The sequence below is a fragment of the Amblyraja radiata genome, chromosome 11, assembly GCF_010909765.2.
Source record: "Amblyraja radiata isolate CabotCenter1 chromosome 11, sAmbRad1.1.pri, whole genome shotgun sequence".
Classification (NCBI taxonomy): Eukaryota; Metazoa; Chordata; class Chondrichthyes; order Rajiformes; family Rajidae; genus Amblyraja; species Amblyraja radiata.
The window spans coordinates 40855419-40916696 of NC_045966.1; the positions used below are offsets into that span (position 1 = coordinate 40855419).

Sequence of the window (61278 nt, forward strand, 5' to 3'; positions counted from 1 at the left end):
AATAGGAATCTGACGGGTAACTTATTCACACAAATGGTGGTGGGTGAATGAGATGCCAGAGGAGGTAGTTGAGATAGAGACTATTGTAACATTTAAGAAATAATTAAGACAAGTACATGGATATGACCCGAGCTATGCCTGCCTCTTTGTTGGGTACGTCGAACAATCACTGCTCCATGCTTACACTGGCCCTATCCCCGTACTCTACCTCCGCTACATTGACGACTGCATCGGTGCTGCCTCCTGTATCCATGCAGAACTCACTGACTTCGTCAACTTCACGTCTAATTTCCATCCTGCACTCAAATCAACTTGGACCATCTCCGACATCTCCCTATCGTTTCTGGATCTCACCGTCTCCATCACAGGAGACAGACAATTGACCAACATCTACTACAAACCTACTGGCTCCCATAGCTATCTTGACTAGACTTCTTCCCACCCTGCTTCCTGTAAAGACTCTATCTCCTACTCCCAATTCCTCCGTCTATGCGGCATCTGCGCCCAGGATGAGGTTTTCCATACTAGATCATCGGAGATGTCCTTATTCTTTAGGAAACGGGGGTTCCCCTCTTCCGTTATAGATGAGGCTCTCATTGGAGTCTGCTGGATATCACGCAGCTCAGCTCTTGCTCCCTCTCCCCCTATTCGCAACAAGGACAGAGTCCCCCTTGCAGCGCCAGCCTTAGGAGGTGCGGGGCCCAATTGGGAACAATTTTGGTGAGCCACAGGTTCCCAGCCAAGGTCTGTAGATTCATAGAAATATAATTAAAGTCTATTATAGACTATATCTCTATGGTAGAATGGAAAGTAATCAAAATGTGCGCTGGAAAAGTGCATGCGACTTAATGGACCAAACAGATCTAAGCTACATTTTAATATAAAATTGCATACATGTAAGCCTACAAGTAACAAACAAAATGTGTAGATCACCTCTGAAAAGTACATAGTTACAATACCTGTTCAAAAGGGAACTGCAGATGCTGGAATATCGAAGGTACACAAAATTGCTGGGGAAACTCAGCGGGTGCAGCAGCATCTATGGAGCGAAGGAAATAGGCGACGTTTCGGGCCGAAGGTGCGGGTCTGAAGAAGGGTTTCGGCCCGAAACATCGCCTATTTCCTTCGCTCCATAGATGCTGCTGCACCCGCTGAGTTTCCCCAGCAATTTTGTGTACCTTAGTTACAATACCTATTGTTTTAGTTACTGTGAAATGAATAAAAAAGTTATTTAATATAATAGATCCTGGAAAACCAATAACCATTGGTGAAAAACCAGTCCAGGCATTAAATTTTGTGCTTCAGCCCCATCCTACCCTTTGGGCGTCTATCCCATCCTAACTTAGTTGTGTGTGTTAGTTGTCTGTGCGTTATGTGTGTGTGGGAGGGAGGGAGAGAAGGGAGAGGAAGGAGAGAAGGGAGGGAGAGAAGGGAGGGAGGGAGGGAGAGGAGGGAGGGAGGGAGGGAGGGAGAGAGGGAGGGAGGGAGAGAAGGGAGGGAGGGAAGTTGAGAAAGGAGGGAGGGGAGAAAGAAGGGTTGGAGCGAATGAGAGAAGGGAAAAGAGAGAGGAAGGAGGGAGGGAAGGAGAGAAGGGAGGGAGGGAAGAAAGGAAGGAGAGGGAGCGGATGCCGGGGTCCGGGCGGACGCGTGTGAGCTGAGGCCGATGTTTGTAAACGTTGCTCCAACCCCCGGCCCGGCCCTCCGTGTATTGTTCACCGCGTCTCCCCAGGGAGAGAGAAGGGTGGAGTCGGGGCTGTGTGCGTGAAGCACAGTGACTGGAGGGGCGGGAGCGCTGCCCCGGGTCCGTGAGGGAGCGACCCACCTCCCCCTCTCCCCTTCTCCATTTCCCCTCACACCCCCCCCCCCTCCTCGTCTACCTCTTTCTTCCCCTCCACCCCTCTACTCTCTCTCCCCCCTCCACCTGGGGTAGATCTACCCGAGCCAAGAGTAGATTACTCTTGCGCGGGGCCCCCTTACTCGCGGGGCTCAATTGGGAGCACTCGGTCCAATCGGCTTTAGGCCTGTCCTGCCCCCTTGTCCTCACCTTCCACCCCTTCAGCCTCGCATATAGCATATCATCCTCAAACACCTTTGCCACCTCCAACGGGTTCCCACTACTGGCCACATCTTCCCATCTCCACCCCTTTCTGCTTTCCGTAGAGATTGTTCCCTCTGCAATCCTCTGGTCAACTTGTCCCTTCCCACCCAAACCACTTCCTTCACCTCCCCCCTCGACTCCATCCAAGGACCCCGACAGTCTTTTCAGGTGAGGCAGAGGTTCACTTGCACCACCTCCAACCTCATCTATTGTATCTGCTCTCCCATGTGATAAGTGTGAGGTGTTACATCTTGGCAGGACAAATCAAAATAGGACGTACAAGGTAAATGGTAGTTAAAATTGAGGAGTGCAGTAGAACAGAGGATCTAGGAATAACTGTGCATAGTTCCCTGAAGGTGAAATCTCATGTAGATAGGGTGGTAAAGAAAGCTTTTGGTGTGCTGGCCTTTATAAATCAGAGCATTGAGTATAGAAGTTGGGATGTAATGTTAAAATTGTACAGGGCATTGCTGAGGCCAATTCTGGAATATGGTGTACAATTTTGCTCGCCAAATTATAGGAAAGATGTCAACAAATTAGAGAGAGTACAGAGGAGATTTACTAGAATGTTGCCTGGGTTTCAGCACCTAAGTTATAGAGAAAGGTTGAACAAGATAGGTCTTTATTCTTTGGAGCACAGAAGGTTAAGGGGGGATAGAGGTCTTTAAAATTATGAGAGGGAGAGACAGAGTTGACGTGGATAAGCTTTTTCCATTCAGAGTAGGGAAGATTCAACCAAGAGGACACGATTTGAGAATTAAGGGACAGACGTTTAGGGACAACATGAGGGGGAACTTCTTTACTCAGAGAGTGGTAGCTGTGTGGAATGAGCTTCCAGTGGAAGAGGTAGAGGCCGGTTTGATTTTATAATTTAAAAATAAATTGGATAGGTATATGGACGGGAAAGGAATGGAGAGTTATGGTCTGAGTTCAGGTAGATGGGACTAGGTGAGAGTAAGTGCTCGGCACGGTCAAGAAGGGCCGAGATGGCCTGTTTCCGTGCTGTAATTGTTATATGGTTATATGGTTATATAGGCGTCAACTTCTGTACATCGGGGAGACCAAGCGCAGGTTCAGCGATCATATCGCTGAACACCTGTGCTCTGTCGCCTTAACCTACCATCTCGCGGTTGCTCAGCACTTTAACTCCCCCCCCACCCCATTCCCAATCTGACCTTTCTGTCCTGGGCCTCCTCCATTGTCAGAGTGAGGCCCAGCGCAAATTGGAGGAACAGCAGCTCATATTTCACTTGTGTAACTTAGTTACACCCCAGCGGTATGAACATTGATTTATCTAACTTCAAATAGCCCTTGCTTTCCTTCTCTCTCCATCCCCTCCCCCTTCCCAGTTCTCCCACCTGGGTCTCGGACCGAAACGTCACCCATTCCTTCTCTTCAGACATGCTGCCTGTCCCGCTTAGTTACTCCAGCATTTTGTGTTTACATGGATAGGACAGGTTTATAGGGACGGGCCAAACGCAGGCAGGTGGGACTTGTGTAGATGCGACATATTGGTCGTTGTGAGGAAGTTGGTCTGACGGGGCAGTTTCCACGCTGTATGACTCTGTGACACTATGGCCGCGGATGTTTTTTGGCTCAACCCACAATTTATTTTTGTTTGCATCATATATATCTGTTTGCGGCATATGAAGTTGTATCTGTAATCTCGCAGGTTTCCATATATTTTCTGTGAGTTTTACAATCCTAAAACGTGGACAATAACCATGTGCAGAGTGCAAAAAAAGATGAACAAGACAGTGAATAAAAATCGACGATCAGGATCTGCAGATGCTGGAATGTGAAATTAAAAAGGAAACAGATTGTGCTTGAAATGTCCACGGGCAATACTGTGAATGAAATAAATGCAATTAACACTTTAAGTCGACGAGTTCGAGATACTTTGCCCTTGGAAGAAACATCAACGAATCATCGTTTACGTAATGGTATTTGCCAGGCTGTCATACCTTATGGTCAATAACTCTTGTAACCAGTCCACACAATAAAGCTTATGTATTTCACAACATTTCTTGACGTAAATTCACAACGCCTAAATTGCCATCCCTATGTACGACAGTTAACCTTATAGAGGAATCTCTACATTTGGACTTTAGACTTTAGAAATACAGCGCGGAAACGTGGTCTTCAGCACACCGAGTCCGCGCCGACCAGCGATCACACCGTACACTAGCATTATCCTACACACAAGGAACAATTTGCAATTATTTATATATCTGTTGTGCTGCTGCAAATACGAATGTCATTGTTCTGTTTCGGGGCATATGACAATAAAACACTCTTAACTCTTCTTTGACATCAGGGCCATTTAATTCACTGATACCAATATCCTAAAAACGTATTGATTCCTAAATCGAATATCGTAATCTAGTTACCATCACTATCAGTGCACCCCAGACCCTACCGATGAATTGCGGAAAATAAAATTCTCCTTATGCAACTTTTGGTTTGGTAACATTCTGTGCTTTCTATGTTCTTGACCCGTCTGCGAATAGGAACAGTTTATACTTAAGTTTTCCAACTGTACACTTCGCGATCTGTCAGGTCCTCTCACAACAGCCCCCCATTCCAATCCGATTAACCCAAACATTGCCATGGATCCATGGACGACACAGTGGCGCATCTCGCAGAGTTGCCAGTTAACAGTGCTAGAGACTCGGGTTCGATCCTTACTTGGGGTGCTGACTATGCGAAGTTTGCGCTTTCTTCTTGCGAACACGTGGGTTTCCCCGCATGCTCCTGTCCCCCCCCCCCCCCCCCCCCCCCACCACCCCCCACCCCACCCCCACCCACAACATCCTAGAAACATGGCGGTCTGGATGTTAATTATACCTTTAAATGCGTAAAAGTGCCTTTAGTGCGTAAACGTGTGAATGCATAAATGGGATAACATAGGACTTGGGCGAAAGTGCGAGCAGTGGTCGACGTGGTCTCGATGGGCCGAAGGGCCTGTTGCCATGCTGCATCTCTAAACGTAACTAATCTAAATTAAACTCAACGAAGTTAAACTAAACTAAACTGAACTGAACTAAACTACCGAATTAATTACTTTTATTTTCGCCAGAGAAGTCCAGAACCCTCCTCCACTTCTTTCCCCATTATGAAGAACATCTCCCATGAAGCCTCGCATACGTGTGGCCTCTCTGCCAATTTAGTTGGAGTCCTCCTGTCCATTTTAACCAGGTGCTCATAATTTTCCACATCCGAATTCCGTGTTCATTGTCTGTTGTTTTATTCAAAGATCCGACCATTCTTCCTTCATATCAAAAGTTCCTCCTTCCAAACGAAATTCATATCAACCTCATTCTCTATTCTTCTCTTAAAGAAAATCATAAGTTAGTCAAAACTTTCCATCGTCGTGCATATAATGTGTGTTTCGTTTCCCCCATCCCTATTATTCGACTACTGAGTGTAATAATACTTTTTTAACTTTTTGAACAGGATGAATAGTTCTTCATAATCTGTTGCGCTACGATAGTCGCGAGAAAGAATTATAACGTGTTTGTCAGTCTCCATTATTGCACCCCTCACATCTTCTTTACAAAATCCATAGTCTACAATATATCTTAAACTGACCATTCATCCATCTTTAAATATGTCATTTTCACTTCTCATCGTACGTTTCCAAACTCACAGATTTTTGAACCAGAGGTCAGATTACAGAAGGTAACATCATACCTGTGGTTGTTGGGTGCGTGACTTTTCATTGTAATGATACACAAGACCAGGGAAAACATCAAGGCAGATTAATCTTGTATTCGGGCGACGGTACATTCATCCACACATTGTGGATATGTTCAGAATGGTCGCTGATCAGGTGCAGTAGACTTGCAGCAATATGTACTGCAAGCACAAACAAACTTGAAGCGGTAAAGGTGCTGGAATGGTGATTGAAAACATACCCCCAGAATGGCATTCCCGTGTTCCACGATTTTAGGTTCCAGTCCAACGTTAAATCTTCAAAAAATATGTCCAAAGGATTCTGGAAATGGAACAGATAGTCGTGATAAAAATTAGTTAATTCGGAGACGTACACAAGTTCTAGTCTCATTTCTCGCCAAATGCTAAACTCTAAGTCCGCTCTCCTATTTCCAGTACGTATTTCCTTGTCCCCAAACGTTATTCTTTGTTATTTCTGATTTCAAAGAGCCGACATTCTGCATTTTCTTCCAATGTTAAATTTTGGCCTTAATTATGACGTTTGTGTTTGGTCTTCTTTTATTCAACGATCTTCAATATTTTTTAACCGTAATATATTTATTTAATTGCGGATAAAAATTGGCAATGGTCACGTGAGTGGTAAATATCTTGGAATTACTGAAATGGATGAAGTTTCTCGGCTATTTGTATCGCAAATTTGGCCAAATAATTTTATTGTGGCAGGGTACTTCGGTGAAAATCATCGTCAAAGTTTACATGATTAATCACGACGTTTCTGACAGAATGAATTGTATCTGCCTCAATCGTTAAGCAAACACACAAAGAGCTGGAAGAACTCATCGGGTCAGGACAAAGACTGGCAGTGATAGGTGGATACAGGCGAGGGAGGGTGAATTGGCAGATGGGTACAATCAGCATGTAGCACCTTACTTGTGGTGCACGAATGCGCGGCATCTCATTGTAAAGAGACACATTGGTGGTGGAGAAGACCAACGTCAGTATGGATGGAGGAAAGGAGTTTAATACCATGGAATGTGAAGCTCGGGATTGCCATTATGGACAGAACACAGGTGCTCTGCAGAACAGTCGCCCAGTACTGAAGTACACTGTAGTGGAGGCCACACAGTGAGCACTGAATGTTGGACGTGATCGTTTGCCTCAACTTGAAGAGTCATCTGGATCAATGGATGGTGGTGAGTGAGGTGATGAAAGGCCAAGTGTTGCAATGCCTACTGTTGCAAGAAGATGCGCCATGGGTTGCTGGGAGGGGAGGAGTGGAGGGAGTGGTCCCTGTGGAAAGAATAAACAGGTGGGAGAGAATGGCTGCTTTGGTGACGCGACCCCATTGTTGCTGATGAACACGACGAAGCATGATATTCCGCGCTAGGAGGGTAGTGGGGTGAAAAGTGAGAACCAAGGGAACGCTGTCCGTGCTCTCTCTGTGACGGGAGAACACGAGAGCAGATGTGCAGGAAATAGAGGAAAGGCATGTGCGGAAATACATCAAGAATGGCAGAGGGAAAGCCCCACACTGAAGGAGGGTTCCGATCTGAAATGTCACCTATTCTTTTCCTCCAGACATGCTGCCTGAGCCACTGAGTTACACCAGCATTTTGCTTCTATCCACATTTCTGGTAGATGGAGAACATTTCAGAAATCCTCAAATGGAAAACATTATCTTGGAAACAGATGCAGCTGGGGAAACTGAGTAACTGAGAAAAAAAATGGGGTGCTGTCGTTTCAGGGAGCAAGTTGGAGGGTGGGGTGGGGTGTAGTCGTAGCTGTGGGAATTCATGGATTTATACCAGATATCGAGAGATAGAATGTCTTATGGAATGGGGATGTTCAGAAAAGGCAGGGACATGTCAGAGATAGTCCAGGTGAATTTGAGGGTAGGGTGACAATTGGTGACAATGTTATTAAAGTTGACGAGTTCCACACAGGTATAGGAATCAGTGGGAGGGAACTGGTAGGGATTAGGCCCATATTTTCATCTGGCTAACCTACATAAATAAAATTATGGATATTATATCTCCCCGTTTAAAAATTGTTGGTCTAATTAGTTAAGGAATTCCATAAAGTTCCGCTTTCGTTTCACTCCTGCCATCTGGAAGAGGGTATAGGAGCCTGAAAATCGCAATGCCCAGCTTCAGGAATAGCCTTTTCACAACAATCGTCAGGCTATTGAACACTACGAACTCCAATTTAACTCCGAACTACGAACTACCATGATTTCACAAATGAATTCGAGGTTTGTTTTTGTTTTGCACCATACATATATGTATATATTTGAAACATTGTACTTCTTTTTGTTGCTTATTTTGGTATCAACTAAATACTATGTTTGCATAACTGTCGTGCTGCTTCAAGTAAGAATTGTATTACTCCGTTTAGGGACACATTATAATAAATATTCTTGACTCCTAACTATGTGGACTCTTAGGAATATTAAACTTGCTATGATATTCTTCATCTACCCCAGTTCCTACACGATCTATCAGTTTTATAACTTACTAATCGCAACTATTAGTGCATATTAATTTAACTGCAGGAGAGAACTGCAGATGCTGGTTTAAATCGAAGATAGACACAAAATGCTGGAGTAACTTAACGGGACAGACAGCATTTCTGGAGAAGAATTCATTTTCTCCAGAGATGCTGCCTGTCCCGCTGTTACTCCAGAATTTTGTGTCTACCTTTAATTTAACGTCAACTGTGTTGTGAACTTGCTCGGCATTTTATGCTATGTTTCTTTAAAAAAATATATTTGCAATTATTTGCAATATAGTACCCACAAGGGATTTATGCGCATATTAACCAAGGCTAAATGGAATGGTCCAAATACTTTCATGTTTGTTGGACACTTTTGACTATTTGGACATGAATTAATTTTGATGTCTCCAAAGGCTCATCAGAGCTGTCATTGCCTTTTGGTGCTAAAATGGATTATTCTGAAATGCTTCAAATACAAAATCATTAATAAATACAGGTCACATGTTACCTTTGCACATCCAACTGGTTGGTGGAAATAGCAGTTGTTGGTAATTAGGGGGCAAAATACCCGCTACAATTTGCAACTGATAAATAATATCGAAAGAAGGATGAATCCGAATTCGGTAGAAAATGTTTCAAATGATTCAGTGCAGCCGACTATATCAAATTTTGGTTGAAAAGCGCAATTCGGGATAATACCAGCTTTAAGAAACGCAGTCTGCCGTTATTGACAGGGGCTCGTTGTGTCGCAGGCAACCAATAGCCAGCCGCGTTCAGCGGGAGATCCATTGCCCCTCCCCTTTGGTGAATAAACCGAAAAGGAATTCAATTCGGAATGCTATGTAAAGGTCGAAACAATATAAACGCAGGTTGAGGTTTGTTAGCAAGCAGGTACAATCGGTCAGTTTATCCCGTTGCTGGGACAGCGCTTGCAAGGATTTGCCAGATTTGAAACATAAAGTGCAGCAGAGACAATGGCGAATTCGCAGCAAAACAACGCCTTGGAATTTAGGGCAATGGTTTTAATTTTCATTCTACATGCATTGCACCTGGGGCTTGGACTGATACGTTATTCAATCCCTGAAGAAATGGAATATGGCTACTCTGTTGGGAATATCGCTGAAAATTTGCGAATAACCGTTCGACAATTATCAGCTCGAAAATGTCGCCTGGTCTCCGCCGAAGAAAGGCAGTATTTGGAGGTAAATGTGGACACTGGCGTCTTGTTTGTCAGTAGTCGGATAGACAGAGAGCAGCTTTGTGCACAGAGTCCGTATTGTACAATTGCTTTCCAGATAATATTAGAAACCCCCCTCGAAATGTACCGGGGTGAGGTGGAGATTGTCGATATAAATGATAATTCGCCCACTTTCCCAGAGAACGCCATTCTCTTGCAAATGGCCGAATCTATTGCACCGGGCTCTCGCTTCCCACTGGAGAGAGCGCTCGATCCAGACGTGGGGACAAATGCGGTCACTGAGTATACTATCAGTCGCAATGACCAATTCGGGTTGAACGTGAACGTCAGAGAGGATGGCACAAAAATTGCGGAGCTGGTGTTGGAGAAATCATTGGACCGCGAACAGGAGGCATCCTTTCAGTTTGCCCTGATGGCCATAGATGGAGGCACGCCTTCGAGATCCGGGACCATACAAATCAACATCAGCGTACTGGACAACAATGATAATGCGCCCGTATTCGAGAACGAAGTGTATACGGCAAACCTAGAAGAAAACGCACCTGTGGGTACTTTAGTGGTCAAGATTAAAGCTATCGATCTGGATCAAGGTACGAATGCTGAATTGAAATACTCCTTCGTTAATCTTGTTCCAGAGAGAGTACGTGAGCCGTTCAGCTTGGATCCTGAAAGTGGAGAGATCAAAGTTCAAGAACAGCTCGATTTTGAGGAGACGAACAGCTATGAACTTGATGTCCAAGCTGAGGATAATGGTACGCCTGCGATTACTGGACATTCCAAAATTTTGATCAGGTTGATTGATGTAAATGACAATGCCCCGGAGATAAAGGTCACCTCCCTGTCTGGGCAAGTCTCCGAGGATGCTGCGCCCGGGACGGTGGTGGCTTTGATGGACATTACTGATCGTGATTCTGGGGAAAATGGAGAGGTTCACTGTCACATTACATCGGGCGTTCCCTTTAAAATTCAATCCTCTCTGGACAACCATTATAAAGTCACCACCAGTCGTGCGTTAGATCGGGAAACAACTTCAATATATAACGTACATATCATAGCCTGGGACTCTGGGTCTCCCCCCTTGTCAACAAATAAAACTATCCAGATATCGGTTTCTGATGTGAATGACAACGCGCCACAATTTTTCCAATCCTCTTACACATTATATGTGATGGAGAACAACGCTCCGGGTGCTTCTATTTTCACACCGACTGCGTTTGATCCAGATTTGGACCAGAACTCCTACATTTCCTATTCCTTCAGAGGGAATATTCAGGATTCTCTGGTGCCCACTTACCTCCGTATCGACTCGATGAACGGCACCATTTACGCACTGCGCTCCTTTGACTACGAAAAGCTAAAAACCTTCCAGTTTCATGTTCAAGCCCGTGACGCCGGAGCGCCTCCACTAAGTAGCAGAGCCTCGGTGAATGTGATCATCCTGGATCAAAACGACAACACTCCAGTAATTGTTTCACCTTCAGAACAGAATGGATCACCAGCCGTGCAGATCGTGCCCCAGTCAGCGGGCCAGGGGTACTTGGTCACCAAGATAATGGCAACCGACGCAGATTCTGGTCAGAACGCACGACTCTCTTTCCGGGTACTTCAAGCAGCCGAACCCGCTCTATTCAGCGTGGGGCGGAATTCAGGCGAAATCAGAACAACGAGAAGCATTTTGGGCCATGATGATACCTCGCAAAGTCTGGTCATTTTGGTGAGTGATAATGGACAACCGAGCCTGTCAAGTACAGCTACAATCCGCATGTCGATTTTGGGCAACGTTAGTGAGAAAATATCTGAAGATATGGATTTGCACAATGACTCTGGTCATTCGTCCGATATAAATCTTTATTTAATTGTCACCTTCGGATCAACTTCGGTTTTGTTCCTGCTGACCATAGTCCTATTGGTTGTATTGAAGTGTAAACACGATGTGGAAGCTGACGGGCGCACAGTTTGTTGTTGCAAGCCAAGGAATTCGAAGGAGGCATTTCCTCGATGTTCTGCGCAGCGAGATCAGTTGAACTGTAGTGCAGCAGGTCAAACTCTGCCCTTCCCTGAGAGTTACCATTACTCGGCTTGCCAGTCACGGGAATCACCCCAGAGTGAATTCCTTTTCCTGAAACCTTACAATCCACCTGCCTCTCAATGGCGATGCTAAAGAACAAAGGTTTGCCAAACTGAAAGGCTTTTACAAGATGCTATGTTTTCTAAAACTATTGCCTGTCAAACCTCATTCATCATATCAGCACCTGTGCAAACACAAAGAGTTTGAGTTTCAGGCCACCGGCGTGATGCTTTAATGCGTTATTTCCACAAATGTTGCCTAATCTGCTGAACATTTCCAGTTTTTATTTTGTTTTCGTGGATAGGGGAAGCGAATGCAAATAAACTGAGAAACACCCGGGCTGCACACAGGAGCCGCGGTAGAGTTGCTGCCTTACAGCGCCAGAGACGCTGGTTCGATCCTGACTACGGGTACTGTCTGTATAGAATCGTACATTCTCCCTAGAACCGCGTGGGTTTTCTTCGGGTGCTCCGGTTTCCTACCACATGCCAAAGACGTACAAATGTATAGGTTAATTGGCTAGATTGTGGTAGTGTACGGGAATGATTCACACAGCGTGGATACAGGCCCTTCGGCCCAACTTGCCCACACAAGCCACCATCTATACTAGGAAGAACTTATAAACTTCGTACAGACAGCATCGTCCAATCCAGGTCTCTGGCGCTATAAGGCAGCAACTCCACGGCTGGACCACCGTGCTGCCCTGTTGTTTCTTAATTTCCCTGCAATCTCTTCTACTATCCTTAAACACAAAAGACAAACTAGAAAAGCAGAATTTATGCAAATAAAGCAAAAAAGCATCACGTCTAGATAATGAAACGAATGTGTAGGAAAGAATTGTAGATGCTGATTCAAACTGAAAATAGAAACAGAAAGATGGAATAAGTCAGCGGGTCAGACAGCAGGTCAGACAGCATCTCCGGAGAAAATGATTTTCTCATTTTTTCCAGAGATGCAGTCTCACCCGGTGAGTTGCTCCAGCTCTATGTGTCTATCTCAATGAAACTCTAAGTCCTTTTCTTTTCACATGTCCTGCTTGGTCTGCTGCGTTTTCCAGCATGTTATGTGACTTTCAGAATTCGGGCATAAAATTTGTCAAATAATTTAAGTGTTCTCCTTGAATTTCATTTTTAATCTTTAACATTATTCAGCCACGGTGAGTGATACCGGATTTATTCTCTCTTTTTTTAACAGAAATATTACAATGAACTATATTCTTGACTGGTGTAGATATTTTCAGAAGCTCAATCATCGTTTATTTGACACTTGATATTCGCTGTCTCTCCAGAAATATTCATTACCATAAATAGCATTTGGAATCCCCCCCATCCTATGACAAGAATGTTGGCGTACATGATATAGTTATAGGGTAACTGTATAACAAGTCATGGCTTAAGGCGAATAATTGTAATAGTGACCACGGTTGAACATGCAGTCATCTAAGTCTAAACAGATTTTCCACGTTGTATTCTTAAAAGAATATACCAAGCCGTAAAGCTTTAAATGCTGAAATCCTGCATAGACTGAAGCCAAAATGTTGCCTTTACAGATCAACCGATCATAGATCCTTCGAGCAAAGAGTAGTTGCGTAACTAATCAAGCTACCAAAGTACATGGTATATTTTGCGACAGCTTGTTTGGAAAACTATTGATCAATAACATAAAATGACCCATCTGGAAAAATGCAAACATATTGAAATATTTACCAAGGTTCGATGGAAAGTATAAATGCAGATGATTTTTAACAATATTTCTGTATTTTAGTTGAACACCGCATTTTCTCGGGCACATTCTGCCTTTAAGAACTGTATTCGGTACTGATTGACAGGGGCTCGTTGTGTTGCCGGCAACCAATAGGTACGCACCCTCCGCGGGAGATCCATTGCCCCTCCCCATTGGAGACCGAAAGACTTCCCATTGAGCTTGCAGAGGACAGCTCCGACTGAAACGGCCTTTGTAAATTTTGCACGAAGACGCATCGCTCAGAAGATTTTATTGCGAGACACCCACGAAACATTTTGGCCGAATAATAAAGAATAATCTGCCGCAACAACAATGGCGAATTCGCAGAGCAGCAACGCCTTGATGCGTCTGATGCTGAATTTTATTTTCATTGTTTGCCTATCGAACCAGGGGTTGGGTCTAATTCGGTATTCTGTTCCGGAGGAACTGGACTATGGTTCTTCTGTTGGGAATATTGCCGAAAATTTAGGACTCAGCGTTGAAGATTTATCAGCTCGAAAATGCCATCTGGCATCTGCTGACGGAAGACGGTATTTGGAGATAAATATACAGACGGGCGTTCTATTTGTCAGGGACCGAATAGACAGAGAGGAACGTTGTGAACAAAGCCCTTCCTGTACGCTTGCCTTCCAGTTAATATTAGAAAACCCTCTCGAAATGTACCGGGGTGAGGTGGAGATTGTCGATATAAATGATAATTCGCCTTCTTTCCCAGAGAACGCTATTCTCTTGCAAATGGCCGAATCTATTGCACCGGGCTCTCGTTTCCCACTAGAGAGCGCACTCGATCCAGACGTGGGGATAAATACGGTCAATGAGTATATTATCAGTCCCAATGAGCACTTTGGTTTGAAGGTGCATGCCAGAAAGGATACAGTCACAGCAGAGTTATTGTTGGAGAAATCTTTGGACCGCGAACATCAAGCATCTTTCCAGCTTCTATTGACGGCCGTCGATGGCGGCAGCCCTCCGAGATCCGGGACAACTCAAATCAACATCAGTGTATTAGACAGCAATGATAATGCACCGGTGTTTGAGAAGGAAATATACACGGCAAGATTGGAAGAAAATGTACCCGTGGGAACCTTGGTGAGCAAAATCAAAGCTGTCGATCTGGACCAAGGTACTAACGCCGAGTTAAAATATTCCTTCCTTAATATTGTCCCACGGAGGGTGCGTGAGTTATTCAGTTTAGGTCCAGAAACTGGAGAGATCAAAGTTCAAGGACAGCTGGATTTTGAAGAGACCAATAGCTATGAACTTGACGTCCAAGTGGTAGATAATGGCTCGCCGGCAATTACAGGACATTCCAAATTGCTGATTGAATTGATTGATGTAAATGACAATGCCCCGGAGATAAAGGTCACCTCCCTGTCTGGGCAGGTCTCCGAGGATACTGCGCCCGGGACGGTGGTGACTTTGATGGACATTACTGATCGAGATTCTGGAGAAAACGGACAAGTTAACTGTCATATTACATTGGGCGTTCCCTTTAAAATTCAATCCTCTCATACCAACCATTATAAAGTCACCACCAGTCGTGCTTTAGATCGGGAAATCACCTCACTATATAACGTGCATATCATAGCCTGGGACTCTGGGTCTCCCCCGTTGTCAACAAATAAAACTATCCAGATATCGGTTTCTGATGTGAATGACAACGCGCCACAATTTTCCCAATCCTCTTACACATTATATGTGATGGAGAACAACGCTCCGGGTGCTTCTATTTTCACACCCACTGCGTTTGATCCAGATTTGGACCAGAACTCCTACATTTCCTATTCCTTCAGAGGCAATCTTCAGGATTCTCTGGAGCCCACTCACCTCCGTATCGACTCGATGAATGGCACCATTTACGCACTGCGCTCCTTTGATTACGAGAAGCTCAAAACCTTCCAGATTCAAGTTCAGGCCCGTGACGCCGGAGCACCTCCACTGAGTAGCAGCGCCGCGGTGAATGTGATCATCCTGGATCAAAACGACAACACTCCGGTAATTGTTTCACCTTCAGAACAGAATGGATCACCAGCCGTACAGATCGTGCCCCAGTCAGCGGGCCAGGGGTACTTGGTCACCAAGATAATGGCAACCGACGCAGATTCTGGTCAGAACGCACGACTCTCTTTCCGGGTACTTCAAGCAGCCGATCCCACTCTATTCAGCGTGGGGCGGAATTCAGGCGAAATCAGAACAACGAGAAGCATTTTGGACCATGATGATACCTCTCAAAGTCTGGTCATTTTGGTGAGTGATAATGGACAACCGAGCCTGTCAAGTACAGCTACAATCCGCATGTCGATTTTGGGCAACGTTAGTGAGAAAATATCAGAAGACATGGAGTTGCACAGTGATTCTGGACATACCTCCGATATAAATCTTTATTTAATTCTCACCTTCGGATCAACTTCGGTTTTGTTCCTTTTGACCATCGTCTTCTTGGTTGTATTGAAGTGTAAACAAGATATGGGCATTGTTCAAACTGACGGGTGCACAGTTTGTTGTTGCAAGCCAAGGAATTCGAAGGAAGCCTTACCTCGGGGTTCTACGCAGCGAGATCATTTGAACTGTAGTGCAGCGGATCAAACTCTACCCTTCCCCGAGAGGTACCATTACTCGGTTTGTTTGTCACCGGAATCATCCCAGAGCGAATTTCTTTTCTTGAAACCCTACAGTGGAGCCGTCACTAAAGGCACCTGTTAAAGAAGAAGATTATGGTGACTCCAAGGATGGTATTTATTCCTGTTTATATCATGCTACGAGTTAGCAACTTGCGTTCGAAAATATTTTACCCGACAACCATCTCAAATCGTTTAATCCTACCCAACATATATGTGATTTTGACACTAACGTTGTAATGAAAATGAAACAGCCAGTATATGAGTGTAACGTTCTACCCGTCTGTAATTTATGATCACCTTGCCCTAGCACTCACCAATGCAGACTGTTTCCTCCCATTTGGTTGATGTGTTTGTTAGATTGCTAAATCAGAATAGTCAATATATGAGGTGGCCAGTGTTCACACCTGAAGCTATAAAAAATAACGAGAAAAAATTATTCTATGGTTCTGAAGAAAGTCACTTTAAAATTTGATAAGGGGACGTGCCATGCATTGGAGTTATTTTGCCATTTCCATTTTATTAAACAACAGTTTAAAACATAATAGAGTACAAAAGAGTAATGCATAAAATGTAGCCTACAACATTAGATAGGTGAGAAGTTATTTCGCCAACTACTTGTATGTATCGTATTATGTTGGCTGTAATTAATGTTTTGGGTCGTGTACCCTTTCAGACCAGGAGATTTGTTCCAATCGGGCTATGTCTATGTTCATGCATCACACAATACTCCTCCTTGTCATAGATTTTTCCTCGCCCTATCAGCATATTTTATATTTCCCTCTTGTGCTTGTCAAATTTCCAATTATATATATTAGTACAAATAATCTCCGTTACCAGTTGTGATCGTTAGCACAGCAGTTCGGTGAAATGGTTTCTCTTTAGTTAATTGATGAGCTATTCTTGACTCTTTATTTATGATCTCTAGTATTGACTCCCCCCCCCCCCCCCAACTACAATCTGAAGATATATTTGCACCAAGACTCGTCTATTACACTGTCTTGAGAAAGTTATCATTTTACAGCTCAAGTATACCCTTTGGACATAAAAAATAAGACGAACCTTTGCAAATGAACTCCACTAGCCTGTCAGTTTGACATCGACGTTTTGTTTTGTGAGTTCTTGGCGTTTATAGTCTTTAAAAAACATAGTGACCTCTCTGTAAACATTACTCTGCCTATGTTACAGGCAAGTTACATGCAATCTGAGAATACTTACCTGCTTTTCAATTCCGCACAGCTGGAGGTGCCCATCTGTGTTTTGGTTCTTTTTAAAGATCCTATTTTGCAGCACTATTTTTTAATGATTTGCTCGTTGGTACTGGTACACAAATCATAATAATCATAATCATACTTTATTAGCCAAGTATGTTTTGCAACATTCGAGGTGTTTGATTTGCCATTCAGTCACCAATGTCACTATTCGCCATCGATACTCTTAATTTGCAAGATTTGCCGTCCGTTAACTTTCCCAGAAAATATATTTTCTTACATTTACCCTCCACGTCAATTCTACAAATTTATCAGCGACTCTTATATTCTATCATATTCGTTCCTAAACATTATTAGCTAATCAAGAGGGATTGGGTTTAATTGAAGTTTTTTATCGTTGTGAAAAAAATGTCCGAGTCACGAACATCAGCAAAGAATGGACGGTAAGGACCAATTGAACACAATTTTCAAGTCAACGCGTAGAAACAAAGAACTGCAGATGATGGTTTATACCAATGAGAGGCACAAAGTGCTGGTGCAACTCAGCGGATCAGGCAGCATCTCTGGAGATAAAGGATAGGTGATATTTGGGGTCGGGACCCTGATCCAGACGCTTTTCAAACGTTTGCTGACTTGGTTATCGAACCTTGATCCGTGTTGCATATTTTGAGCATTATAGCTAGATTCGTTTTGCTACAGATCAAGTTAAATCGCATTCTCTAATGTTTGCCATAATTCCACATGGGGCACTTTAAGAAAGCCCAGCAGAATCTTCAGAAATGTAGCACCCTCTACCTTCCCTCATGAACCTTGTTACTCTTCAATTACATCATTAAGGTTGGTCAAAGATTGAATTTCCATTTCAAGTTCACAGTTATCACTTATCCTGATATCTTCCTATTTTGGAGAATTTTCAGCAAATATTATGTTACTTTTAGGTATAGATTTATGTTTCTTATTGTCAGAGTGGTGAATCTCTGGAATTCTCTGCCACAGAAGGTAGTTGAGGCCAGCTATATTTAAGAGTGAGTTAGATGTGGCCCTTGTGGCTAAAGGGATCAGCGGATATGGAGAGAAGGCAGGTACAGGATATTGAGTTGGATGATCAGCCATGATCATATTGAATGGCGGTGCAGGCTCGAAGGGCCGAATGGCCTACTCCTGCACCTATTTTCTATGTTTCTATGTTTCTATGTCACGGGTACCGAAGTATAATGATAAGCATTGTTTTGCATGCTGTCCATTCATATCAGATAATACCATTCATAAATACAATCAAGTCGAACATAAGTAAAGTAGGTAGAGCAAGGGGAAGATACCGTGTGCGCAATTTAGTCCTCAGCATTGTAGCCCATCAGTTCAATTCTTACCATTGTCAGAAAGGATTCTAGTATAACGTTCACCAGTTCTGGTTTGACTTTTAAACAGAAAAGTCTAAATAATTGGCAATCAACCCCCTAATGGCAATTATCACGTACATGTATTCTATGTGTTATTTCTACTATCCTTTTTTTTCACAATGCGTGATTGCGCTCACTTGGAACACGTTTGATTCTGTGTAATTTTAAGTAACTGGTCACAATCTTAAATCTCACATAAGCGCTCTATGCATTCTTCTATTTTACTGTCAGTTTCGTAAATGATTCTGATCAATATTTCCCTGAAATTGTTATTAAATCTTTCTGTATTGTGTTCGCCTTTATTATATTTTAGGGTTATGAAACATATCCTTCTCCGCCCTACGCGCACAGTTCAATTCCTCGCCCATTTCCATATGAATACTTGGTGCTTGATTCTTCTAAAATTTATTTATAAAAGAATACTTTAAAACTTGAACTCTATCTTTGTACGTTCTTTACATCTCATTAACAGAAAACCTGAAAACTTCACCCGTTACAATATTTTGTGCTGCCCTTTACCAGCTAATTTCTCTTTGCCAAATTAAGGAAATGTTCTGTAATTTACAACATTGGTTTTATTAACTTACTAACTTTATTAACTAATCCTCAGCTGTAGTTTCTCAGTCTCAGTGTTTACACAAACCCTTGTTTGACTAAGGGCCATACGTAAAGTGTGCATAGATGTAAGCGTGCCTATATGTGTGGTTTATTGGGTTGTTGTCGGAGTATGAACAGTGGGGCAGCCGCTACAGTCCCCTCTCTTTGATCATTAAGTGCAACATTGAAGACTTTTCAATAAGTATACAAATGTGACTATGAATCGTGCCAATTCCAAGAAAGGGCAAATATATATTCCTGTACGTGGTCTGTTACATTGCTTAGATATATTCCTTGCCAGATTAAAGGTTTACACCTGAAATATGCCTTGTCCTTACTTGGGTGGCACGGTGGCGCAGTGGTGGGGTTGCTGCCTTACAGCACCAGAGACCCGGATTCGATCCTGACTGCGGGTGCTGTCTATACCGAGTATGTACGTTCTCCCTTTCACCGCGTGGGCTTTCTCCGGGTGCTCCGGATTCCTTCCACACTCCTCAAAAGACGTGTAGGTTTGCAGGTTAATTGGCTTCGTTCAAATTGTAAATAAAAAAAACAATTGTACACTTATAATTAATTTGAATAGTAGTACATTATTTTTTTTAAATTGTACAATTTTTATTGATACAATTATAAAATTATAGGTTGTAAATTGTCCCTAGTGTGCAGGATAGTGCTAGTATAGGGGATCGTTGGTCTGCTCAGACTCCGTTGGCCAAATAGCCTGTTTCCGCGCTGAATCTCAAAAAATAAACTAAACACTCCCCTCCAGAGGTACTGCCTGTTCCATTGAGTTCAACCAGCAGTTTTCTGGCTCCAGTGTCCAGGTTCGGCAAACTTTATGTTTCCCATACTTTGTTGGCTTATCTACTCTGGCTACATGTGTTATTGGTAGATAAGCAAACAAAGCAAGTTCTCAAACATTATTGTTGAGTGCTTTCAGATTGTGGGTCAGATAAAAAATTAAAGGTGCTTCAGATATTGGATATTTCAAGAAGTGCATACAATGCTGGAAGTATTCAGGCAGAAACAGTGAAGTGAGAATTACATTTGACTTTCTGATGACAGGTTATTTACTGGAAACATTAACTCGCTTTCTCTCTCCGCGGGTACCGCCCGACCGTTTATTTCTATCCTCCCAACGTCTTCTGTTTCCATGTGGATCTGATACATACTATGCAGGAGTTGTTCTGAATTTCTATTGTACATCTATGCTGGAGCCAGTGTATAGAACATAGAACATACAACTGGATCCCCCACCCCCCTCCCCCTTCCCCCGGTCACAACGCCTGTGCTGAAGATGATGCCAAATTAATCTGGATCTGATTGAAATCTTTCACGATTATTAATCTGCTCTTTTAATAAAATAATAATTTCAAGCATTTTGTAATACACATCCTTTTATTTTCCACTATTTGTTGGTCATTTTCATTGGGACTTGTTTTGTCTATCCATTCACTTCCTTTCCTATGTGCCGATACGACACTGAAGGTAATATATTGACCATCCAAACGAATATATTCACAATGCTTTTTTTCAGGTTTCTTTTTTCAGGTTTTCCATTTTTTAATTCCAAAAACTCCCTTAATTGTGAACAATATTTAGATCATAGTATGGTTTTAAGTTTGACAACCAACCTTTGGTTCGCATCCCAGACCCATAACACCTCTTGCATATTTCACTGTTATTGTTTAATTGGCTAGCATAGTGCCTTGAGCACGGTTCATGTGTGTATATGTTCAATAAATAGTTTCTGATCATACATCCGATTATTATCATTGTAAAATGTTATGAGCAACCTGTCAGAAAACATGACTATAACAAAGACGACGTGAACTTATTGACCCATCAGGTACCTCAGCAGGTATTATCGCATCGTTTAAGGAACATTTAGAGAGGTACATGGATAGGACAGATTCAGATGGATATGGGCCAAACGCAGGCAGGTGGGACTAGTGTAGATGGGATGGACATGTTGGTCGGTGTTGGTATGACTCTATGACTATACTCTCAAGGAGGTTTCATTGTTGTTGCCCCCCCCCCCCCGCACACACACACACACAGATAGGTTGGAGCCTACATAGATACAGCCTACATTATGAATATAGTTTTATGTATTAACATATACACGAGGAACAACTGATGCTGGTTTATACCGAACATAGAGACAAAATGCTGGAGTAACACAGCGGGATAGGCAGCATCTCTGGAGAAAAGTAGTAGGTAACGTTTCGAGACGGAATCCTTCTTCAGACTGAAAGTAGTGGTGGGGGTGGAGGCGAAATAAGACCAGACCGTATCAGTGCCGGCTCTGATTTTATAGCGTTGATTGTATGCCACTGTGGATTAAATTGTTCCCAGGCACTTATCTTAGAACTGGGATACAGAATGCCACACTGCGCATACTCGACTTGGGGAATAAATCTTAACCATCCTGCCACAACCAGAGAGCAGTCCTGAACTACTATCTACCTCATTGAGACCTTCGGTCTATCTTTGATCGGACTTCACTGGCTTTATCTTGCACTGAGCATTATTCACGTTCCTTCTTTTATCATGTATCTGTATACAGTGAATAGCTCGATCGTAACCCTGTATTGTCGTTCTGCTGACAGGATAGCACACAACAAAAGCTTTTCACTGTTCCTCGGTACAAATGACAATAAACTAAACTCAAACTCAGAGTAGTTGATGGTGAGGAGGTTCTCAGAAAAGTCCATGGCTATTGTCGAGATGGCACGGTTTTTAAATATAAGAATATGGTTTTATTTAATGTGTAGCTTTCTGTGTAATTTGAAGGGAAATTATTGAAGGAAAGCTATATGTAATTGACGTGGTTAGGGAACCTTTTCAACAAATTTACCAATTCAAGGCTGTGGCGATGACTATGGACCTGCAGAAATCTGAGCATCTTCCTTTGTCATTTGAAGGGAACGTATCGTTGCGCACTCTTAAAAAGGAGCCCGCCGCTATCAGTGCAATCGTCCAGCTTTAAGAATTCCTGGTTTAATTATTGAGAAGAACTTCCTGTGTCGCTATCCACCAATCAAGATTCGTACTGTAACGAGCGATCTATTGCTCCACCCCCGCCATTGAACGAAAGCAGAATCAAAGGTCAAAGGTCAAAAACTTTATTTGCCATTTGTGCTTACACACATAGGAACTCTTGTGCGGCTATTCAGAGAGTCAAGTTAAGTTAAAAATTAAAATTAAAAATATTTTTTTTTTAAAAAGACACACAGAAGACACATAGAGCATTGTAACTTGCACAAACCCTATATCAGGACATCAGTTCATTTTGTTTTGTTTTGGCCAAGAGTCTCACTGTTGCAGGGAAGAAGCTCTTAAAAAAGCGTGTTCTATTTGTGGCGATACTGTCCGCTCGTCTGTGCCTGAGGTTGTATGTGCAGTTTTTGTGTTTGAGTAGGGAGTGAGCTGGATGTAGTGTGTCTCTAATGATTCTCTCTGCTCTTTTTTGACAGCGCTGTGTGTAGATTGTGTCCATGGAGGGGAGTTCAGTTCTGATGATCCTCTCTGCAGTCTTTATGACTCTTTGCAGAGCCTTCCTCTCTGTCTGTGTGGTGTTTCCATACCACACCGTGATGCCTGTGGTGAGGATGCTCTCTACCAGTCCTTTGTAGACCTGGGTGAGAGGGCGACAGTGCAGACCAGCTTTTCTGAGCAGCCTGATGAAGTACAGTCTCTGCTGGGCTTTTTTCACTGTGGCTGCAGTGTTCAAAGTCCAGTTCAGATCTGATGTTACTTGTAGTCCCAGGAGGAGACTCGGTGTCTTATTTATTTTGCGCGACCTTTTTTTGAAGGACAGAGGACACGACTGTCATTTCTGCTGGACGAGGTGTTGATAGACATATTGGCTGTTGTGTGGCGCAAAAGTGTGACGAAATAAATTCGTCCTTCTCGGAATTAAATCGGACCCGCAACAATGGCGAACGTGCACGGCAAGAACGCCCTGCTGTCTTTCGCTGTAATTGTCAGTGCATTAGACGTGGTTTTCGGACAGATTCGCTACACGGTTCCCGAAGAGCTGGAACGAGGAGCAGTGATCGGTAACATCGCTGAAGATTTGGGTTTGAACGTTGGAGAATTGCTGACTCGCAGAGGCCGGCTTGTCTCCGGCGATATTAAGCCATACGCGGAGTTAAATTTAGAGAATGGGGTTTTGTTTGTCAACGAGAGGATGGATAGAGAGAAGCTTTGTGGACCAATCCCAACCTGTATTCTTTCGTTTCAAATTGTGATTGAGAATTCGCCAGAAATATTCCACGGTGAAGTGGAGATTGTCGATATAAACGATAATTCGCCCAGTTTCCCGGAGGGCGCTATTCGCTTGCAGATGGCTGAATCCATTGCAGCAGGCTCTCGCTTTCCGCTAGAGAGCGCACTCGATCCGGACGTGGGGGTAAATGCAGTCACCACTTACTCGATAAGCCGTACTGAACACTTTACCCTGAAAACGGAGACCACGGAAGAGGGCATTACAATTGCGGAGTTATTATTGGAGAAACCCTTGGATCGTGAGAGACAGTCATCTTTTCAGCTGGTGCTTACCGCCGTCGACGGAGGAAGCCCTCGGAGGTCCGGGACAGCTCGGGTTGTCATTACTGTGTTGGACAGCAACGATCACGCACCGATTTTCGATCGGAAGCTGTACAAAGCCAGCCTGATGGAAAACTCACCCAGTGGCACCGCTGTGGTCACTGTGCACGCCTCGGATGCAGATGAAGGTCTGAACGCAGAGGTAACATATTCTTTCAGCAGCCTCGCTTCACTGAAAGTGCAAGAATTGTTCAATTTGGATCGGTGGACAGGAGAGATTAGAGTTAAAGGAAAGCTCGACTTCGAAGGAGCAAGCAGCTACACGCTGGGCGTTGAAGCTGTGGACAAAGGTTCGCCAGCTATTGCAGGGCACTGCAAAGTCCAGATCAAGGTAACTGACGTAAATGATAACGCGCCGGAAATAGAAGTGAACTTAGTGACACGCAAGGTTCCCGAGAATGCGGTGAGCGGGACACTGATCGCACTGATCAATGTCATCGATCGCGATTCTGGACGGAATGGAGGCGTGCACTTTCAGATTCCGGTGAAAATTCCCTTTAAGTTGCAGACATCTCCCGGTAATCATTATAAACTAATTACCAATGACTCGTTAGACCGTGAAACTTGTGCAGTATACAATATTCCTCTGTTAGCCTGGGATTCGGGGTCTCCGCCGAGATCAGGAAATAAAACTATCCAGGTGTGGGTTTCCGATATAAATGATAACATCCCCAAGTTTGCCAAACCCACCTACACCGTTTACGTGATGGAGAACAACGCTCCTGGTGCTTCTATTTTCGCAGTAACTGCTTCAGATCCTGATTTGGACCAGAACTCATATGTTTTTATGCTATTATAGAGAGCCTTGTCGAAGACTGGCCGGTGTCAAGCTATTTCAACGTTAATCCCATAAATGGTACTATTTACGCGCTGCGCTCTTTTGACTACGAGAATATAAAAAACTTCCAGATCCGCGTACAAGCCCGTGACGCCGGGGTGCCCCCCTTAAGCAGCAGCGCCACTATGAATGTGATCATCCTGGATCAAAATGACAACCTGCCGGTAATTGTTTCACCTTCAGAACAGAGTGGATCAACAACAGTGGAGATCGTGCCTCAGTCAGCGGGCCAAGGGTACTTGGTCACCAAGATAATGGCAACTGATGCAGATTCTGGTCAGAATGCGCGGCTCTCCTTCCAAATGCAGAAATCCACTGATCCCAGTTTATTAAATGTTGGGCAAAACTCGGGTGAAATTAGAACAACTCGGAATATTTTGGAGTCCGATAAAGCCACACAGGCTCTCGTCATCTTGGTTAAGGACAATGGGCAACCCAGCCTCTCCAGCACGGTTACAATGCTCCTTAACATTATGGACAACATTACTGAAAGAACCACTGAAAGCAGTAATTTTGTAACGCATCCCGAATATTTTTCTGATCTTAATCTATATTTAATCGTCATTTTCGGTTGCACTTCCGTCCTGTTTCTTGTGACCGTCATTCTGTTGATTGGCATCAAGTGTAACCAAGAGAGAAATGCCACCCATGATTACAATCCTCCCAGTTGTTGCTGCAGCCTCGAAGTTTCGAACGACAACTTTCGTCCAACACCTCAAGTGAAGGAATACTTCGATGATACCAGGGCAAGCGCGATGGTCTGCATGCCAGACACTCAACACTATTCTGTTTGCTTGACTCCAGAATCAGCGAAGAGTGATTTCCTTTTTTTGAAGCCTTTCCCAACGCCGATATCTCAGCTCCAGTGTTAATCTGTAAAGGCCCGGTGACATCAAATCTTGGATTTCTTTTTTTAAATCCAGGTAATTGAATCGGTGACAATTAAGTTCTAAAAACTGATGGTAACAAAACCCCAAAATTCCAGAGATGTAAAAATGAATCCGACGCGAAACGCGGCCTCTCCATGTTCTCCACTGATGCTGCCTGACCCGCTGGGTTACTACGGTACTTTGGGTTTCGCTCAAGATTCCAGCATGGCAGTAAAACAAGTCCATTTATCTTAAAGAACCAAGGTCGTGCTGCAATATAAATATTGATGCCCAAAAAGACAAAATGAAGGGTAGATGTTTCCCGTAATAAGTAACCCCGGCGTCCGACTTAGGTGTTTGTTTTACTTGTTAGTGAGATGCCGGTCATTTTTTTTAACGTACTCTCCCAATTGCGTTGCTAATCGCATGTCAGTTGCTTAAAATCTCGGAGATATAGTGGCCACATGTAAGTCTTTAACTTCCAACGTAAGGGGAAAAAAGGACGAATCATAGAAAATAGGTGCAGGAGTAGGCCATTCGGCCCTTCGAGCCTGCATCGCCATTCAATATGATCATGGCTGATCATCCAACTCAATATCCTGTACCTGCCTTCTCTCCATATCCGCTGATCCCTTTAGCCACAAGGGCCACATCTAACTCCCTCTTAAATACAGCCAATGAACTGGCCTCAACTACCTTCTGCGGGAGAGAATTCCAGAGATTCACCACTCTCTGTATGAAAAAGGTTTTCCTCATCTCAGTCCTAAAAGATTTCCCCCTTATCCTTAAACTGTGACCCCTTGTTCTGGACTTCCCCAACATCGGAACAATCTTCCTGCATCTAGCCTGTCCAACCCCTTAAGAATTTTGTAAGTTTCTATAAGATCTCCCCTCAATCTTCTAAATTCTAGCGAGTACAAACCGAGTCTATCCAGTCTTTCTTCATATGAAAGTCCTGACATCCCAGGAATCAGTCTGGTGAACCTTCTCTGTACTCCCTCAATGGCAAGAATGTCTTTCCTCAGATTAGGAGACCAAAACTGTGCGCAATACTCCAGGTGTGGTCTCACCAAGACCCTGTACAACTGCAGTAGAACCTCCCTGCTCCTATACTCAAATCCTTTTGCTATGAATGCTAACATACTAAAGGCCCTATCAACATCCAATAGTGCTAATTAGAGTGTTAATAGTGCTATTAGTGTGCATGCCCGAATGGAAATTTAGTGTGCATGCTCGAAAGTATAAGTAGAGACAATAGAGCGAAACTGTACTTTTGCAATGAGCATTCTGGAACATAAATGCATGGACGATGATGTCCATAATTCAAAAGAATTCAAATGTTATTCGGATATTCTGAGAGAGTGAAGGGGTCTCTAAGGCCACGAAGGAAAGATACATCTCTACCCACAAAAGGGAATTCGATAGGCATCGATGGATTTATTTGTTCGATCATAAGACACGTTTTGGAAAGTAGGACCGATGATCTAGCCTTAAAATGAACTGTCGTTGTCTGGAATTATATTTATACGGAAATATTTCCACAATTCTATGTTGTTCAGTTGAAATTGCTTAGCAAAGACACGAGAAGGAATCAATGGACGAAAATGAATAATATTTGCTGGATTATACAAAAGCAAAATGCAGGAAATATCCTGGCTTCAGGTATGGAGAGAATAATAGAGGGTCGCGTGTAAGTCTTTAATTTTAACGTGTGAAGAAAAACAATTAAAGGTCCTTTTAACATCTAAGTGCGTTCTCCATGAAGCATTAATAGTGTGCATGTTCGAATGTAAATTTCCATTGTATGCCTATTGTTCCTTGACAAGTTCTCACAAGAGCCAGAGATGAGAGAAATATATGGTTGCTTGGACGACAAAGGGGGAAGAAAGTGACGTGTGTGACACGTGTCATGCGAAGAAATTAATCAGTATTGGGCTGATACATGTTCGGGAGTATGTGTTTCGGTGTATACATCTATAGCCAGGGTGGCGGCGGTGGTGGTGGTTGTGCGGGGGTGGGGGGGGGGGGGGGGAGATGGTGAGGTGCGATTTGCAACTGGGACGATTTTTAATATCAGATACGAACTTAGATATGGTTGTGCAGGGTAGAATTTCTGAAGTTTGGGTGACACAAGGCTAGAGAGCATCGTAAACGGTAAGCAAAGGTTTGCATGAATACTTTTATAGGCAGGCATAATGGACAGACAAAGCTGAATGAATTTACTGCTGAGATGTGCAAGAAGTGATGTACTTTGTTCGAACGCATAAGGAGAGACAATAGATCTTTGCAGTGAGCACGCTGGAACAGAACCACATGGAAGTTGATGTGTATAATTGAACATACCATTCTTAAAGAGTGAAGGAATCTCCAATGCCATGAAAGAAAAATAAATCTGTACCCACAAAAGGGAATTAGATAGGCATAGGTGTGATTGATGCCAGTTCATGAGACTAGCGTTGGGCAATAGGAGTGATGATCCTGCCTTATAATGAATTGTAGTTATCCTGAACACTGAAACATGTCTACAATTCCACGTACTTAGTTGAAATTACTTACAAAAATACGAGAAACACCCCATAGCCAGAAGTGAATAATATTTCTTGGATTATACAAAAGGGAAATGCAGAACATTTCGGGTCTCAAATATGGCGAGAATAATAAAACGACTATGATATTTTATTATAACTCGGTAAAGTTAGAAAGCAAACATAGCTAGTTATGATGTAAAGGCGTCGACGGCGTGCGAGGGGAAGGGTGTCGTGGGCGGCGTGGGGGGGGGGGGGGGGGTGGGGGGGGGGGGGGGGGGGTTACTTGACAAAGCTCGAACGAGGAGGAAAACTTCAACGATGGAACAGGCGCATGGATGGTGACTGGCCAGCAGGTGGAGCACTACCACAGCTGAGAAGTCGGAATAAGATTGCAGCAGGGAGAGGCTCCGAACGGTTGTGGAGTACATGCCATTGGACTCTGGTTTGCCTCTGTCGAGAACCGTTATGATGAATCTCAATGCATCAGTCTCCCCATGTTAAAATATGTCATGCATAGCCGTTCACCTGTAGGACTAAAGTTAGTTGCTCCGGGATCGGTCTCTTCAGCCATTTCAAGACCTACAGGCATGAACAATCAGGAGGATATCATACTCGACTTCGAGTGATCATTGATGATGCTGATGATGATAACGATGGTGGTGGTGATGGTGGCAGCAGCGCACAAGCGAACTGAACACTCAACTTCTGTAGATAGGAGAACGGACAGTAAAGCATGTAGTGCGTTAGGTTGTTCACATTTGAACCGAATTGGCCAGTTCAGATACAAGCCGGAAACAATGATTATCCGGTGATGTTGAATTAAATCATGTTCAGAAAGTGGTAAATTGTATAGCGAGGAGTCATCTAATTGCCTTCGCTCTGCGTAATTGGGTTTTCAACATAACAGGATGATAAACCAGAGAGAATATAGTTACAGTGGGGGTGAGAACTAAAGCGAAAGGCAACTGGAAACAGGCTTATTTTGCGGACTGACGGAAGTGTTTTGAAGATATTTCAAATAATCGACATTTGGTTTCTCCAAAGTAGAAGCGAACATATTTCGAGCATTGAGTAGCGTGCAACATATTGGAAGAAATATAAATGAATTGTTGTTTCACCAAAAAAAAATTGGATACATGGATGGTGAGAAGGGAACGGACATTGAGTACTAAGGACATAATGTCAAGCTGTTAAAACAAATATTGCTTAGGTCGCAAATAGACTATACTGTACGTTTCTGATTACCCATTACTGGAAGCATGTGGAGAGTGTGTGACGTTTTGCACTTTGGGAGGTTCAATGTGAGGAGAGACTATCTAGTTAATAGCAAGAGCCTCAATAGTATTGATGTGCAGAGGGGTATTGGAGTCGACGTTTATACCTCATGATGGTAAAGAAAACATATGGTATGCTTGCCGTCAGTGCTAGGGGTATTACGCACAAGTCTGGAAGCCATCTTACAGCTCTATAAGACTTTGGTTAGGTGATTTTGGTTAGGTAATTTTGGTTGGGTGGCTTTGGAGAAGGTGCAGAGGAGGTTTACCAGAATGTTGCTTGGATTAGAGGGTTTCAGTTACAAGGAGGTGAATTTTAATTGTTTTCTCGGAAACTTCGGAGGTTGAGGGGCGACTTGATAGAAGTAAAATAAAATTATGAGAGGCTTAGATAGAGTAGACATTCAGAACCCTTTTCCCGGGGTCGAAATGTCCAACACTAAAGGGCATAGCTCTACGATAAGAGGGGAGACATTTAATGAAGACATACCTTTCCGGGGCACATCTTTTATACAGAGAGTGGTGAGGGTCTGATACACGTTGTCAGGGCTGGTGGCGGCGGCTGAAACAATAGTGGCATTTAAGAGGCTTATCGATAGGCGCATGAAAGTGCAAGCAATATGGATCACATTCAGACGTTTAACTTTGGTATCATTTTTGGCCCAACATTGTGGAACAAAGGGCCTATTGCTGTGCTGTACTGTGGAGATCATGCAGATGATGTTTACCAGTTGCTGCCTAGATCTGAGACTATTAGCTATAGGTGAAGGCTGCACAAACTTGGATTGCTTTCTCTGGTGCATTAGAGGATGAGAAGAGGCATGTTCATAAAACCGTGAGAGGCATAGATGGGATAATCACCCATGACTTTTAGACGCATCAACACGAATTTCACTTGCCCGCTTTAAGACCATATGCGTCCATGTTCTGTGTTTTTGTGTGTCTAAATTCCTCTTAAACGTACTCATTTTGTATGATTCGAGGGTGACTACGAGCCATTGGTATTCATTTTGAGTATTTTTAGGACGAATATATACATGGAGTAATGAAAAAAGGTTGGACGGTGAGAGTAGGGAGTTAGAAATAAGGAGTAGAGTTTATAAATAGAATAGTCGTGATCATGACGGAACTACTTTCCCAGGGAGTAAATGTCAACGTCGAACGGACAGAGCTTGAAGGCTAGAGGGCTTTAAATACGTTGTGCGCGGCACGTTTTATTACATACACGGGGGTGGTTGACTGGAATGCTTTGTGACGATGGTTATGTTTGCAAATACGATAGTGGCATCCAAGAACTATTTAAATGGGCATATTAACATGCAGAGAATGGAGGGAGAGGGATCACGTGCAGCTAACAAATATATAACGAATCCATTGGGTGCAGGTTATGATTTCGTGCGCAACAAATGAATGCTCCCATTAAAATGTTGCTGCCAATTCGTACCTGCAAACCTCTCGTGGTAACGAGAGATTCGTTTTTACTCAGGTAAGTTTTAAAGAAGAAATGATCTATGAATCAATGCGCAATTGATTCGTATCTTTGACATTTGCAATCAGGGACCCCTTGGAATGAAAGCACGCAGATCCTGAAAGCAAACGGGAATTCAAAATAATCACAAAGTTTACCGCGACTAACTTCTTGCTGGTACCAAATTCTGTAACCTTCCACATTGCACATCAGCGTCTACTGAGTTCGAATGCGCGCAAAAGTGGTATTCGTGACTACCGAATCCACGCCGACCATCGATCACTCCGTACACCGCCACTATCCTATACACTAGGAACAATTTACATTTATTACAGAAGCCGATTAACTTTCAAACGTATACATCGACGGGATGTGGGAAGAAACCGGAGCACTCTAAGAAACCGCACGCTGTCACAGTGGAACCGTATACACGCCGTGCAGACAGCACCCGTAGTCAGGATCGAACCTGTGTCTCTAGCGTTGTTAGGCAGCAACTTTATCGTTGCGCCACAGTGCCGCCATGACCGAATCAATCATAGAAACAAAGAAAATAGGTGCAGGAGGAGCCCATTTGGCCCTTCGAGCCATTCATTGTGATCATGGCTGATCGTCCCCAATCAATAACCCGTGCCTGCCTTCTCCCCATATCCCTTGATTCCACTAGCCCCTAGAGCTCTATCTAACTCTCTCTTAAATCCATCCAGTGACTTGGCCTCCACTGCCCTCTGTGGCAGGGAATTCCACAAATTCACAACTCTCTGGGTGAAAACATTTTTTCTCCCCTCAGTCTTAAATGGCTTCCCCTTTATTCTAAGACTGTGCCCCCTGGTTCTGGACTCGCCTAACATTGGGAACATGTTTCCTGCATCTAATATCTCCAGTCCTTTTTATAATTTTATATGTTTCTATAAGAATCCCCCTCATCCTTCTAAACTTCAGTGAATACAAGCCTAGTCTTTTCAATCCGAATCTAAACATTACTGAGTGGTGGCTGTACAAACAGCACAACACTGGGATATTTTGAAGCGATCATTTGATTTCCTAGCGCCTCCATACGTTCAAATTCATGAGGAATATTCGATTGGAAGCAACGGATAACGTCAGAGGATCCATCAACAAGACAAATGGAGCAGATTCCAGTCAGAACACAAGAAACATCTCTATGAAACAGAGAATAATGACATAAGTTCGAAACAAGGAAATGCGAATGTTGGTTTACCAAGTAAACACACAAGATGCTGGAACAAATCAATGGCTCAGGCAGCATCCCTAGATAAAATGTGTAGGAAATAACTGCATTTGCTAGTTTAAATCGAAGGTAGACACAACATTCTGGAGTAACTCAGCGAGATAGGCAGCATCTATGGCGTGAAGGAATGAGATGCTGCCTGTCCTAGATAACTTGAAAAGCTGCGGGTTCGGGTCGGACTCTTCTTTAGACTGTCTGAAGAATGGTCCCGACCCGAAACATCACCCATCAAAGGATATACCTTGTCGGATATGGGAATGTGAATCAATAAGACCATCCCTAAATAACATGCCGAAAAAACATTTCATAATCTTTTATCATCTTGATTACTGCAAGGTAATCACCATAACAAACGCATGCATCTATCCCAAGTTGGGCTCATTTTAGTCAGAGTAATTTGAAGAATATATCTGAGCACTCCTGCTCAGTCTTGGACAATTTGGCGTTTCTTCACCTTTCGAACGGAATTCCCACCAAGAAATTAACGGCTGCCGAGTAAATGAAAGGATATTAACAATTAAATATTTGGTTCGTTAACATTAACCGGGACCTTTATATCTATACAACAGGTATGAAGGGAGGCACGGTGACGCACCGATAGAATTGTTGGCTTACAGCGCCAGTTCGATACTGAAGACGGGTGCCTTGTGTGCGGAGTGTGTACGTTCTTGCCATGAAGTCTTTTCTCCGGGCGCTCCGGTTTCTTTCCATACTCCAAACACGTTCAGGTTTGTAGGCTATGTGGGTTGGTAAAATTGTACATTGCCCCTAGTGTGTGGGTAGGTTAGTGTTAGTGTGCGGGGATCGCTGGCCGGCGCGGACTCGGTTTGACGAAGGTCTTTTTCTCCGCGTTATATCTCGAAACTAAACAGAACTATGCCCAGGCGCGAGAAAAAAGTGTCGACGATTCAATTCACCGTTTCGATGTTCCCAATTGTGTCTTGAAGTATCTAAAGGCAGACCAATGTAGCACTCCATTGTAGTTTCCGCCACGCTTTCCCCATTAACGAACGAGAGCGCACATGGACATCAATACTTGTTTTTTTCTAGGGTCCTACTTTACGCATTTACTTATCCGGTTTACCTCAGTCCCGTTAAAATGTTCCGTAGAAATATACAGCGTTTTAAAGCATCTCGAACTATTTGTCTTAACCATTCAATCCCAGAATGCATTAATTTATGGGTGACAGCAAGTGTGGTGATGGAACACCATTGAAGTTTTACCTCTACAACATGTTTTCTCAAACTAGAATGCATTGACGAAATAAGAATACAAAATCATAAACTTCGAGTGAAACAACGGCCCGTTTTAACATTTCAGGTCAAGATGCCCTGTAAACACACCTGGTATGACTTTTGAGGATATATATTGAAACTAATATTGAAGCGGGGAATGATACGTTTCATGGCTATGCAGAACTAAATGTTTAGGACAGTACAGCTTTAAGAATTATAGCTGCAGTTGTCGAAAAAAACTGGTTGTGTCGCTGTCTACCAATGGGAAGCTGATGGATCCATTGCCCCTCCTCCATCCCAGAATAAAAACGTCGGACCCGAAGAGAAAGGCGAGCAGTCTCTGCATTTTATCGCGTTATCAAGCCACAGAGGATACATTCCCTGTCTGTTTCGACTCGGCAATTAGAATATATATGTTTCTATTTCGTGGAAAGAACAGTTACCGATTAATCAAGGATTGGCCTGGTTTTCAGCATTAATCGAATGCGGAACAATGGCGTATCTACTGAGGTTTCCATTCAACATGTTTACATTCATGTTTCTGATATGTGCACCGGATATAATTTGCGGGGAAATCCGTTACTCTATTCCCGAGGAAATGGAGCAAGGGGCTTTTATTGGGAATATTGCTCAAGATCTGGGCCTGAATGTACGGCAATTGTCAGCTCGCAAATTCCGACTGAGCTCCGATGACGGAGGGCGCTACATGAAGGTTAGTTTGGACAATGGAATATTATCTATTCGTGAAAGAATTGATAGGGAACGTATTTGTAGACAAGCGGAAACATGTACTCTGTCTTTTGAAACAACACTGGAAAATCCGTTGGAGGTGTACCGCGGGGAATTAGAGATTCTTGATGTCAATGATAATTCCCCCGCTTTCGGAGACGGCAGCATCGTCTTACAGATATCTGAAGCGAGTGCACCCGGTGTACGTATCCGTCTCGACAGGGCGGAAGATCCCGACATTGGAATCAATACCGTCGCCGCCTACACGATCAGTTTCACCGAGTACTTTAGTATAAAAACACGCAGAACCGAGAGCGATGTTCTTATACCAGAGTTGCTGTTAGATAAACCTTTGGACCGAGAGCTGCAATCTTCTTTTCAGCTCTTGCTTGCTGCGACGGACGGTGGGACTCCTCAGAGAACAGGAACAGCTCAGATTCTCGTTACTGTTTTGGACATTAATGATAATGCACCAGTGTTTGACAATGACATCTATCGGGTCAGCGTAAGTGAGGACGCGCCACATGGTACCTTGGTGATGAAGGTCAAATCAAATGATTTGGATGAAGGGCTGAATGCGAAGATAACATATTTTTTTAGTGATAATGATTTGCGAAGAGCGCGTAATGTATTCAGTTTAGATCCAGTTAGTGGGGAGGTTCGAGTAGATGGGCCCTTGGATTTTGAAGAAGCAAACAGCTATTCTCTTGATGTTCAAGCTGTGGACCACGGTTCACCCGCAATGACCGGACATTCTAACGTGCTGATCAAGGTCAACGACGTGAACGATAACGCACCTGAGATTAAAGTGACATCAATTTCGAACAAAATCCCGGAAAATGCTCCACCAGGAACATTCATAACGTTCATTGATGTTATTGACCGGGATTCTGGAGAGAACGGTCAAGTCCGCTGCTTGTTACCCAAGAACATTCCCTTTAGACTACAAACAGCATCCAAACATTATAAATTGGTTACCAGTGAAACATTGGACCGTGAAGTGATTTCTCAGTATAAATTACTAATTTCGGCATGGGACTTGGGATCGCCTTCATTGTCGTCAAATAAAACCATCCATATTGCAATAACCGATGTAAATGATAACGCCCCGCGGTTTTCTAAATCATCCTACCACGTGTATGTGATGGAGAATAACGCTCCGGGTGCATCCATTTTCGCAGTAACAGCACTAGATCCTGATCAGGAGCAGAATTCCTATATTTCTTACTCTTTTGTGGACAATTACATCCAAAACCTACCAGTGTCCACTTACCTGACTATTAACTCAATGAATGGTACCATTTATCTGTTGCGTGGCGTTGACTATGAGGAACTCAAGCAGTTCCAGATCCTTGTACAAGCGCGTGACGCCGGGGTGCCTCCGCTGAGCAGCAGCGCCACAGTGAATGTGATCATCCTGGATCAAAATGACAACGCGCCGGTAATTGTTTCACCTTCAGAACAAAGTGGATCAGCAGCAGAGAAGGGCCTACCCCGGTCAGCGGGTCAAGGGTATTTGGTCACCAAGATAATGGCAACTGATGCAGATTCTGGTCAGAATGCACGGATCTTTTATCAGATGATGAAATCTACCGATCCCACTTTGTTCACAGTTACGAAAGATTCAGGTGAAATCAGAACAGCGCGCCGTATTTTGCAGACAGATACTCCTGTACACACGCTGGTCATCTTGGTGAAGGACAATGGGCAGCCAAGCTTGTCCAGTACAGTTACAATGAACATTAGAGTTTTGGAGAACAGTACTGAAGGAATCACGGAAAGCAGCACCTTGGTGAAAAATCCGGGATATTTCTCAGATCCAAATGTTTATTTAATCATCATTTTCAGTTGCACTTCCGTTGCCTTTCTTCTGATCATCGTTCTGTTGATTGGCATCAAGTGTAAACAGGACAGAAGTATTATCCAAGGGTATAACACCCCCAGGTATTGTTACAATCGTGGAGAGTCGCAAGATACTTATAAAGGAAGACCTGCGATGGAGGAAACCTTATGCTATCCTGGGACAGGCCGAGTTGTCCGCGTGCCGGAACCGCATCAATACTCGGTCTGCCTGTCTCCAGAGTCAGCGAAAAGTGATTTTCTCTTTTTGCAGCCATGCGGTGCTCCCACGCCTCAGGCCGAATGATGCGTAACCTTAAAGAAATTGCATATTATTTGGGATTATTTTAACCTCGGGGCATGTGAATCATTTGTGAGTGAGATATGTAAGAAAACACCCAGTTTGTGCATTTTTGCGCTTTTGTTTAAATAATGCATTTGTTGTAATGGTTAAAAATATATAACTTTTAGCAAATAAATTCCCATCGTCTGAGAGCGGAATCTGTCAACTGTGAAATAAGTCATATTGCCTATCATTGAACGACGCTGTAGGATCAATTACATTCAGGATGCTGAATCCATTTACATGTTTAAAGTAAATAAAGAATCAAAAACTTCGTCATCAGCATATTCCATATGGAGTGCTGAAAAGTACAGAGCATATAACTATATTATAAATTTAGATGACGCAAATTAAAATATAAAATAAACCAGAAACACAAGAAATTGCGGATTCTAAAATATTGTTCAAATGAAAACGAGCAGGCGGGAAACGCGTCAGGTGTGCCATCAAACTTGCAGGGATATGGACAGATAACATTTAGGGTCGTGACCCTTCCTCCAAACTGGACTAGGAGAATATTAGAAGAAGAGGTGAATGAAAGGATTAGTAGAAATAGGTGAATGAGAGTGGCGATAGTAGTGGAAACCAGCAAACGAAGTGTTGGTTGGTAGACCATAAGATCATAAGTGATAGGTGCAGAATTCGGCGATTCGATCCATCAAGTCTCCACCCCACCCCCCCCCCCCCCATTCTCCCACCTTCTCCTCATAACCTCTGGCACCCTTACTAATCAAGAATCTATCTTTACCTTAAACATATCCACTGACGTTGACTCCACCGCCTTCTGTGGCAAACAAAATCATCAGATTCACCACCCTCTGACTAAAGAAATACCTCCTCGTCTCCGTTCTAAAGGTAGGTCTTTTACTTCTGAGGCTCTGACCTCTAGTCCTAGACTCTCCCACTAGTGGAAACATCCTCTCCACATCCACTCTATCCAAGCCTTTCACTATTCTGTACGTTACCATAAGGTCCCCCCCCCCCCCCCCCCCCCCCCCCCACTCATTCTTCTAAACTCCAGCGAATATAGGCCCAGTGCCATAAAACGCTCATCATATGTTAAGGCTGCTGCCTCACCCGCTGAGTTTCTCCAGCATTTTTGCCTATCTTAGATTTTTCCAGCGTCTGCAGTTCCTTCTTAAACGTCTGTTAAACTATGCATTCCTGTGATCATTCTTCCTCAGATACGGTGCCCTAAATTGCTCACAATATTCCAAATACGGCCTGATAGAGCCTCAGCATTACATCCTTGTTTTTGTATACTAGCCCTCTCGAAATGAAGGCTAGCATTGCGATTGCTTTATTTGCTATAAATTCGACCTGCAGCTTAAGTTTTAGGCAATCCTGCACTAGCACTCCCAGGCCCCTTTGCACACATCCAATTTATGGATTCTCCCACCATTTAGGTCACACCATCCGCAGTCATTGAGGTTTACTATGCAGACAACGCCGACACGTGTATACAGAGGCTGAGCTCTAAATGATTATGGACTCCTGCTCTGAAGTTTGGTAGCGAATGAGCTTTATACAGAACATTTGGAAGACAAATCGTTGATACCGACGAGCAGCTCTGAACAACGTAATCGCCCAAACTTTCAAGATTTATAATGGAAGCTTGAAAATGTGAATCACATTCCCTATCGCAGATGCGTCACCGATCCATCCTTCCTAATTGAATAGGGAGTTTGCAAAACAGCGGATGGAGATGGTCATAAAAGCGGGAGTTAATTGTTGAAAAAGAAGAATGAAATGATGGAAACCGATAAGAAGGTAAAGTGAGAAAGAAAATATAGAAGTATAGGCGAGCAGGGTTCGTGGGTGAGTGTTATTAATTGTGGGGGGTGATGGGGGGTGATCATGGAGATCACAGAGGATGTAGTGGCGGATAATGGGCAGAACGAGGAGCTGGAGAGGCGGAAAGGAACAACCTGACGGGTCGACAACAAAATATGTGCGTGAGAGGACCTGGCAGATCGCGGCATTCCACTATATACGTCATTGTCTACTGGGTTCGAATGTGCGCAAAGGTCACATTTATGACTTTATTTTTAGCTTCGAGATACAGCGTGGAAACAGGCTCGTCGGTCCAGCGAACCCACTCGACCATCGATCACCCCGTACACCAGCATTATCCTACACACGGGGGACATTTTTCAATTTTTACAGAAGCCATTTAAATTTTAAACCTGTAAGTCTTTGGGATGTGCGAGGAAACCGGAGCAGGCGGAGAAAACCTACGCGGTCACCGGGAGAATGTACACACTCCATGCAGACAGCACCCGTAGTCAGGATTGAACCGGGGTCCCTGGCGCTGTTAGGCACCAACTCTGCCTCTGTGCAACCTTGACCGAATCAATCATAATCTAAACATTGCTGAATGGAGGCGGTGTTAACAACACTAGGATATTTTGAAGCGATCATTTGAATTCCTAGTGCATTCATACGTTCAATTTCACGAGGAATGTTCGATGGACAGCAGCGGATATCATCAGTGGCTCTACCAACAAGGCCAATAGAGCAGATTCCTGTCAGAACACGCGAAGCATCTCCAGGATACAGGGAATAATGACAGAAGTTACAAACAAGGCAATGCTGGTTTACCAAGGAAAGACACTAAATCCCGAGAGAAATTGGATAGGCGCCGTTTCGGGTCTGGACTCTTCCTCATATTGTCTGTTGAATGGTCCCGACCTGAAACATCACATATTAAAGGACATAAGTTGTTGGGTATTTCAATCTCAGGAGCTCCGACCATCCCTAAATAATATGCCGAAAAAATATTTCAGAATGTTACATCACTTTGATCACTGTAAGGAGTCTTTGGAAGAATATTAACCTTCGATTTGACCACGATAAACGCATGCTTCCATTCCAAGTTGGGCACACTGCAGTCAGAGTAATTTGAAGAATATATCTGCGCAGTCGTGCTCAGTCTTTGGCGTTTCTTCACGTTTCGAACTTAATTCCATCCAAGAAATCAACGGCTGCCGAGAAAATAAAATGATATTAGTAATTAAATATTTGATTTGTTAACATTAGCCGGGACCTTTATATCTATATAGCAAGTATACAGGGCGGCACGGTGACGCACCGGTAGAGTTGCTGCCTTACAGCGTCAGAGACCCGAGTTCGATCTTCACTACGGGTGCTCTCTGTATAGAGTTTGTACGTACTTGCCGTGACCTGTGCAGGGTTTCTCCGGTGCTCAGGTTTCCTTCCATACTCAAAAGACGTAATGGTTTGTAGGCAAATTGCCTTGGTAAAATTGTACATTGTCCCCAATGTGTGGGTAGGATAGTGTTAGTGTGCAGGGATCGCTGGTCAGCGCGGTGTTGGTGGGCCAAAGGGCCTTTTTATGCGTTATATCTCGACACTAAAGTAAACTAAGTCAAATCGCGAAACAAAAGAGTCGACAAAACGTTAGGCAATTCACCATTTCGATGTTCCCAAATGAATCTTAAAGTATGTAATGTAGACTAATGTAGCACTCCATTGTAGTCTCCACCTTGCTTTCCCCATGAATGAACAAAAGCGCTCATAGTCTTCAATGTTTGGTCTTTCCGAGGATCCTTCTTTACGCAATTACTTAACACGTTTACCTCAGTTTCGTAACTGTACATCCTGTTTTAGTATCTCGACCTAATTTATTTTAAGCCATTACACACTGTTCCTGAAACCATTAATTCCACGGTCAACAGCAAGAGTGGTGATGGAGGACCACTGAAGATTTACCTCTATAACATGATTTAGCAAGCTGGAAGTCATTTACGAATCAATAATAAAAATTCATAAACTCTGTGTGAAACAACGGCCCGTTGTGACATATCTTGTCAAACTGCCCCGTAAACGCATATACTAGGACCTTTGAAGATATATGCTGCAAACAAAATTGCAGCGTTCAATTATACATTCCATGGCGTTGTATTTAGGACTACTGTACAGCTTTAAGAATTGTAGCTGCAGTTGCTGAAAAAAACTGGCTGTGTCGCTGTCTACCAATGAGAAGCTGAAGTCCACAGATGGATCCATTGCCCCTCCTACATCCCAGAATAAAAACGGCAGACCCGAAGAGAAAGGCGGGCAGTCTCTGCGTTTTATCGTGTTATCAAGCTGCGGAGGATACATCCCCTGTCTGGTTCAACTAGGCAATTAGAATATATATGTTTCTATTTCGTGGAAAGAACAGTTTTACCGAATAATCGAGGACAGGCCTGCTTTTCGATATTAATTGAATGCGGAACAATGGCGAACCTACCGAGCTTTCCTTTTAACGTGTTTGCATTCATGCTTCTGATATATGAACAGGGTCTAATTTCCGGGCAAATTCGTTATTCTATTCCCGAGGAAATGGAGCAAGGGGCATTTGTTGGGAATATTGCTCAGGATTTGGGCCTGAATGTACGGCAATTGTCAGCTCGCAAATTCCGACTGAGCTCCGATGACGGTGGGCGGTACATGAAGGTTAGTTTGGACAATGGAATATTATCTATCCGTGAAAGAATTGATAGGGAACGTATTTGTAGACACGCAGAAATGTGTACCGTGTCTTTTGAAACAACACTGGTAAATCCCTCGGAGGTGTACCGCGGGGAATTAGAGATTCTTGATGTCAACGATAACTCCCCCACTTTCGGAGATGGCAGTATCGCCTTACAGATATCGGAAACGAGTGCGCCCGGGGTACGTTTCCGTCTCGAGAGGGCGGAAGATCCCGACATTGGAATCAATACCGTCGCCGCCTACACGATCAGTCTCACCGAGTATTTTAGTATAAAAACACGCAGAACCGAGAGCGATGTTCTCATACCAGAGTTGCTGTTAGATAAACCTTTGGACCGAGAGCTGCAATCTTCTTTTCAGCTCTTGCTTACTGCGACAGACGGTGGCACTCCTCAGAGAACAGGGACAGCTCAGATTCTCGTTACTGTGTTCGACATTAATGACAACGCGCCGGTGTTTGATCGTGATATGTACAAGGTCAGCGTAAGTGAGGACGCGCCACATGGTACCTTGGTGATGATAGTCAAAGCACATGATTTGGATGAAGGACTGAATGCTGAGATAACTTATTCTTTTAGTGATGTTGATTTGCGAAAAGCGCGTCATTTATTCTGTTTAGATCCAGACAGTGGGGAGGTTCGAGTTGAAGGTCCCTTGGATTTTGAAGAAACAAACAGTTATTCTTTTGATGTTCAAGCTGTGGACCACGGCTCGCCCGCAATGACAGGACATTCTAACGTGCTGATCACGGTAAATGACGTGAACGATAACGCACCGAAGATTAAGGTGACATCAGCTTCCAACAAAATCCCGGAAAATGCACCGCCAGGTACATTCATAACCTTCATTGATGTTGTGGATCGTGATTCTGGGGAGAACGGTCACGTTCGCTACGAGTTACCCAAGAATATCCCCTTTAGACTACAGACATCATCGAACCTTTATAAATTGGTTACCAGTGAAACATTGGACCGTGAAGGGATTTCTGAATATCGATTACCAATTCTAGCCCGGGACTTAGGGTCGCCTTCTCTGTCCTCAAATAAAACCATCCATATTACAATAACCGATGTAAACGATAACGCCCCGCGGTTTGCTGAATCAACCTACAACGTATATGTGATGGAGAACAATGCACCGGGCGGATCGATTTTCGTTTTAACTGCTCTAGATCCTGATCTGGATCTGAATTCCTATGTTTCTTACTCTTTTGTGGACCATTTCATCCAAAATCTACCAGTGTCCACTTACCTGGACATTAACTCCATGAACGGTACCATTTATGCGTTGCGATCCTTTGACTATGAGGAACTCAAAAACTTCCAGATCCTTGTACAAGCCCGTGATGGTGGGGTGCCTCCGCTGAGTAGCAGCGCCACGGTGAATGTGATCGTCCTGGATCAAAATGACAACGCGCCGGTAATCGTTTCGCCTTTATATCAGAGTGGATCAGCAGCACAGGAGGGCCTGCCCCGGTCAGCGGGTCAAGGGTACTTGATCACCAAGATAATGGCAACTGATGCAGACTCTGGTCAGAATGCACGGATCTTTTATCAGGTGGTGAAATCTACCGATCCCACTTTGTTCACCGTTACGAAAAACTCCGGTGAAATCAGATCAGCGCGCCGTATTTTGCAGATAGATACTCCTGTACACACTCTGGTCATCTTGGTGAAGGACAATGGGCAGCCAAGCCTGTCCAGTACAGTTACAATGAACATTAGAGTTTTGGAGAACAGTACTGAAGGAATCACGGAAAGCAGCACCTTTGTGAAAAATCCGAGATATTTCTCAGATCCAAATGTTTATTTAATCATCATTTTCAGTTGCACTTCCGTGGCCTTTCTTCTGATCATCGTTCTGTTGATTGGGATAAAATGTAAACAGGACAGAAGTATTATCCAAGGGTATAACACCCCCAGGTATTGTTACAATCGTGGAGATTCGCAAGATACGTATGAAGGAAGACCTGCGATGGAGGAAACTTTACGCTATCCTGGGACAGGCCGGATAGTCCGCGTGCCGGAACCGCATCAATACTCGGTCTGCCTGTCTCCAGAGTCAGCGAAAAGTGATTTTCTCTTTTTGCAGCCACGCGGTGCTCCCACGCCTCATGCCGAATGATGCGTAATCTTAAAGAAATTGCATATTATTTGGGATTATTTTAACCTCGGTGAATCATTTGTGAGTGAGATGTGTAAGAAAATACCCAGTTTGTGCATTTTTGCGCCTTTGTTTAAATAATGCATTTGTTGTAATGGTTAAAAATATATGACTTTTAGCAAATAAATTCCCATCGTCTGAGAGCGGAATCTGTCAACTGTGAAATAAGTCATATTGCCTATCATTGAACGACGCTGTAGGATCAATTACATTCAGGATACTGAATCCATTTACGTTTAAAGTAAATAAAGAATCAAAAACTTCGTTAACAGCATATTCCATATGGAGTGCTGAAAAGTACAGAGCATATAACTATATAATAAATTTAGATGACGCAAATTGAAATATAAAATAAACCAGAAACTCAAGAAATTGCGGATTCTAGAATATTGTACAAATGAAAACGAGCGGGCGGGAAACGCGTCAGGTGTGCCATCAAATGTGCAGGGATATGGACAGATAACATTTAGGGTCGTGACCCTTCCTCCAAACTGGACTAGGGGAATATTAGAAGAAGAAGTGAATGAAAGGATTAGTAGAAAGAGGTGAATGAGAGTGGCGATAGTAGTGGAAACCAGCAAACGAAGTGTTGGTTGGCAGACCATAAGATCATAAGTGACAGGTGTAGAATTCGGCGATTCGATCCATCAAGTCTACCCCCCCCCCCCCCATTCGCCTACCTTCTCCTCATAACCTCTGGCACCCTTACTAATCAAGAATCTATCTTTACCTTAAACATATCCACTGACGTTAACTCCACCGCCTTCTGTGGCAAACAAAATCATCAGATTCACCACCCTCTGACTAAAGAAATTCCTCCTCGTCTCCGTTCTAAAGGTAGGTCTTTTACTTCTGAGGCTATGACCACTTGTCCTAGACTCTCTCACTAGTGGAAACATCCTCTCCACATCCACTCTATCCAAGCCTTTCATTATTTGTACGTTACCAGAAGCCCCCCCCCCCTTCATTCTTCTAAACTCCAGCGAATAGAGGCCCAGTGCCATAAACCGCTCATAATATGTTAAGGCTGCTGCCTCACCCGCTGAGTTTCTCCAGCATTTTTGCCTACCGTCGATTTTTCCAGCGTCTGCAGTTCCTTCTTAAACGTCTGTTAACCTACGCATTCCTGTGATCATTCTTCCTCAGATATGGTGCCCTAAATTGCTCACAATATTCCAAATATGGCATGATAGAGCCTCAGCATTACATCCTTGTTTTTGTATACTAGCCCTCTCGAAATGAAGGCTAGCATTGCGATTGCTTTCTTTGCTATAAATTCGACTTGCAGATTAAGTTTTAGGCAATCCTGCACTAGCACTCCCAGGTCCCTTTGTACACATCCAATTTATGGATTCTCCCTCCATTTACGTCACACCATCCGCAGTCATTGAGGTTTACTATGCAGACAACGCCGACACGTGTAAACAGAGGCTGAGCTCTAAATGATTATGGACTCCTGCTCTGAAGCTTGGTAGCGAATTAGCTTTATACAGAACATTTGCAAGACAAATCGTTGCTACCAACGAGCAGCTCTGAACTACGCAATCGCCCAAACTTTCAAGATTTATAATGGAAGCTTGAAAATGTGAATCACATCCACTATCGCAGATGCGTCACCTATCTATTCTTCCTAATTGAATCGGGAGTTTGCAAAACAGCGGAAAGAGATGGTCACAAAGGCGGGAGTTAATTGATGAAAAAGAAGAATGAATGATGGAAACCGATAAGAAGGTAAAGTGAGAAAGAAAATATAGAAGTATAGGCGAGCAGGGTTCGTGGGTGAGTGTTATTAATTGTGGGGGGTGATGGGGGTGATCATGGAGATCACAGAGGATGTAGTGGCGGATAATGGGCAGAAGGAGGAGCTGGAGAGGCGGAAAGGAACAATCTGATGGGTCGACAATAAAATATGTGCGTGAGAGGACCCGGGCAGATCGCGGCATTCCACTATATACGTCATTGTCTACTGGGTTCGAAAGTGCGCAAAAGTCGCATTTCTGACGTTATTTTTAGCTTCGAGATACAGCGTGGAAACATGCTCTTCGGTCCAGCGAACTCACCCGACCATCGATCACCCCGTACACCTGCATTATCCTACACACGGGGGACATTTTTCATTTTTTACAGAAGCCATTTAAATTTTAAACCAGTAAGTCTTTGGGATGTGCGAGGAAACCGGAGCAGGCGGAGAAAACCTACGCGGTCACCGGGAGAATGTATACACTCCATGCAGACAGCACCCGTAGTCAGGATTGAACCCGGGTCCCTGGCGCTGTTAGGCACCAACTCTGCCTCTGTGCAACCTTGACCGAATCAATCATGATCTAAACATTGCTGAATGGTGGCGGTGTAAACAACACTAGGATATTTTGAAGCGATCATTTGAATTCCTAGTGCATTCATACGTTCAATTTCACGAGGAATGTCCGATGGACAGCAGCGGATATCGTCAGTGGCTCTACCAACAAGGCCAATAGAGCAGATTCCTGTCAGAACACGTGAAGCATCTCCAGGATACAGGGAATAATGACAGAAGTTACAAACAAGGCAATGCGGATGCTGGTTTACCAAGGAAAGACACTAAACGCCAGAGTATATCAATGGGTCAGGCAGCATCCCGATAGAACTTGGTCGGCGCCGTTTCCGGTGTGGACTCTTCCTCATATTGTCTGTTGAATGGTCCCGACCTGAAACATCACATATTAAAGGACATAAGTTGTTGGGTATTTCAATCTCAGGAGCTCCGACCATCCCTAAATAATATGCCGAAAAAATATTTCAGAATGTTACATCACTTTGATCACTGTAAGGAGTCTTTGGAAGAATATTAACCTTCGATTTGACCACGATAAACGCATGCTTCCATTCCAAGTTGGGCTCACTGCAGTCAGAGTAATTTGAAAACTATATCTGCGCAGTCGTGCTCAGTCTTTGCCGTTTCTTCACTTTTCGAACTTAATTCCATCCAAGAAATCAACGGCTGCCGAGAAAAGTAAATGATATTAGCAATTAAATATTTGATTTGTTAACATTAGCCGGGACATTTATATCTTTATAGCAAGTATACAGGGCGGCACGGTGACGCACCGGTAGAGTTGCTGCCTTACAGCGTCAGAGACCCGAGTTCGATCTTCACTACCGGTGCTCTCTGTATAGAGTTTGTACGTACTTGCCGTGACCTGAGCAGGTTTTCTCCGGGCACTCCGGTTGCCTTCCATACTCAAAAGACGTAATGGTTTGTAGGCAAATTGCCTTGGTAAAATTGTACATTGTCCCCAATGTGTGTGTGTAGGATAGTGCTAGTGTGCAGAGATCGCTGGTCAGCGCGGTGTTGGTGGGCCAAAGGGCCTTTTTACGCGTTATATCTCGAAACTAAAGTAAACTAAGTCAAATCGCGAAACAAAAGAGTCGACAAAAGGTTAGGCAATTCCACATTTCGATGTTTCCAAATGAAACTTGAAGTATCTAAGGTAGACTAATGTAGCACTCCATTGTAGTCTCCGCCTTGCTTTCCCCATGATTGAACAAAAGCGCTCATAGTCTTCAATGTTTGGTCTTTCCTAAGACCCTTCTTTACGCAATTACTTAACACGTTTACCTCAGTCCCGTAACTGTACATCCTTTTTTAGTATCTCGAACTAATTTATTTTAAGTCATTTCACACTGTTCCTGAAACCATTAATTCCATGGTCAACGGCAAGTGTGGTGATGGAGGACCACTGAAGATTTACCTCTATAACATGATTTATCATGCTAGAAGTCATTTACGAATCAAGAATAAAAATTCATAAACTCTGTGTGAAACAACGGCCCGTTTTAACATATCGGGTCAAATTGCCCCGTAAACCCACATACTAGGACTTTAGAAGATATATGCTGAAAACAAAATTGAAGCGTTCCATGGCGTTGTATTTAAGACTACTGTACAGCTTTAAGAATTGTAGCTGCAGTTGCAGAAAAAAACTGGTTGTGTCGCTGTCTACCAATGAGAAGCTGAAGTCCACAGATGGATCCATTGCCCCTCCTACATCCCAGAATAAAAACGGCAGACCCGAAGAGAAAGGCGGACAGTCTCTACGTTTTATCGTGTTATCAAGCTACAGAGGATACATCCCCTGTCTGTTTCGACTAGGCAATTAGAATATATATGTTTCTATTTCGTGGAAAGAACAGTTTTACCGATTAATTGAGGACAGGCCTGGTTTTCGATATTAATTGAATGCGGAACAATGGCGAACCTACGGAGGTTTCCTTTCAACGTGTTTGCATTCATGCTTCTGATATGTGAACAGGGTCTAATTTCCGGGCAAGTTCGGTACTCTATTCCCGAGGAAATGGAGCAAGGGGCATTTGTTGGGAATTTTGCTCAAGATCTGGGCCTGAGTGTACGGCAATTATCAGCTCGCAAATTTCGACTGAGCTCCGATGACGGAGGGCGCTACATGAAGGTTAGTTTGGACAATGGAATATTATCTATTCGTGAAAGAATTGATAGGGAACGTATCTGTAGGCAAGCGGAAATGTGTACTCTGTCTTTTAAAACAACACTGGAAAATCCCTTGAAGGTGTACCGCGGGGAATTAGAGATTCTTGATGTCAATGATAATTCCCCCACTTTCGGAGACGGCAGCATCGCCTTACAGATATCGGAAGCCAGTACCCCCGGTGTACGTTTTCGTCTCGAGAGGGCGGAAGATCCCGACATTGGAATCAATACCGTCGCCGCCTACACGATCAGTTTCACCGAGTATTTTAGTATAAAAACACGCAGAACCGAGAGCGATGTTCTTATACCAGAGTTGTTGTTAGATAAATTTTTGGACCGAGAGCAGCAATCTTCTTTTCAGCTCTTGCTTACTGCGACAGACGGTGGGACTCCTCAGAGAACAGGGACAGCTCAGATTATCGTTACTGTTTTGGACTTCAATGATAATGCGCCTGTGTTTGATAATGACATCTATCGGGTCAGCGTAAGTGAGGACGCGCCACATGGTACCTTGGTGATGAAGGTCAAAGCAAATGATTTGGACGAAGGGCCGAATGCTGAGATAACATATTCTTTTAGTGATGTTGATTTGCGAAAAGCGCGTAATGTATTCAGTTTACATCGAGATAGTGGGGAGGTTCGAGTCGATAGGCCCTTGGATTTTGAAGAAACAAACAGCTATTCTCTTGATGTTCAAGCTGTGGACCACGGTTCCCCCGCAATGACAGGTCATTCTAACGTGCTGATCAAGGTAATCGACGTGAACGATAACGCACCCGAGATTAAGGTGACATCAACCTCCAACAAAATCCCGGAAAATGCTCCACCAGGAACATTCATAACGTTCATCGATGTTATCGATCGTGATTCTGAAGAGAACGGTCAAGTCCGCTGCGAGTTACCCAAGAACGTTCCCTTTAGATTACAATCAGCATCGAAACATTATACATTGGTTACCAGTGAAACGTTGGACCGTGAAGTGATTTCTCAGTTTAAATTACTAATTTCGGCATGGGACTTGGGATCGCCTTCACTGTCGTCAAATAAAACCATCCATATTGCAATAACCGATGTAAATGATAACGCCCCGCGGTTTTCTGAATCATCCTACAACGTATATGTGATGGAGAATAACGCTCCGGGTGCATCCATTTTCGCAGTAACAGCACTGGATCCTGATCAGGAGCAGAATTCCTATATTTCTTACTCTATTTTGGACAATTACATCCAAAACCTACCAGTGTCCACTTACCTGACTATTAACTCAATGAATGGTACCATTTATCTGTTGCGTGGCGTTGACTATGAGGAACTCAAGCAGTTCCAGATCCTTGTACAAGCGCGTGACGCTGGGTTACCTCCGCTAAGCAGCAGCGCCACGGTGAATGTGATCATCCTGGATCAAAATGACAACGCGCCGGTAATTGTTTCACCTTCAGAACAAAGTGGATCAGCAGCAGAGGAGGGCCTGCCCCTGTCAGCGGGTGAAGGGTACTTGGCCACCAAGATAATGGCAACTGATGCAGATTCTGGTCAGAATGCTCGGATCTTTTATCAGATGGTGAAATCTACCGATCCCACTTTGTTCACCGTTACGAAAAATTCAGGTGAAATCAGAACTGCGCGCCGTATTTTGCAGACAGATACTCCTGTACATACTCTGGTCATCCTGGTGAAGGACAATGGGCAGCCAAGCCTGTCCAGTACAGTTACAATGAACATTAGAGTTTTGGAGAACAGTACTGAAGGAATCACGGAAAGCAGCACCTTGGTGAAAAATCCGGGATATTTCTCAGATCCAAATGTTTATTTAGTCATCATTTTCAGTTGCACTTCCGTGGCCTTTCTTCTGATAATCGTTCTGTTGATTGGGATCAAGTGTAAACAGGACAGAAGTATTATCCAAGGATATAACACCCCCAGTTATTGTTACAATCGTGGAGATGCGCAAGATACGTATAAAGGAAGACCTGCATTGGAGGAAACTTTACGCTATCCTGGGACTGGCCGGGTTGTCCGCGTGCAGGAACCGCATCAATACTCGGTCTGCCTGTCTCCAGAGTCAGCGAAAAGTGATTTTATCTTTCTACAGCCATGCGGCGCTCCGCTGTCTCAGGCCGAATGATGCGTAACCATAAAGAAATTGCATATTATTTGGGATCATTTTAATCTCGGGGAATGTGAATCATTTGCGAGTGCGATATTTAAGAAAATATTCAGTTTGTGCATTTTTGCGCTTTTAAAGAAAACATAATGCATTTGTTGTATTGGCTAAAAATATTTAACTTTTAGCAAATAAATTCCCATCTTCTGAGAGCGGAATCTGTCAACTGTGAAATATGTCATATTGCCTATCATTGAACGACGTACAAATATACATTGCTGTGGGATCAAATACATTCAGGTGCTAAATCCATTTACTTGTTTAAAGTAAATAAAGAATCAAAAACTTCGTCAACAGCATATTCCATATGGAGTGCTGAAAAGTACAGCGCATACAACTAAATAATAAATGTAGATGGCGCAAATTAAAATATAAAATGAACCAGAAACATAAGAAATTGCGGATTCGAAAATATTGTACAAAAGAAAACGAGCGGGCGGGAAACGCGTCAGGTGTGCCACCGAATGTGCAGGGATAGGGACAGATAACGTTTAAGGTCGTGACCCTTCCTCGAAACTGGACTTGGGGAATATTAGAAGAAGTGAATCAAAGGATTAGTAGAAAGAGGTGAATGAAAGTGGCGATGGAAGTGGAAACCAGCAAACGAAGTGTTGGTTGGCAGACCATAAGATCATAAGTGATAGGTGTAGATTTCGGCCATTCGATCCATCAAGTCTACCCCGCCATTCAATCATGGCTGATCTATCTCTCCATCCTTACCCCTTTCACCTGCCTTCTCCTCATAACCTCTGGCACCCTTACTAATCAAGAATCTATCTATCTTTGCCTTAAATATATCCACTGACGTTGACTCCACCGCCTTCTGTGGCAAATAAAATTCACAGATTCACCACCCTCTGACTAAAAAAAATCCTCCTCGTCTCCGTTCTAAAGGTAGGTCATTTAATTCTGAGGCTATGACCTAGACTCTCCACATCCAATCTATCTGCCTGCCTGCCTGCCTGCCTGCCTGCCTGCCTGCCTGCCTGCCTGCCTGCCTGCCTGCCTGCCTGCCTGCCTGCCTGCCTGCCTGCCTGCCTGCCTGCCTGCCTGCCTGCCTGCCTGCCCGCCCGCCCGCCCGCCCGCCCGCCCGCCCGCCCGCCCGCCCGCCCGCCCGCCCGCCCGCCCGCACGCCCGCCCGCCCGCCCGCCCGCCCGCCCGCCCGCCCGCCCGCCCGCCCGCCCGCCAGCCCGCCCGCCCGCCCGCCCGCCCGCCCGCCCGCCCGCCCGCCCGCCCGCCCGCCCGCCCGCCCGCCCGCCCGCCCGCCCGCCCCCCCGCCCGCCCGCCCGCCCGCCCGCCCGCCCGCCCGCCCGCCCGCCCGCCCGCCCGCCCGCCCGCCCGCCCGCCCCCCCGCCCGCCCGCCCGCCCGCCTGCCGGCCTGCCTGCCTGCCTACCTGCCTATCTAGTACGATTTAATAAGGTCCCCCCCTCATTCTTCTAAACTCCAGCGAATATAGGCCCAGTGCCATAAAACGCTCATCACATGTTAAGGCTGCTGCCTCACCCGCCGAGTTCAGCATTTATGTCTACCTTCGATTTTTCCAGCGTCTGCAGTGCTTTCTTAAACATCTGTTAACCTGCTCATTCCTGGGATCATTCTTGTAAACCTCCTTTGGACCCTCACAAGAGCCAGCAACATTCTTCCTCAGATATGGTGCGCAAAATTGCTCACAATATTCCAAATACGGCCTGATCAGCGCCTGATAGAGCCTCAGCATTACATTGCTCAGCATTGCGATTGCTTTCTTTACTACCAATTCGACCTGCAGATTAACTTTTAGGCAATCCTGCACCAGCACTCCCAAGTCCCTTTGTACACAACCGATTTTTGGATTCTCCCCCCATTTAGGTCACAACAACCGCAGTCATTGATGTTTACTGTGCAGACAACGCCGACACATGTATACAGGGGCTGAGCTCCAAATGATTCTGGACTCCTGCACTGAAGCTTGATAGAGAATGAGCTTTATACAGAACATTTGCAAGACAAATCGTTGCTACCAACGAGCAGCTCTGTACAACGCAATCGCCCAAACTTTCAAGATTTATAATGGAAGCTTGAAAATGTGAATCACATTCCCTATCGCAGGTGTCACCGATCAATTCTTCCTAATTGAATCTGGAGTATGCAAAACAGCGGATGCAGATGGTCACAAAGGCGGGAGTTAATTGATGAAAAAGAAGAATGAGATGATGGAAACCGACACGAAGGTAAAGTGAGAAATAAAATATAGAAGTATATGCAAGCAGGGTTCGTGGGTGAGTGTTATTAATTATGGGGGGTGATGGGGGGTGATCATGGAGATCACAGTAGTGTAGTAGTGAATAATGGGCAGAAGGGGGAGCTGGAGAAGCGGAAAGGAACAATCTGACGGGTCGACGAGATGTGGAAATATAATATGTGCGTGAGAGGACCCGTGCAGTTCACGGCATTCCACGATATACTTCCTTGTCTACTGGGTTCGAGTGTGCATAAAAGTCGCATTTCTGACTAGTTTTAGCTTTGAGATACAGCGTGGAAACAGGCTCTTCGGTCCAGCGAGCCCACCCGACCATCGATCACCCCGTACACCGGTATTATCCTACACACGGGGGGAAATGTTCAATTTTTACAGAAGCCATTAGATTTTAAACCTGTAAGTCTTTGGGATATGGGAGGAAACCGGAGCAGCGGAGAAAACCTACGCGGTCACAGGGAGAATGTACACACTCCATGCAGACAGCACCCGTAGTCAGGATTGAACCCGGGTCTCTGGCACCAACTCTGCCCCTGTGCCACCTTGACCGAATCAATCATAATCTAAACATTGCTGAATGGTGGCGGTGTAAACATCACAGGGATATTTTGAAGCGATCATTTGATTTGCTAGTGCATTCATACGTTCAAATTCAAGAGGAACGTTCGATGGACAGCAGCGGATATCGTCAATGCTCCATCAACAAGTCCAATAGAGCCGATTCCTGTCAAAACACGTGAAGCATCTCCAGGATACCGGGAATAAGAGTAAACCTAGCAATTATAGACCTGTTAGTTTGACGTCAGTGGTGGGCAAATTAATGGAAAAGATACTTAGAGATAATATATATAAGCATCTGGATAAACAGGGTCTGATTAGGAACAGTCAACATGGATTTGTGCCTGGAAGGTCATGTTTGACTAATCTTCTTGAATTTTTCGAAGAGGTTACTTGGGAAATTGATGAGGGTAAAGCAGTGGATGTTGGATATATGGACTTCAGTAAGGCCTTTGACAAGGTTCCTCATGGAAGGTTGGTTAAGAAGGTTCAATGGTTGGGTATCAATGGTGGAGTAGCAAGATGGATTCAACAGTGGCTGAATTGGAGATGCCAGAGAGTAATGGTGGATGGTTGTTTGTCAGGTTGGAGGCCAGTGACTAGTGGGGTGCCACAGGGATCTGTGTTGGGTCCACTGTTGTTTGTCATGTACATCAATGATCTGGATGATGGTGTGGTAAATTGGATTAGTAAGTACGCAAATGATACTAAATTAGGAGGCGTTGTCGATAATGAAGTAGATTTTCAAAGTCTACGTAGGGATTTAGGCCATTTGGAAGAGTGGGCTAAATGCTGATAAGTGCTACATCTTGGCAGGACAAATCAAAAAAGGACGTACATGGTAAATGGTAGGGAATTGAGGAATGCAGTTGAACAGAGGGATCTAGGAATAACTGTGCACAGTTCCCTGAAAGTAGAGTCTCATGTAGATAGGGTGGTAAAGCAAGCTTTTGGTGTGCTGGCCTTTATAAATCAGAGCATTGAGTATAGAAGTTGGGATGTAATGTTAAAATTGTACAAGGCATTGGTGAGGCCAATTCTGGAGTATGGTGTACAATTTTGGTCGTCTAATTATAGGAAGGATGTCATCAAAATAGAGAGAGTACAGTGGAGATTTACTAGAATGTTGCCTGGGTTTCGGCAACTAAGTTACAGAGAAAGGTTGAACAAGTTAGGGCTTTATTCTTTGGAGCGCTGGAGGTTAAGGGGAGACTTGATAGAGGTCTTTAAAATGATGAGAGGGATAGACAGAGTTGACGTGGATAAGCTTTTCCCACTGAGAGCTGGGAAGATTCAAACAAGGGGACACGACTTGAGAATTAAGGGACTGAAGTTTAGGGGTAACATGAGGGGTAACTTCTTTACTCAGAGAGTAGTGGCTGTGTGGAATGAGCTTCCAGTGAAGGTGGTGGAGGCAGGTTCGTTTTTATCATTGAAAAATAAATTGGATAGTTATATCGACGGGAAAGGAATGGAGGGTTATGGTCTGAGAGCAGGTATATGGGTCTAGGGGAGAATACGTGTTCGGCACGGACTAGAAGGGTCGAGATGCCCTGTTTCCGTGCTGTAATTGTTATATGGTTATATGGTTATTATATGGTAATAATGACAGGAGTTACAAACAAGGCAATGCGGATGCTGGTTTTCCAAGGAATGACACTAAACGCCAGAGTATATCAATGGGTCAGGCAGCATCCCGAGAGAACTTGGATAGGTGCCGTTTCGGGTCTGGACTCTTCCTCATATTGTTTGTTGAATGGTCCCGACCCGAAACATCACATATCAAAGGACACAAGTTGTTGGGTATTTCAATCTCAGGAGATCCGACCATCCCTAAATAACATGCCGAAAAAATATTTCAGAATGTTACATCACCTTGATCATTGTAAGGTGTCTTTGGAAGAATATTAACCTTCGATTTGACCACGATAAACGCATGCTTCCATTCCAAGTTGGGTTCACTGCAGTCAACGTAATTTGAAGAATATATCTGCGCAGTCGTGCTCCGTCTTTGGTGTTTCTTCACTTTTCGAACTTAATTCCATCCAAGAAATCAACGGCTGCCGAAAAAAGTAAATGATATTAGTAATTAAATATTTGGTTTCTTAACATTAGCCGGGACCTTTATATCCATATAGCAAGTATACAGGGCGGCACGGTGACGCATCTGTAGAGTTGCTGCCTGACAGCGTCAGAGTTCCGAGTTCGATCTTGACTACGGGTGCTCTCTGTATAGAGTTTGTACGCACTTGCCGTGACCTGTGCAGGTTTTCTCCGAGCGTACCGGTTTCCTTCCATACTCAAAAGACGTAATAATTTGTAGGCAAATTGCCTTGGTAAAATTGTAAATAGTCCCCAATGTGTGTGTAGGATAGTGTTAGTGTGCAGAGATCGCTGGTCAGCGCGGTGTTGGTGGGCCAAAGGGCCTTTTTACGCATTATATCTCGAAACTAAAGTAAACTAAGTCAAATCGCGAAACAAAAGAGTCGAAAAAAGGTTAGGCAATTTCACATTTCGATGTTTCCAAATGAATCTTGAAGTATCTAAAGTAGACTAATGTAGCACTCCATTGTACTCCGCCTTGCTTTCCCCATGAATAAACAAAAGCGCTCATAGTCTTCAATGTTTGGTCTTTCCTAGGATCCTTCTTTACGCAATTACCTTTTACACGTTTACCTCTGTCCCGTAACTGTACATCCTTTTTTAGTATCTCGAACTAATTTATTTTAAGTCATTACACACTGTTCCTGAAACATTAATTCCATGGTCAACGGCAAGTGTGGTGATGGAGGACAACTGAAGATTTACAATAATATATGATTTATCATGCTAGAAGTCATTTACGAATCAAGAATAAAAATACATAAACTCTGTGTGAAACAACGGCCCGTTTTAACATATCAGGTCAAATTGCCCCGTAAACGCACATACTAGGACTTTAGAAGATATATGCTGAAAACAAAATTGAAGCGTTCCATGGCGCTGTATTTAGGACTACTGTACAGCTTTAAGAATTGTAGCTGCAGTTGCTGAAAAAAACAGGTTGTGTCGCTGTCTACCAATGAGAAGCTGAAGTCCACAGATGGATCCATTGCCCCTCCTACATCCCAGAATAAAAACGGCAGACCCGAAGAGAAAGGCGGGCAGTCTCTCCGTTTTATCGTGTGATCAAGCTACGGAGGATACATCGCCTGTCAGTTTCGACTAGACAATTAGAATATAAACGTTTCTATTTCGTGGAAAGAACAGTTTTACCGATTAATCGAGGACAGGCCTGGTTTTCGATATTAATTGAATGCGGAAAAATGGCGACCCTACCGAGCTTTCCTTTCAACGTGTTTGCATTCATGCTTCTGATATGTGAACAGGATCTAATTTTCGGGCAAATTCATTACTCTATTCCCGAGGAAATGGAGCAAGGGGCATTTGTTGGGAATATTGCTCAAGATCTGGGCCTGAATGTACGGCAATTGTCAGCTCGCAAATTCCGACTGAGCTCCGATGACGGGGGACGCTACTTGAAGGTTAGTTTGGACAATGGAATATTATCTATTCGTGAAAGAATTGATAGGGAACCTATTTGTGGGCAAGCAGAAATCTGTACCGTGTCTTTTAAAGCAACACTGGAAAATCCCTCGGAGGTGTACCGCGGGGAAGTAGAGATTCTTGATGTCAATGATAATTCCCCCACTTTCGGAGACGGCAGCATCGCCTTACAGATATCGGAAGCTAGTGCACCCGGTGTGCGTTTCCGTCTCGAGAGGGCGGAAGATCCCGACATTGGAAACAATACCATCGCCGCCTACACGATCAGTTTCACCGAGTATTTTAGTATAAAAACACGTAGAACCGAGAGCGATGTTCTTATACCAGAGTTGCTGTTAGATAAATCTTTGGACCGAGAGCTGCAATCTTCTTTTCAGCTCTTGTTTACTGCGACAGACGGTGGCACTCGTCAGAGAACAGGAACAGCTCAGATTCTTGTTACTGTATTGGACTTCAATGATAATGCACCGGTGTTTGATCATGATATTTACAGGGTCAGCGTAAGTGAGGACGCGCCACACGGGACCTTGGTGATGATAGTCAAAGCAAATGATTTGGACGAAGGGCTGAATGGTGAGATAACATATTCTTTTAGTGATGTTGATTTACGAAAAGCGCGTAATGTATTCAGTTTAGATCCAGACAGCGGGGAGGTTCGAGTCGATGGGCCCTTGGATTTTGAAAAAACAAACAGCTATTCTCTTGATGTTCAAGCTGTGGACCACGGTTCACCCACAATGACCGGACATTCTAACGTGCTGATCAAGGTCATTGACGTGAACGATAACGCACCTGAGATTAAGGTGATATCAGCTTCCAACAAAATCCCGGAAAATGCACCGCCAGGTACATTCCTAACCTTCATTGATGTTGTGGATCGTGATTCTGGGGAGAACGGTCAAGTTCGCTGCGAGTTACCCAAGAATATCCCATTTAGACTACAGACATCATCGAACCTTTATAAATTGGTTACCAGTGAAACGTTGGACCGTGAAGGGATTTCTGAATATCGATTACCAATTCTAGCACGGGATTTGGGGTCGCCTTCACTGTCCTCGAATAAAACCATCCATATTATAATAACCGATGTAAACGATAACGCCCCGCGGTTTGCTGAATCAACCTACAACGTATATGTGATGGAGAACAATGCACCCGGCGCATCGATTTTCGTACTAACTGCTCTAGATCCTGATCTGGAGCAGAATTCCTATGTTTCTTACTCTTTTGTGGACAATTTTATCCAAAATCTACCAGTGTCCACTTACCTGACTATTAACTCAATGAACGGTACCATTTATGCGTTGCGGTCATTTGACTATGAGGAACTCAAAAACTTCCAGATCCAAGTACAAGCCCGTGACGCTGGGGTGCCTCTGCTGAGTAGCAGCGCCACGGTGAATGTGATCGTCCTCGATCAAAATGACAACGCGCCGGTAATTGTTTCACCTTCATATCAGAGTGGATCAGCAGCAGAGGAGGGCCTGCCCCGCTCAGCGGGTCAAGGGTACTTGGTCACCAAGATAATGGCAACTGATGCAGACTCTGGTCAGAATGCACGGATCTTTTATCAGATGGTGAAATCTACCGATCCCACTTTGTTCACCGTTACGAAAAACTCCGGTGAAATCAGAACAGCGCGCCGTATTTTGCAGACAGATACTCCTGTACACACTCTGGTCATCTTGGTGAAGGACAATGGGCAGCCAAGCCAGTCCAGTACAGTTACAATGAACATTAGAGTTTTGGAGATCAGTACTGAAGGAATCACGGAAAGCAGCACCTTGGTGAAAAATCCGGGATATTTCTCAGATCTAAATGTTTATTTAATCATCATTTTCAGTTGCACTTCCGTTGCCTTTCTTCTGATCATCGTTCTGTTGATTGGGATCAAGTGTAAACAGGACAGAAGTATTATCCAAGGGTATAACACCCCCAGTTATTGTTACAATCGTGGAGATTCGCAAGATACGTATAAAGGAAGACCTGCGATGGAGGAAACTTTACGCTATCCTGGGACAGGCCGAGTTGTCCGCGTGCCGGAACCGCATCAATACTCGGTCTGCCTGTCTCCAGAGTCAGCGAAAAGTGATTTTCTCTTTCTACAGCCATGCGGTGCTCCCACGTCTCAGGCCGAATGATGCGTAACATTAAAGAAATTGCATATTGTTTGGGATCATTTTAATCTCGGGGCATGTGAATCATTTGTGAGTGAGATATTTAAGAAAATATTCAGTTTGTGCATTTTTGCGCTTTTGTTTAAATTTTACATTTGTTGTAATGGCTAAAAATATATAACTTTTAGCAAATAAATTCCCATCTTCTGAGAGTGGAATCTGTCAACTGTGAAATGTCATATTGCCTATCATTGAACGACGTACAAATGTACATTGCTGTGGGATCAATTACAGGATGCCGAATCAATCTACTTGTTTAATGTAAATAAAGAATCAAAAACTTCGTCATCAGCATATTCCATATGGAGTGCTGAAAAGTACAGAGCATATAACTAAATAATAAATTTAGATGACGCAAATTAAAATATAAAATTAACCAGAAACACAAGAAATTGCGGATTCGAAAATATTGTACAAAAGAAAACGAGCGTGCGGGAAACGCGTCAGGTGTGCCACTAAATGTGCAGGGATATGGACAGATAACATTTCGGGTCGTGACCCTTCCTCCAAACTGGACTAGGGAATTTATTAGATGAAGAGGTGAATGAAAGGATTAGTAGAAATAGGTGAATGAGAGTGGCGATTGAAGTGGAAACCAGCAAACGAAGTGTTGGTTGGCAGACCATAAGATCATAAGTGATAGGTGTAGAATTCGGCCATTCGATCCATCAAGTCTACCCCGCCATTCAATCATGGCTGATCTATCTCTCCATCCTTACCCCATTCTACTGCCTTCTCCTCATAACCTCTGGCACCCTTACTAATCAAGAATCTATCTATCTTTGCCTTAAATATATCCACTGACGTTGACTCCACCGACTTCTGTGGCAAACAAAATCCACAGATTCACCACCCTCTGACTAATGAAAATCCTCCTCGTCTCCGTTCTAAAGGTATGTCATTTAATTCTGAGGCTATGACCTAGGCTCACCCACTAGTGGAAACATCCTCTCCACATCCACTCTATCCAAGCCTTTCACTATTCTGTACGTTTCAATAATGTCTCCCCCCCCCCCCTCTTTTTCTAAACTCCAGCGAACATAGGCCCAGTGCCGTAAAACGCTCGTCATATGTTAAGGTTGCTGCCTCACCCGCTGAGTTTCTCCAGCATTTTTGTCTACCTTCGATTTTTCCAGCGTCTGCAGATCTTTCTTAAACATCTGTTAGCCTACTCATTCCTGGGATCAATCCTGTAAACCACCTTTGGACCCTCACAAGAGCCAGCAACATTCTTGCTCAGATATGGTGCCCAAAATTGCTCACAATATTCCAAATACGGCCTGATCAGCGCCTGATAGAGCCTCAGCATTACATCCTTGTTTTTGTATACTAGCCCTCTCGAAATGAAGGCTAGCATTGCGATTGCTTTCTTTACTACCAATTCGATTTGCAGATTAACTTTTAGACAATCCTGCACCAGCACTCATTTAGGTCACACCAACCGCAGTCATTGAGTTTTACTGTGCAGACAACGCCGACACGTGTATACAGGGGCTGAGCTCCAAATGATTATGGACTCCTGCTCTGAAGCTTGATAGAGAATGCGCTTTATAAAGAACATTTGTAAGACAAATCGTTGCTAGCAACGAGTAGCTCTGTACGACGCAATCGCCCAAACCTTCAAGATTTATAATGGAAGCTTGAAAATGTGAATCACATTCCTTATCGCAGACGTGTCACCGATCCATTCTTCCTAATTGAATATGCAGCATGTAAAACAGCCGAGTGAGATGGTCACAAAACTGGGAGGTACTTGATGAAAAAGAAGAATGAGATGATAGAAACCGATAAGAAGATAAAGTGAGAAAGAAAATATAGAAGTATAGGCGAGCAGGGTTCGTGGGTGTGTGTTATTTATTGTGGGGGGTGATGGGGGTGATCATGGAGAACACAGAGGATGTAGTAGTGGATAATGGGCAGAAGGAGGAGCTGGAGAGGCGGAAAGGAGCAATCTGACGGGTCGACGAGATGTGGAAATAAAATATGTGCGTGAGAGGACCCGTGCAGATCGCGACATTCCACGATATACGTCATCGTCTACTTGGTTCGAATGTGCGTAAAAGTCGCATTTCTGACTTTAGTTTTAGCTTCGAGATACAGCGTGGAAACAGGCCCTTCGGTCCAGCGAGCCCACCGACCATCGATCACCCCGTACACCGGCATTAACCTACACACGGGGGATATTTTTCATTTTTTACAGAAACCATTTAAATGTAAAAACCTGTAAGTCTTTGGGATGTGGGAGGAAACCGGAGCAGGCGGAGGAAACCGGAGCAGGCGGAGAAAACTTACGTGGTCACAGGGAGAATGTACACACTCCATGCAGGGAGCACCCGAATTCAGCATCGAGCCCGGGTCTCTGTCGCTGTTAGGCACCAACTCTGCCTCTGTGCCACCCTGACCGAATCAATCATAATGTAAACATTGCTGAATGCTGGCGGTGTAAACAACACTGGGATATTTTGAAGCGATCATTTGAATTCCTAGTGCATTCATATGTTTAAATTCACGAGGAATGTTCGATGGACAGCAGCGGATATCGCCAGTGGCTCCATCAACATGCCCAATAGAGCAGATTCCTGTCAAAACACATGAAGCATCTCCAGGGTACAGGGAATAATGACAGAAGTTACAAACAAGGCAATGCGGATGCTGGTTTACCAAAGAAAGACACTAAACGCCAGAGTATATCAATGGGTCAGGCAGCATCCTGAGAGAACTTGGATAGGTGCCGTTTCGGGTCTGGACTCTTCCTCATATTGTCTGATGAATGATCCCGTCCTGAAACATCACATATCAAAGGACATAAGTTGTTGGGTAGTATTTCAATCTCAGGAGATCCGACCATCCCTAAATAACATGCCGAAAAATATTTCAGAATGCAATGTAAGGTGTCTTTGAAAGAATATTAACCTTCGATTTCATCACGATAAACGCATGCTTCCATTTCAAGTTGGGCTCACTGCAGTCAGAGTAACTTGAAGACTCTATCTGCGCAGTCGTGCTCAGTCTTTGGCGTTTCTTCACATTTCGAACTTAATTCCATCCAAGAAATCAACGGCTGCCGAGAAAAGAAAATGATATTAGTAATTAAATATTTGATTTGTTAACATTAGCCGGGGCTTTTATATCTATATAGCAAGTATACAGTGCTGCACGGTGACCCACCGGTAGAGTTGCTGCCTGACAGCGTCAGAGACCCGAGTTCGATCTTGACTACGGGTGCTCTCTGTACAGAGTTTGTAATAATAATAATAATAATAATACATTTTATTTATGGGCGCCTTTCAAGAGTCTCAAGGACACCTTACAAAAATTGAGCATGTAGAGGAAAAACATGTAAGGGGAATGAAATAAAT

General features: G+C 43.9%; 7 protein-coding genes across 7 annotated transcripts; all 7 read left to right on the forward strand.

The window, feature by feature from the left end:
• The first annotated feature begins 9078 nt into the window (after positions 1-9078).
• LOC116978566 (protocadherin-10-like) lies at positions 9079-11937 on the forward strand. The gene has a single exon (XM_033029798.1). The coding sequence runs from the start codon at positions 9241-9243 to the stop codon at positions 11623-11625; it is 2385 nt and encodes a 794-aa protein (XP_032885689.1). The 5' UTR covers positions 9079-9240; the 3' UTR covers positions 11626-11937.
• Positions 11938-13108: 1171 nt separating this feature from the next.
• Positions 13109-16857, forward strand: LOC116978565 (protocadherin-10-like). Its single transcript, XM_033029797.1, has one exon. It carries the CDS (start codon positions 13588-13590, stop codon positions 15976-15978), a length of 2391 nt encoding a protein of 796 aa, XP_032885688.1. The 5' UTR covers positions 13109-13587; the 3' UTR covers positions 15979-16857.
• A 6021-nt stretch (positions 16858-22878) lies between these two features.
• LOC116978567 (protocadherin gamma-C5-like) lies at positions 22879-25526 on the forward strand. The gene is given in 2 exon segments (XM_033029799.1): positions 22879-24497; positions 24500-25526. Coding segments are annotated over 2 exon segments (2382 nt in total). The 5' UTR covers positions 22879-23041; the 3' UTR covers positions 25426-25526.
• Positions 25527-33523: 7997 nt separating this feature from the next.
• On the forward strand, positions 33524-36090 carry LOC116978568 (protocadherin gamma-C5-like). The gene has a single exon (XM_033029800.1). It carries the CDS (start codon positions 33671-33673, stop codon positions 36050-36052), a length of 2382 nt encoding a protein of 793 aa, XP_032885691.1. The 5' UTR covers positions 33524-33670; the 3' UTR covers positions 36053-36090.
• A 4240-nt stretch (positions 36091-40330) lies between these two features.
• Positions 40331-42712, forward strand: LOC116978393 (protocadherin gamma-C5-like). Its single transcript, XM_033029512.1, has one exon. It carries the CDS (start codon positions 40331-40333, stop codon positions 42710-42712), a length of 2382 nt encoding a protein of 793 aa, XP_032885403.1.
• Positions 42713-46771: 4059 nt separating this feature from the next.
• LOC116978569 (protocadherin gamma-C5-like) lies at positions 46772-49569 on the forward strand. The gene has a single exon (XM_033029802.1). It carries the CDS (start codon positions 46981-46983, stop codon positions 49360-49362), a length of 2382 nt encoding a protein of 793 aa, XP_032885693.1. The 5' UTR covers positions 46772-46980; the 3' UTR covers positions 49363-49569.
• Positions 49570-55372: 5803 nt separating this feature from the next.
• LOC116978570 (protocadherin gamma-C5-like) lies at positions 55373-58087 on the forward strand. Its single transcript, XM_033029803.1, has one exon. It carries the CDS (start codon positions 55502-55504, stop codon positions 57881-57883), a length of 2382 nt encoding a protein of 793 aa, XP_032885694.1. The 5' UTR covers positions 55373-55501; the 3' UTR covers positions 57884-58087.
• The last annotated feature ends 3191 nt before the right edge of the window (positions 58088-61278 follow it).

Excerpts from the sequence above, each read along its gene's own strand:
- LOC116978566 (XM_033029798.1), top strand. The coding sequence starts at position 9,241 with ATGGCGAATTCGCAGCAAAACAACGCCTTGGAATTTAGGGCAATGGTT.
- LOC116978565 (XM_033029797.1), top strand. The coding sequence starts at position 13,588 with ATGGCGAATTCGCAGAGCAGCAACGCCTTGATGCGTCTGATGCTGAAT.
- LOC116978568 (XM_033029800.1), top strand. The coding sequence starts at position 33,671 with ATGGCGTATCTACTGAGGTTTCCATTCAACATGTTTACATTCATGTTT.
- LOC116978393 (XM_033029512.1), top strand. The coding sequence starts at position 40,331 with ATGGCGAACCTACCGAGCTTTCCTTTTAACGTGTTTGCATTCATGCTT.
- LOC116978569 (XM_033029802.1), top strand. The coding sequence starts at position 46,981 with ATGGCGAACCTACGGAGGTTTCCTTTCAACGTGTTTGCATTCATGCTT.
- LOC116978570 (XM_033029803.1), top strand. The coding sequence starts at position 55,502 with ATGGCGACCCTACCGAGCTTTCCTTTCAACGTGTTTGCATTCATGCTT.